General features: G+C 35.0%; 5 protein-coding genes across 6 annotated transcripts; 3 read left to right on the top strand and 2 right to left on the bottom strand.

Annotated features, from left to right (window-relative positions):
- Positions 1-4,359: 4,359 nt before the first annotated feature.
- Positions 4,360-8,834, bottom strand: LOC124630545 (longitudinals lacking protein, isoforms H/M/V-like). The gene is made up of 6 exons (XM_047164498.1): positions 8,676-8,834; positions 8,376-8,578; positions 7,939-8,115; positions 7,054-7,398; positions 6,769-6,922; positions 4,360-6,658 (listed from the first exon to the last, which is right to left on the bottom strand). Exons 2-6 carry the CDS (start codon positions 8,553-8,555, stop codon positions 6,081-6,083), a joined length of 1,434 nt encoding a protein of 477 aa, XP_047020454.1. The 5' UTR covers positions 8,556-8,578; positions 8,676-8,834; the 3' UTR covers positions 4,360-6,080.
- A 786-nt stretch (positions 8,835-9,620) lies between these two features.
- Positions 9,621-39,642, top strand: LOC124630335 (nuclear migration protein nudC). 2 transcript variants are annotated; one of them, XM_047164198.1, is made up of 8 exons: positions 9,621-9,853; positions 10,537-10,614; positions 10,700-10,919; positions 11,682-11,833; positions 36,445-36,633; positions 38,009-38,081; positions 38,442-38,571; positions 39,226-39,642. In XM_047164198.1, the coding sequence occupies exons 1-8, from the start codon at positions 9,779-9,781 to the stop codon at positions 39,275-39,277; spliced, it is 969 nt and encodes a 322-aa protein (XP_047020154.1). In that variant the 5' UTR covers positions 9,621-9,778; the 3' UTR covers positions 39,278-39,642. The 2 variants fall into 2 exon arrangements, with proteins under 2 accessions (XP_047020154.1, XP_047020153.1); XM_047164197.1 differs by having other exon boundaries at positions 9,626-9,853; positions 11,676-11,833.
- On the bottom strand, positions 12,591-29,250 carry LOC124630336. Its single transcript, XM_047164199.1, has 4 exons — positions 29,010-29,250; positions 15,239-15,370; positions 13,459-13,858; positions 12,591-13,302 (listed from the first exon to the last, which is right to left on the bottom strand). Exons 1-4 carry the CDS (start codon positions 29,025-29,027, stop codon positions 13,262-13,264), a joined length of 591 nt encoding a protein of 196 aa, XP_047020155.1. The 5' UTR covers positions 29,028-29,250; the 3' UTR covers positions 12,591-13,261.
- A 2,790-nt stretch (positions 39,643-42,432) lies between the features above and the next one.
- On the top strand, positions 42,433-46,222 carry LOC124630698 (protein odr-4 homolog). Its single transcript, XM_047164661.1, has 7 exons — positions 42,433-42,695; positions 42,888-43,080; positions 43,175-43,527; positions 43,613-43,792; positions 44,025-44,232; positions 45,307-45,483; positions 45,813-46,222. Exons 1-7 carry the CDS (start codon positions 42,600-42,602, stop codon positions 46,007-46,009), a joined length of 1,404 nt encoding a protein of 467 aa, XP_047020617.1. The 5' UTR covers positions 42,433-42,599; the 3' UTR covers positions 46,010-46,222.
- A 623-nt stretch (positions 46,223-46,845) lies between these two features.
- LOC124630505 lies at positions 46,846-59,631 on the top strand. Its single transcript, XM_047164444.1, has 4 exons — positions 46,846-47,322; positions 51,314-51,817; positions 53,929-54,067; positions 59,097-59,631. Exons 1-4 carry the CDS (start codon positions 47,119-47,121, stop codon positions 59,402-59,404), a joined length of 1,155 nt encoding a protein of 384 aa, XP_047020400.1. The 5' UTR covers positions 46,846-47,118; the 3' UTR covers positions 59,405-59,631.
- The last annotated feature ends 1,317 nt before the right edge of the window (positions 59,632-60,948 follow it).

Here is a 60,948-nt window from a genome sequence, read left to right as displayed (position 1 = left end):
CATGTGAAAAAGGGTAGGTAGTAAGTTTATAATTATTAAAAAAATATTTTATGTCATGTAAGCAAAAATAATATTTTAATATTTTATGTAACTTCAAATTTATCATTTTAGCAATTTTTCCTTTATCTGTACTATATAACGTTGCTTCGTGCCGAATTTTAAGATTCTGAGTTCACGGGAAGTACCTTGTAGGTTTTGATTCCTTAGCGTGTGACGGAAATTCGTCTAAGGTGTTGGTAAAACTGCTGTATCTTTTGATCGCGTTAACTTAGAAGTTTGATTTTTTCATTGCTTAAAGGGACAATAGACCTAGGCATTTGGTATAAATTTCAATTTGGTACCTTTATTCGTTCGTGAGAAATAAGGTAGTAAGTTTCATTTTATTAAAATATTTTTATTATATTATATAACAAAAAAAAATGAGATTTTCGCAATTTTTCCTATATTTGCATTATATAACAATGCTTCATGCCAAATTTCAAGATTCTGAGTTTACGGGAAGTACCCTGTAGGTTTTGATTCCTTTGCGAGTGTCGAGAATTTGTTGAAAATATCGACATAATCGGTTGTATCTTTTGATTGGCTTGGCTTAGAAGCTTGATATTTTCACAGCCTAAAGGGGCAATAGACCCGAGTATTTCATGTGAATTTCAGCTTGATACGTCCACGTGTTCTTAAGATAAAGGGTCTTGACAGACAGACAGACAGACAGACAGACAGACAGACAGACAGTCAGACAGACGGACAACAAAGTGATCCTATAAGGGTTCCGTTTTTTCCTTTCGAGGTACGGAACCCTAAAAACTACCAAAAATCGTTTGAATCGACATATTTGTGTTCTGCGCAACTCCACATTGAAAAAAGCGTGATAGTACGTAGGCCGGTCGGCGTGTGATAGATCCTTCTAAAGCTATGTATACTATGTATAGGTACATAGTGCTATGTATAATGTTACTTACGGGAGCGAGTTCACTCCATGTACCAACTACGCCGGCGCGAACATTCAAAATTCTGCCCAAGATATTTACAGTGAACAGAGTTTTGAACTTCGTGGAATAAGCCATAAAAAATAAACTTATACTTATTTAAAAACTAAGGTTCCCTTAAACTAAACATTCAGTGATAACAATGATTATGTTAAGTATACTTAAACTTGCTAAATATTAGGTACACAGTACATATTAGTTTTTCACAGCTTTTTTAATAGGTATCTATCTGTTAAATCTAATCCCTATTTAAATGTTCATTAAAGAGAAAAAACTCAATCCTAGGGCATTAAAAATAAAGATAATGTTTCATAAAAACAAGTAAGTAAGGTATTATCATTCCACCTAAATATGTATAAGGGTTGATGTGAGCTTACTATAGGTAGGTACTTAGATAGTCCCTAATTTTATTTTTTCTTGTAACTGTAGCATTGAACAATCAAATCATTAAATTGACTGCTATCCCAAAAAAGTTTAGACAAACTGCGCGGAAATTAGGAACCAAAAGTTGTCATAACAGTACAAGTGGTTGATATTGATAACGTATCAGAGCAATGTCGTCTGTAAATGTGTCTCGGTAATTGTGTTCTAATGTATGTTGTGTAGTGACTGTAGAGAAGCCAGGCGCGGGTTATCATGCAGATTGCGGCGAATCAATAGGGGCGCCTCGGCCACTGACGGCGGATGACGATCAATAGCGTCCCAGTGGAGCTGTCTCCGCATTAAGGGGCTTCCTCGAACGCCCTTACACCTACCCACAGTCTACCTACACTTCGTACATAACTTAGTGTTACAATACGACCAATGTGCCGACTGTTTGTGTCGAACGCGTGTGAATGTTATACATTTGAACGATAATAATTTATATTTTATGATAGAGCATTTGCGCGCTGAAATCTGATATTACGTTAACTTTACGTATCTATCGTCTAATACTTAGTTATAATTATGTACATAAATTTAACTTTCCACCTGAAGAATTTATAATATTTATTGTTACATGACTGTAGGTAGATCATATTAAATTAATAAATCGCAGAATAGCTATCATACTAACCAGCCCTAAACTATTCACATGGATAATCACTGATAAAGGAAATAAATAAAATACTAAAAAATATTATCTGCACCTACTAACTATCTACTTAATATGCACCATATTTCTAGTAAAGCCAAAATCGAACTTTCTTCGTAGTCTTGAAAGTACGCTTAGGCCTCACGTGGCAGATCGCTGCGAATAGTTTTACTTAGTTACCATGCCGATCAATGGCAATGGAATGAAAACATAAAGTGTACTATAGTTCGGCCATTCAGAGAATGCGTTCCTGACACGTCGCGATTGAACTGACGACGTAATAACATTCATTGATTATTGATATAATAATGTTGTTTTAATGCTCCTCAATTGTTAAAACGGTAAACAACCAGCAAAAATATTTTTATCGTAACTGCAACGCCATTGCAAAGTTACGTCGTCAGTTCAATCGCGACGTGTCAGGAACGCATTCTCTGAATGGCCGAACTATAGTACAATCCAATCTCGCTCGCTGTAACAAACAGCTATGGGAACCGGTTGTTGCCATGAGCTAGCAATCCGTCAATCACCTTCCATGGTGTTAAAGTATGCGCTCATCACGTGCAACGCATCGGATTATTCAGTTGCGGTATTTCATTGTTGTGACGAAGTATCTACATTTTTGCGCGTCGAGTTTTCCCTCCCCGTAAACCATCATGCTACTCGTAACTATCGCAGAGGGGTAGGCAGATTTCGCGTTGTAGAATAATTTCGCCATATAGGTATCGGAATGATCGAATAAAATCGTGAATAGTATGAATCTGGTTCGAACAGATTCTTGTGCCGCAACCGCAATGCGACCCTCTATATTGATAATGCACTCATCTTTTAGATACACAGAATCTGCAGCGGTTACTACCTTAGCGGCAAGAGTTGGGAGCTATTGCTTGCTGTGAGAGGGAGATTTGTTGATTGCCTGCGCTACCCTGTAGGTACCTAAATACTTATCTGCGCAAATAATCGAAACTTACCTGAGTATAAAAGAATGTTGCAATTACCTAAATCATTTTGATTTTAGGGTTTTAGGTTTCTGGCAAAACTGGTAGTGTTACCTAACTTACATAGGTAAGTATTTGATTAACTGGTAGTGTTACCTAACTTACAAAAGTATTTGATTGATGAATAACATATCATATTTACAGATTGATTTGATATTTTTCTTTTTTTACCTAAATCTTCAAACTTCATAAACGGTAGTTAAGTTTACCTACAACTCGTATATCTTAGCTTTCGGGCCAACCCAGCCTCATAGGGGTGTAGACAGAGAATCGAGCGGCGCCGAGTTTCCCCATGCTAGCTAAATACAAGTACCTACCTACCTATATGTATTCAGTTGTCTATCTCTACATCCATAATTCATTTTGTGCAAAACTCCTCGGTTTTCCACCACGCTAATGGGTAGCAAGATTGGAATTTCACAGGAAGAACTTCATCAAATCTTTAAAGCTAGGTATGGCCCCATCAAGGAAATGTTTTTGGAACATACCTATTTATTAAAATATTGGCTAAGTGCGAGTTGGACACGTGCTTCTCCACTGGTTATTTACCTAGATAGGTACCTAGATACTTAATTTGTAGATTAATTACCTAAATAGGTACTGACTCTGACTGAAAAACGAGCTATACAATCTAGCTTGTGTGTGGTGTGCCCCCTAAATGTTTTGTCTTATTTCAGTTTTTATTACTTGTCTATACTAATATTACCTATAATGAGGAAAACTTTGTTTCTTTGGTTGTAATGGATAAACTCAAAAACTACTGGACCGATTTTAAATATTCTTTCACCATTAGAAAGCTATATTATCTGCGAGTAACATAGGCTATATTTTATCCCGGTGCGGGCAGTAGCTCCCACGGGACGCGGGTGAAACCGCGGGAAAACGGCTAGTATGTTATATTATAGTTCTTCAGACAAAGAATTAGCATAGCCATACGTGGCAATACAATTTCGGCAGTTGCAGTCGGCTGCAGGAATTCAAAACGTACCTTTACCAAAGGGTATTGAGCTGCCAGTGTAGCTGGCTTGAGAACTTCAAATAGATAGTCGCTTCATGTTAAACAGATGCTCTGCTGCATCTAAGTAGTTCAGCGGTCTCTAGGCTCTACACTAGACCATCTATTAAATTGCACAATATTATGTCAAGGTATTTGTAATATTGATGGCGCAATGATTGATCTTAAGTTTGAGTGTTCACGCATACAGCGAAATTGGGGAATACGCGATCTTCCGGTTACGGTATTTCCTCCGGGAGGCGTGTAAAAAAAAGGGTGGAGCAAGTTGGAAAATAAAATGTAAACTTTTATGAAGCATATTTTTTATTTATATGTAACATAATTTAAAATCATGTAAATCGTGTAAAATTCTGAATAAAATATCCAACAATATTATACTAACGCAAATATAATATATAATTTAACTTAACTATAAATATACCTATAGCTATCTAGATTCGGTACACCTAAAACTTTAGGTAATGTTCCATACAATAATTAACAATTTTCACTAATGGCATTCGCAGGAGTAATTCAAATCAACAATTATTATTCATTCTATTAAAAATATTTGAGATAACAAGTAACTAAGTAGAAGTAACGACTTGTCATACTTAGCTACTTCCAAAATTAATCTAACACTAACATTTTAAACTATCAAATAGTAATTATAATAAAACAAGAGAATTAAAGGTAACTTATTTAAATTCCAAAAACTTTCTACTAATTCAATAACTTACAATAAAATCATTTTGGCACAATTCGCCAAAAATAAATGAAATTTCTAGTTATTACAATATCATGATTAGGTATTTTTCCAAAAGATATTGTAATTTAATAAAATATCCACAGAGTGTGTGGCTAAATTTATATTGGAAATAACTTAATTAAACATTAAAATGTATTCAACAATAAAAGGATAACTAACAAGTATAAGGGAATATCAATCGAAATATTGAAATGTAATATTTTTATACATCATTGATTTTTGTTTGGCATTGTGAAAACACACTGCATTTTTTTCTTACAATGAAATTCTTATCAAGATCGAATCGACTTTTAAGCACCTATTTTTTTACTGCATCAATTGTACAGTTCTCCTCTCTGTTATGCACTTTAAGACTATTTTATAGACCAATATAATTCTTGCAGAACAACGCGATCCCTATAGTAACAATGAAGATCTTCATATATTATAACTTTCTTATGATATAAATATTACTCACATATTATGTGCAATCAAATATGTAGGACTGAATCCTTTAAGGGGGAAGATCTCATATCTTTAGCGTGGCCTCCAGTACACACGTAAGTAAAACCATAGATTAATTTGTAAACAAAAGGTCACTGACAAATCTATCAGTTGTAACATTCACATTCTGATATAATCTTCAATATTCATAAATCAGCGTCAAAAAATATTTCAGCTCTAACTAATAATTTATTCAATTCTATACTACATCATTCGCGATCTTGTCGCCACTGTTTACCGATACAAGAAAACTGCCATTTATTTTACTTCTAGGATTGGGCTCCACTAAGACAACCTAATGTAACAAAGTAAAAGTCTAAACTAAATACATACAGCCAATAATACAGATTTCAATAGAGTCAGCGGACTTTTTAGTAACACTGACTGGTGCTAGGGAAGCAACACCAGTTCCTTAAAATGCACACATTAATATCAAACAGACCATAAACTTTTGCACCCAATATACTCGAATTTACCAAATAGGTAGTTATTTCGTGTCCGTACACTTGAACTAACTTATTTTGAAAATACTGAACTGGGTGGATTTTACTAGACAAAATAGACCCTATAAAAATTTCTAATAAAAAATTTCCTTCTCAATTACAAGCAAAAGCTTTCAGTCTCTTACACTACATCCTTTGACCTAAACTACACTACTGCAAGGCATTGATTTTCGTTTAACAAGGCACATCAGCTTTCTATGTTGTCTATCCAATGTCATAATGTATCATGACAAACAACCTAAGGCACATATTTGCAGAATAATAAATGAAAATTAATTCCTTTGACCATGACTTGTCCACATATGCTCTTTGAATGTCTCACGCATTGTGAAAGACCTTGGGCACAGATAGCAACATAGTCTATTGGTCAAGTCCGAGTGCATTAATCTGACATGATATTTTAACGCAGACTGGTTGGAGTACTTCATGCCACAGTGAGGACAGTCACCACAGATGGCTGCATGATTTGACTGTTGGTGTGCAAGTCCTTGTGACGTGGAGGCACCTGCACCTAACACTGGAACTGTAGACATCCCTGCCAACATCAGGAGAGCTTGTGATTGATCTTGTGTGTAAGTACTTTCAGTGTCTGTACCATCCTGATGTTCTGACAATAACACTTCTGGTTCATATTCCACATCAGATTTTGGGGACTGTTTTTCTGGTTTAAAATGAAGTTCTTCTGTTAATATGGTCTTTATAGGACTTTTAGACGGTGCATTTGTAAAAGTTACTGTATCCGTGTTTATATCTTTAGGCCGTGTTGAACAATGCACATCCACCATAACATTTGACACTTTCTTGAGAGTTGTATTATTGGCACTAACTTCACTTTTTGATGGATTGATCCCTGCAAATAATTAATTCCAGAAATTAGGGCTTTTTTATTAATCCTTCATAAAAAATAAATCCAATACAATCTTTTTAAATAAAGAATGAAAAAGTAATATTAATACATACCTGAAAGCAGGGATCTGGCAAGCATACTGTTTTCATAATCAGGAAGGCTATCATCATTTTCAGAGTTGGCATTTATTGATAAAGTAGGCGAGCTGTTGTCATCCGTCCTTTCTGTTTTTATAGTAATCGGAATGTTGTCTCCTTGAGCATTCACCTGAATAAGTAAAATTATGATAAAGCATTTATTATAACATTATTTTGGAAGAAATGATACATTATTATTGTGGTTTACATTATGTTATCCTAAATCAAAATAATAATTAATTTAATTAAATAATAAAATACCTGGGATGTTGCAGAACTTTTTCCATTTGCTGTTATAGTAGCTGGTTCAACTTTGCCTTCACATTTTTTGTCAATATTATTTTCTGGTAAGAACACTGGGGTATCAAGTTTATTTGTTTGTGGAAGATTACTTCTAGTGTAAATATCACATGCTTCTAAAACTTTACTCTTTTTGGGGCCCTCCCCTATATTAACATCATTAGGTTTGTCAGAAGTACTACTTCGTCTCTTCTTTAACGCTGGCAGCTTTGTTTCTTTATGAGCAGCACCAAAAAGTGGCTTTGATGATATGGTAAGTTGGGTATATAGTTTATTTGATGTGTTCGGTGATGAGAAATTTTCTTTCTGTAATTAAATGACAAGAAAATTATGAATATGGAGTTTTCAAAACTATCTCTTAGCAAGATGGTTTGTTTTATAAATATTGTTTTGTTGTTTATGTGATTTTAGTTTCTTTATATGTATATAAAATGAGAGGCATATGGCCTCTTATGTAAAATAAATAAGGTATCATACCATGAATAAAAATATAATTTTAATCAAAAATTAGAAAAGAGAAAGTAATTAGGTATGTTAAATAGATAGATCCTAGACAAGAGCTTTTTCACTATAGTTCGGCCATTCAGAGAATGCGTTCCTGACACGTCGCGATTGAACTGACGACGTAACTTTGCAATGGCGTTGCAGTTACGATAAAAATATTTTTGCTGGTTGTTTACCGTTTTAACAATTGAGGAGCATTAAAACAACATTATTATATCAATAATCAATGAATGTAGTTACGTCGTCAGTTCAATCGCGACGTGTCAGGAACGCATTCTCTGAATGGCCGAACTATAGTAAGTAAAGCTTATTTACTATTACTATTTATGTAATAGACTATACCTGCTGAGTGACACCAGTTAACCCTTTCACTTGCAGCAGTGCTGCCGTGTGCAGGAACGAAGACAACTTGCTCTCCTCAATGAACACTTCTCCCTGGTACATGTAAGACAGTAGACTGACAATATCATCTGCTGACACATCTTTCAGTATTATAACCGGATGCTGACATGGGTTTTCCTGGAATTTTAATAATTTTTATTTAAAAATTGCTTGATAAGTACATAAACATGTTTCTTGTGCCTACTAGACTATTGAGATCCAAGGATCCACTCAATAAGTGCATTGACACAACACACTTATGTTGACATAACAAACTGATCTTTAATTCCACATCTTGACAATAATAGGGTCAACAGAATAGAAAACTAAGAATATGTGTACATGTTACATGTTCATTGGTATAAATATGAAGGTTATTAATGTCCTAAGTCATTCACCTTGAACACATTCCTGAAGTACGGGCTGCACGCTGACAATATGACTTTATGGGCCTTGATATTTCTGCCTTCACAGGTGAGTGTAACGTCGACCAAATCTTCTGAACACTTCAATGAATCCAAGGCACTCACTATGTTTGACTGGAAGTTGTTCCAACGTAAACAGAATTGATCAGCCATCCCTATGGTTTCTGTCGAATAATCTGCAAAACAAAATTATTTAGGCTGACTTCTAGTTTTGACAAATGACACTGCAACGAAACCGTTCAAGTTTTATGATAAAAGAAAACTTTAACCCACCTGTAGTAAAACGCTCATTACAGTTACAGAAAACATTAGTTTTAGTTAATTTTTGTTTTTACAAGATGTTGTTGAAGAACTTTGTAAAATGCAAAAAATGCAAGGCATGACCTCCATACGCTTGACACTGTCTTTTTCTTTCACTTTCTTGCAATGCAAAATGCTAGGTTCTATGGTCTAAAACCATAGACACACAACACTAGAAAACGACACGGTCTGCTTCTCGTTTATCAGAATAGTAACCCTGTTTCAAAGTTTTAAAAAATACTTTAACTGAATAGCAACGTAATGGAATATTTTTGCACTCATAACTTGATACAATTTTCTTATTCAATGTTGGTGGAACAGGCTCTAGTTTTTCTGCGACCGCGCATTTTTCTTTTTTAAAGAAGAGGAGGTTCTCAACTCGAGGATGTTTTTGTTATATGTAAAGGTACCCTCTTTGGGTAATGAAATTCATTAATTATTCATTATTCAAAGAGGGTACCATTACGTAGGATACATACATTACATAGGGTAGGATTCGACTGGGAGGGACAGAGGTTATTCTTTAACATTACGTAGCAACTGTTTGATCTTGCAAAAAAGTTTGCACCGGAGCGAAGTGGTTTGGAAAAGTGGGAATAACAGATTTGGGAACTTCTTTTAAAAATGTTTTGTTTAAAAACTTGTGTAAAAATTCATGAAAAAGCCAATTAATTAATGAGTTTTGAACAGAAAAATCTGTCCGTCCGTCTGGTTTTACACCGCTCACTGGCGCTCCCTATGACCTCCCAGCCAGTTCTTCACTTCCAACTAACCATGCATTGCATTGCTTTTGCATCTCTGAGTCACTTCCAGACAATTACACAAGGAGAACTCCAGAGTTATATAACATAACATTTTATGTCAGAACTGTGGATGTCAATTTCAGAGCTGTCAGTTAGTTCTTTTGTCATGTCAATGCAAATTGTCAAAAAGAAACATCAAAAATTTTTGTTTGTCTCGCGACGCCGTGACTCGTGTGAGTGAAGACAAAAAGACAATAATATCATTGTTATTGCAAGGATCTTTTGTCCAGTTTAGATCGTTGTTCAGAACTTGGTACCTAATATTACTTTACAATGGCTAACGATCCTGAAAGATTCGATTCGATGCTGCTAGCAATGGCTCAACAGCACGAAGGTGGCGTAAAGGATGTGAGTATGATAGTTTTTCGAGAAAAAACCTTATTTCGCTTTCTTTGTTCCGTTTTTATTGCGGCAATAGTACTTATACTCCCACAGGCTAGCTTAGGTTAACTTAATCGGCAAGTTCTAGATTGTTCTACAAAGTTCTCCGCGATTATTGATCACATGTGACTCAACAGTCTGGTTTGCTAGGTTACCGCAGGACTATTGAATAATACTGACAAAATGCTATTGGATTCGAAGAGATGGATTCCATTTTCAATTTTACATATCTGTGTAGGACAAATGCAGTTTTAAAGATCTTCATAACTATTGTTTGATAACTTTTTGGTTGTACCTATTATCAACTCATTAAATATTGATTGAATACAAATTGGAGGTTTCTTCTCAATACATTTTATGGTTTTCATAGTAAAGGTAGATGCAATTAGCTAATGCAATTTTTTTTTTGGTGCCTTTTTATTCCTGTTACTTTCTATCTAATAATTCTCCAAAACTGTTAAATAGTTTGTTTACCTTTTAATTGCTTTCAACCACCCCCAAGACGACCCACTGACCCAAATTTCATCAAAATTGGTTCAGTTGTTTATGGGTGAAAATAATAGACAGTCAAGAGTTACCTTCCCATTTATATTATGTGAAAAATATTTTGCCCATTAATATTTCATATGCCAACTTATTCCATTTTTCAGTTGCTGAGCACAATAGTCAGTTTTCTTGCAAGGAAAACAGATTTCTTTACTGGTGGGAAGGGAGGAGAATGGGAGCAAGTAAGTAAATAATAAAACTGTTGCTTTATTCAAATTGTCTGTCAAATTGTTATTTTTAACTATGGTTTTTATTATGTTAATGTAGGTTGTAAAAGATACATTTTACGCTCATGCCAAGAAAGCAAAGGAAGAGGCAGATAAAATAAAAAGAGAGAAAGAGGAAGCAGACAGAAGGTTGAAGGACATTCAGCAAAAGAAAGAACAAGAAAGAATGGCTCAGGACTTTGAACCTGCATCTGTAACTGAAATAACAGACCAGGAGGCTGCTAAAATACAAGAGGACATTGACAAAGAAAAGAAAAACAGTATGTACATACGTCACAATCTGTTATAACAATGTCGAAGAGACTTCTCATATTTAGTCATAAAAACCGACCGTCTTACCACAAAAACTTTTAAACGTCAGTTTATGCCTTGTCTAAAAAAATGTCAAATTATGACGTTGACATATGGTTCATTTTGCAGCCAAAATTTTATTAGACAAGTGTAAAACAGGGTTTAAAGTTTTTGTAGTAAGGCCCCGATAGTTTTAATAATCAGTGACAGGTATAGCAAATAGCATTCAGCCAGGATCTTTGAATTTGGTCAATTTAACTGGTATGTTGTTCTAAAGGATGTCGCCATAAACGGTTTGACTGTAGTTTCCTTATTGAGTATCACTTGAGTGTGTTGCTCTTATTTATTGTTAAGGCACTGGTGTTATTTTTAGTAAATGCGTGTTTAAGAATTGCTACGTTTTACAGATTGTAGGTTAGAGAGAGGTGTGATATTATTAGTCAATAGTTCATAATGGATTTGATCTCTATGTAACTTTGAGTGCCAATTTTCTGCAGAATTACCACCACAAATTGGAGTCCACAATTGGGCATTTCTGTTAAATGATATTAATAGCATTGGCATGTTGTAATTTCCATTTTAATTTATGATTCTATTGAGCTATGTAATACACAAGAGATATTCTTTCTCGTTCACCTCAATTGGAATATAAAAATATTTGGAATTTGATACATGTGTTGTACTATTGTACATTTTCTTTGTGAAATTGACTATTTTATATTTAGAAACAGAAATTGGTAGTGGTGATGGAACCCCTTCGGAGTCAGAACCAGCAGAGCCAGAGGAGGAAGATGAAAAAGAAAAAGGCAAGCTCAAGCCTAATTCTGGCAACGGCTGTGACCTTGAAAACTACAGATGGACCCAGACTTTGGAAGAAGTTGAGGTAAGTCGCTTATATTCAATAGTATTAATGGCGTCCACGGCCGATTTCGGCCACGGCGGCTGTTCTCAGTTAAGGAGATCAGCCAGCCGTGCAAGACATTTTATAGTGCACAAGCATTTGCATAGACACAGGTGCACTCCCTATTCCTTCACTCTCATAACCCGATGGGACAGCAATCCGATCCGACACGACCGGTAAGAGATCAGGCACAGGACCGACATTTACGTGCTCTCCGATGCACAGGTGAATCAATCACCAAATTCCAGACTACGGGCTGCTTTGTTAAAGTTTAAGAAAACCCACAAATCACACACAGAGCACAGCAGCCGCGCTTGCGACCACTAGACCAACGAGGCAGTCATTCAATAGTAATGTGAAATCAAAGAACGAAAACTCTTTTCTTCCTTTATTATGTCCCTTCAATATGATTTATTTAGCATGTTCAAAAATGGAACTAGTGGTCCAATTTGATACAGTCGCACAATGCTTTGTGGCCCTCTGATTAAACCAAAGCAGAGAAGTTATGAAAAGAATAGCATTTTATATCATAATCATAATATCTCATTTTCGCCCAGTAATACCTATACCTACCAGATAAATTCTTTGCCAGTCTCCTGTAACACAAAACTCAAAGGTATAGGTTTTATTCTAACTATATGAAATTAGCTTTGTTAAACCATTCATTCTTTAACTAATTTGTGCTAGGGTAAGGATATACAGTGTGGAGTCTGTGGAGTTAGGAAAAATAATTTACGTGTAGATGTCGAGTTTTCGTTTATTATCACAGTTTGTCGATAACAATTGTATTAATTTACTTTTATAAAACCAAATTATTCGCCATGATATATTATGCCACTGCCTGATTACAGAATATTTCTTTTAACTTATGATGTAAAGGCATTAAAGATGCAGATTTTCATATACTTACGAAAAATTGCAACTTTTAAACATCCAAACATGTACTAAAGTTTCTAAGTAATACTTAAGTCATAAATTAATCACATTATAATTTAATCTATTATGGTAGAGATTTTACTTAAAAATTATTAAATAATTTGAATACACAATGAAATTAATTAATATTCTATACAATTTTAAGGAAACCAATTTAGCCTTCAGATTATTTAAAAATAACATGAGCATCACAGCTTAATAGCTTATAAGACTTATCAAAAATAAATAGAGGTTTACTACTATTAATTATTATCCTAAGGTTTATGTACTGGGTAAGTAAGATATTGCACTATTTTATTTATTGTCTAACTATTGGTTTAAATGTAAACAAAGATTTCCTAATAATTTTAAATAACGGTATTTGCTAAATTAGTTACTAGCTAATTTATAAGTAACATTAAAAATAGCTAGTTAGTTGTGATCAATTATTACTTGTACCCATAACATATCTTCTGGTTTTCTAGACCTTATGACTTATGAATATTTATACATCCCGGTCTCCTTACGCATTCGCACTGTAACAAAAAAAAAAAAGATTAATATATAAGTAATTTAAACACGATGGAAAACTTTGCTGTGAAACTTTGCTATACTTCAGAAATTGCCTTTCAATCTAACTTGCAGATTGACTTACATTTATCTCTTAGGAAATGAAAAGGTTTAGTACTCACTTTCAACGAAGCATATGGCTGCCAGTATACACGCAGAAAACAGTATAGTCATAGATATAACCAGAACTGTTATCTGATGTGAATGATTACAACAACAGGACTTAGGTTCTTTGCCTGTTCGCTGCTTCGTATACCCGTTTACGACGGTAAAGTGTGTTGAACTTGCTACTGATTGCGTGTCCTGCCCAGGCCCCGAATTCCTCTTAACACCATTCCACATTGAATCCAAACCATCATGGGATTCCTCAGGAATGGCGACTACGGCCTCAGAATGTCCAGATTTGCGTCCAAAGCTTCCAAATTTGGTCTGATAGCTCCCGCGCTCATCTTGCTCCGAATTTCTGTCGTGCATGCGCGCTAGATGCGCCGCACTTAGCAGCAATGAGCCCGATGATACACTCTGGAAATAAAATACCCATGTTAGCTAATTTCAACATTTTATACCTATTTTGGAGCTTATAAAATACAATGTTATGCTGTAAGAAGCGCGTGCGTAGTAACTTGACTGTGTAATCGATTTGAACTCGTCGACATTAAGTGGTATAGAGTACTGCGTGGGATGTTGTTACTACGGGCTAGTTATGTCACGATTTTTAACTAGGAACTTTGAACTTATCATAGCGATGAGATGTGGTGTCTGCACCCGACTCTTAAAATGATTTAAGTGAAAGGGGACTTCGTTTCATAGATGATACTGATGTTGAGAGAATCGCATACAGACTACATCTCGTTTCTAACTTAAAAAAGTTAAGTAGCAATAGGCCTTCCTAATGTTTCAATGAATTTTTATTCTAAACTGTACAAAACAAACAAACACTTTATAGGCAATTTTGTACAATAAGAATTTTCTAAAACATTTTACGCAAATATCGGTATCGTAATAATATGCTTTTGGTTCATAAAATCTGTGGCGAAATAAAAAAAACGCAATTTCAGCTTTCAAAACGATTATGTCGCCAGTATGACTCAAAAGTCTCCGAACTCAAGCAAATAGTCACACTCAGAAATTGTGTAAATGAAAAGAATTTAGACCATACATAATCTTAAGCTCTTTTAAAACATAGGTATTTTGAATTGATTTGTTACAATGCTTGTTGGCCGTTAAACAAAGTTCAATATTTATGACACTCCTTATGATTCGATAACACCTTGGATTTTGAGCTCAATGTGAATCATCCTTTGGACTTTGCATTCATTAAAAATTGCCAGGAAATAATATGTTTTATATTAGTGAAACCATCAAAATGTGTTAAGCTTTTTAGCGCACTGGTAAAAAAATGTCACTATCCTAAAAACAAATCAGAGTAGGTATGTGACATTTAATATTTTTTTATTTGCATATTTAACATTACAAGCGTCTAATATTCAACAATACTTGTTATTTAGATTTATTAACGATATTTTGTGTCAGTCTTGCAACAACAGTTGTCAGCTCAAATTAAGCAATCTTTGGAATGCTGTATAGAACATACAAGTTTAGTGGATCCTGTACCGGACACGGCAATATCAACCAGTTTCTTGACCCCACCAATTATCTAAATCTGTATTCAATTTTGATATAAAAACAACATGGAATTAATTCTTGGAAAAAAGGGGGTTACCATAATGATGGATTAATAAAAAAAAACTTTTTTGTGACATCTATGACGAGTTGAAAAAATGTAGGTGCATAAAATATTGATTTTGCTTTATCGACACACAACGTGATTCTTGTCTTTATAATTGAAGCGGAAACTTTGTGTGTAATCGTTGTGACGCATGATGTACAAGGTCGCCTTACGTGGGTACTGTGGTTGCTTGATGAGCCTTGGCTGGAGGCGGAGCCGCCACGAGACCGCGCATCGCTCAGGCTCCCGGCTGCGCTGCTGCCCGATAATGATGGCCGTGGTATGTGCCACTCTTGTGATGAGATCTGAAATGTTACAATAAAACATAAGCTCCTCAATTCTAACATCTTCACTATCATGCAGCTTACCAATACAACTAGATTTACTAAAACCCATTGTGAATATATTGATTAATGAAAGGAAGTTCCGTGTTGTTTTACTTTCATTACCTACTTACATGATAATCTAGAAATTATCTTTTGAGATTCGACCGTCCAAATGCTAAAGCAAAAAGTGGGTCGAGCGGTCACAAGTGTGCCATTAAAAGCATTATTTACAATTTTATTCTTATTTATAGATTGTCTTAGTTTACATATTGCATTTGTCTAGTTGACGAGCATTGGCGTAGTGTAACAGATCTTGCTTTAGTCATTAGAATGAATTTTAATACCTATTTTCTGTACCAGATCCTTGTATACATATTCATATTACAGTAAAAGGACGACATGTTGGACATTCTCTTTCCTCCTATCGTGGCCTGTACCTTCAATACATATTTTATTAGCAGCAGATCAGATAATATTGACATTGAAAGTTTAATAGGCCGAGTAAATACTTAGTAGGTATCTAATATTTGCACAACCAGCACATACATACCTTCATCAATAAAATTCTTATTCTTAAAATAGACAAACGTTAACTCTGGTAGATTATAAAAAGACGTTAATGCTTCGTATAACAATTGCATGACCCTGGCTGATACAATAGCTGCTATTCAGAAGTTGCAACTACGCTCAAACCAATGTGTAATTCTGCGTTTAGGTTAAATATCAACGTAATTTACAACTAAGTAATGTTAAAACTGATATTTTTAGATAACAAAAATAATACAGAAAAAATAAAGCTCTCCTAGTAGTTTACTTATTCCATAAATCTTAGGCTCATAAAAGAGGAATCGTAGACTTCCCATTAATGAATTGCATAATGACCTAAAGCAGTGGTTATAGTATTGTTTAAAATCACAGTACTAGTCAGTCTTTTTAAAGCGGCGATTGTCACGTTTACTGGTATTCGTATTCTAGCTCTTGCAAAATTTGCTTCATGCCTTGTTTCGTAGTCTTAACAGACTGCTATTGATCATCAAACAAAGACGTCGACATTCGACATAAAAGTAACAGGTATTCAGGTATACATGTCGTTGTGTTGTGCAACTGTGTCTGGGTGTCACTGAATGCGTACGGAAATCATTGCAGCACTCTTCCTTGTCGCGTCTTTGGAGATTAGTTTCATCTTAGGATCGCCTTTCAATCTCAATATGTCATTATGTAACCATGAAGATGGCATAGTCAAATAGAGCCTTTTAAATTGCTGTTGGTTAATATGATTCGAGAATGTTGACTTTATGTAAGCGATATTTAAAAATGCTCTTCCTGTATTTGTTTATGGATGGGATCGTGTTCAGTTCCATCAATTACAATTTTAGGTCAAGTTTTGTTCGGAGTCCGATTGATTTTGTCAGATACGGTATTCAAGGTCCATGTTCTCTTTATTTGCGGTCTCGTTTCGTCGGCCTCTGATGCAATAAATCTTAGCTTTGCTTTCGGCTTCATGGTCCTCTTTGTTACTCTGATAACATGATGGATAAGCATTTTAGGTAGTCATATCATTAATTCGTTTTACTTTTTATTGTTGTACGGCAAGGCCGCGTCATTATTGTGATATTTTAACAATCTTTTGTTTATCTCGATTGAGACATATTTTTATATTAATATTTGCTTGAAGTTGTTCTAAGGTTTTATTGTTGATAATTTTGTGGAGCTATATTATTCTACAATAGTGAACACAAGAGCTTCGCCTCAGATTGGCGATAGAGGCAGTGGGCGATGTTGCAAAACGTTTCGCCAAATGCAAAGAACCGGTTCCGGGGTTCTACGTCGACGGTGTTACACTGCAATATTCAGCAATGTCTTGACAACGTACAGAATGCATACACTTTCGCTGTTTGTGTGAGAATTCATTCTGCACTACAAAATAAAGTAGATTATGATAAGATTTAGCAACTGGGAACTCGGTCGATTTGTTTAGGTTCTATTGTGTGTGCTCATATTATGAGGAAATAGTGTTTAATTAGAATGTTGCTTGGACTTGCTGCAATGAAGGCCTACGCAAAACTGTTTTTTAGCAAATTATTTTTGAAGACACAATGCCATTTAATATAACAGGTAGTAAAGTGATTCAAGCAATTTACTTCCCGCAGTACCTACACGTTTTTTATCTCAGTTCATTTGAATATAATGCATTTTGTATAAAGAAGATGGATCAAAATTGCCCCACGTCCTATAACAATGTGACGTATCTCAAAAAAAAGATAAAAATGTTTAAAAAAATATGGCATACTCTCTAATTCATTTTTTTTACACCTTCATACGAAAAAAATGCTTTAAAAATTGTTCAGGCGCTGTTATGAAAACGTCGTTCATAGAACTATTAATGGACTATTTTATTAAATTGTTTTTTTGTTTGATAGAGTATACCTCACAGGTGGTCCCATAATCATCAGGTCAGGATCTGATGATGGAAACCCTGAGAAATTCAGGGCAACTTTTGAAAGTTGTAGGCATGCGAAGAATAAAAACTTGACTATAAGGTGTATGTCTTATAACAATATGCAACAGTGAAGATTTGGAGCTGACCTGATGATGGAAACGAAAGAAGGTCGAGGGAACTCGACAACTGAATATGTGAACTACCTCGTGTTTGGGCTTGTATTATTTGTATTGAATAGACCTTTGCAACAGTGACGGTTTGGATCTGATCTGATGATGGAGACCAGAGAAGAGCGAGGGAACTCGACAACTGAATATGTGAACTACCTCGTGTTTGGGCTTATATTATTCGTATTGATGAGAACTTTCCACTTATGCGGATAGTGACAACTGTGCTTGTCACTGAAAAGCCAAAAATAGGAAGAAGTCGGTGGGGATATAAACTTAGGTACATCCATTAGACACCGACTTCTGAGGTAGTTTACATATTTTGTTGTCGAGTCCCCCCGACCTTCTCTGGTCTTCATCATCGGATCAGCTCCAAACCTTCACTGTTGCAAAGGTCTATTCAATACAAATAATACAAGCCCAAACACGAGGTAGTTTACATATTCAGTTGTCGAGTTCCCTCGACCTTCTTTCGTCTCCATCATCAGGTTAGCTCCGAATTTTCACTGTTGCATAGTGTTATAAGACATACATCTTATAGTCAAGTTTTTATCCTGCGCATGCCTACAACTTTCAAAAGTTGCCCTGAATTTCTCAGGGTTTCCATCATCAGATCCTGACCTGATGATTATGGGACCACCTGTGAGGTATACCCTATCAAACAAAAAAATAATTTAATAAAATAGTCCATTCATAGTTCTATGAACGATGTTTTCATAACAGCGCCTGAACAATTTTTAAAGCATTTTTTTCGTATGAAGGTGTAAAAAAAATGAATTAGAGAGTATGCCATATTTTTTTAATCATTTTTATATTTTTTTTGAGATACGTCACATTGTTATAGGACGTGGGGCAATTTTGTATGGATTGTGATCCGTCTTCTTTGCGCTCCATATTGCACTGAGGGCACGTGCGTAGTTACGGGCGCTTACGGATATGCCCACATGAATCAACTTTTAATTGCTATCAACACGTGGTGAGTAGGTACACGTTAAGAACCCCGTGAGAACAAGGTATTGAATAAACGTTTGCGTTTATATTAAAATGTTATTATGCGTACGTCTGTTAGTCCACGTGTGTGGAAGCACGTGCTAGCAGGCATGAAGTGTGCTTTACTTAGTCTTAAGACATAAGTATTATTTGTCATACAGTTTTCTGTAATTAGTTTTACAAATTGTAGTTATGGCAACGTGCACTGATGCTGCAAAGTGGGAGTGGTCTGTGTAGCTTGAAGTATTGCCTGTGTTTTGTTTACTGAACGTTATGGTCATGAGGCATTCATAAATTATATTTGATCTCAATTATATCCAACTAATAATAACATATTTTTTTGCTATATGTATGGCTTTAATATCTTAACCATTCATTCGTTCTGAGGTTAATGAAGACGTCAAACTTAATAATGGGTAGCTTTGTTTCAAACACGATGCCATGTCCATATAAGTGATTGTTATGTTCAGTTGAGACATTAATGTCATTAAACCATGAAGGTAAATCTGTCTGTAGGTACACCTCCGCTTTATTTGGGTTCTTCTCGTTATTTTTATCTCTACCATCTGTTATATTTATCGTAATATTCATAATGCGAGTGTGGTTGTAGCTCTGATTCATTTGTAAGGCATTTTATGCCCTCTAAAAAGATGCTTAAACAAGCCTCTAAAAAGATGCGCAAACGAGAGCACGTTCTTGGCAAAATAACATTTCAGTATTTCGGTACCTTGTCATTTAGTTAATTTTAGTTTAGAAAAGTTTTACTGATGACTGTCCTTTATAGACGGCGTTGGACATAATTGAAAATAATTAACGGTAACGAACTAGTTAGGGCCATAACAACAGGTAGGTGCATAGCCGTAGAACATGTTCGGCACGTTGCGCGCATCGGTGACGAGCCGCTCTAGTTATGCAACATGTAATCTTTACGAATCAACAGTCAATGCGTGCTCACGCTGCGTGCTCATAACGGTTCATTGTAATCGCGGAAATCATTACACATGATCCAACTTAAGCTCCTAACGCTTTAGATCTCACGACACTTTAAACTTCATCCTATCTAGGTAAAGTTAAATATATTTCGTGACCATACGCTTTTTTGCCATTATCTTAAAACACTTTTTTATGTGTATGTAATTAAAACTCCCCAGATAATTGGTTTTATTAACAAGTTTTTCAATAACTCAACTTCTTGCTCTTGTAACGTTTTGAAGTCATGAACTCACGATGTCGTTTTCCTTTAAGATGGGCTACGCTTAAAAGCAGAAGTGACGCCTCCTACAACTTTCATAATCTCAAACAATAGTTGCTACACTTACTATGATAATCGGTTAAAGACTTAACTAGACTGTTCCCCTTACAAGAGAAAGCGTACACTCCTGATGCATGGCGCTTCTAAGAATACTTTCGGTACTGCAAATGTCACAATGGATAACGGGTTACGGTCCACGATTTCAATACTTTTAATTTCACGTCTCGCTGTGGTCAGGCTCACTTGATCGTTACTGAATTATGGGCGTTGCAATATTGATTTCTATCAACGCTACCGGCGAAACGGCCAAGTTTCGAACTGTGTAGTTTCTATATAAATGCCTCCAGTGTCTTGGCAGTTATGTTAGTGTAGGTGGTAAAAAAGTGAACAAGCAGTACATTTACATATTATGCTAGCAATATTACAAAAAATCGAGTTATCTTCTAAAACATTATCTATGATAATTTGAAGTTCAGGTATGACATAGGCTGGCAAAAGCAAGACGTGATATTGAGCATCCAATTATCATATTTTATACGCGATTGCATGAGGACGCCGCAATAACTCATTGTTCACGCTGGTCACAAACATTGACATGATGCTTATGCTCGTCCTTGAACTCAATTGCCTGTATTTATAAAGCTAACGGGATTTATGTCAATTTAAATCAAGAAGAATTTAATTTAATTAAATATTTCGTAAAAACAGTTAAAAATTCTTTCAGTTCAATAAACCAGAATAAAGAAAAATAATAACCGGTGATAGGTACATACTAATAATTACTGGCCTGTTGTGATTTGGAGCCGTGGATAGAAACCATTAAATTTAAAAAAATAAAAATGTTCTAGGTTGATCGAACTTTAGTATTAAAAATAGATATTCCGGAATCAATTAAAGGCGATTATAAATTTTGTTTATAATTACATGGTGAACATGGTATTCCTCCCTATAATTACTTGAACCACGTCATTATTTCGGTTTATTATTACTTAAAGGTTAGTGCGGTATATTGTCTAGGTACCTATGTACTGCGAGTAGAATAGAAAAAGTGACCATGAAATTGGTATCTTAGCCGGATTCTCCTATCATTCAAGTACGTTACGATGACTTCATTTGCTGACGTCTGTAATTTGCTGTTATAATGCGTGATAATAATACATCTCTTGTAATCAATCATTACGCGTCATTCTTTATCCATTATATATTGTACGTCAGACGATAGATTTTACAACATTAAGTTTACGTTAGGGTGGTTTTCTTCAACAAAGTGAAGCTTATGGTTAGGTAACAGCAGCTCGGGTCGATAGATCATTAGGTTAAGTAACGCTTAGCGTGGTCGGTTCTTGGATAGGTAACCATATGATGTCGTGACGAGCTCCTCCGTATTTCGGAAGACAGTAAATTGACGGGAACCAGCTGTGATTTGAACATATTTTTGCAGTTCTTACGGTACGCCAGGGGCCAGAAAGTCTGACAACTAATCTTTGCAAAAGGTACCGAGTTGGCCAGGTCTAAAAGCCATAGTGTGGAAATTTGACAATTCTAATGACCAAAGTAACAAACCCTAAGTAAGGGACAATTCAAGAGTATTGATATGGATGAAGTTTAATGCCAAAGCTTTTTACCTTGACAGATTGGGCTCTAAAAAATTGTAGCCAATAAATAGCTTCCTGTCTATCACGTTAACTGTATGACAAATATAACATCGTCCACAGTTTCTTGTGTCAATTGAGCGTAAGGTCAGTATTTGTAAATAATTACGAAGCGTAATTTGGTAACAATATTACAAAGTAAACACTACAAAGTGTGCATGTGAATTTGTTCGGTATTTCCATGTGAAATATTCATGCCCCAAACCAAACATTCTTAGGTAGGTACCTTTTGCAATATGACAGACAGATGGTAACCTTGTTACCTCTTTTGAGACAGCTAATGACCGATATACATACAAAAACAATATTTAAAACATGGAAAATACCAAAACTCAGACAGAGAATGAGGTCTTGTAACGTTACTTATTATAAGTTACAACCACATTTTAGGAGTGCAACCGGTTGACGTTCCTTTACGAGCATTGTATGGCATATTTATTAGAGAAAATGATTTTGCTGCCATCAATCGTGTTTCGTACATTTTAATTGTTTTGCGTGTCCTTATCGAACCATCGAAATATTTCACGTTTCGGAAATCAAGACTAGTAAATCGAACGACCTTAATTATTTGCTGTGTGAAGAACATGCAGCGGCGCGAAAAATTTTGTTTACCAATTATTTCGTAATCCGAAACTTGTTCGGTATGATGTCGTCATTAAGGCGCGTACGCACGTACGAACACGAACATAGCGAACACAAACACCAGACCCGAACATTTGGTTCGTACGTATGGACGGCATATTCGAACACGAACGCAAACATAGTTCGAGTCGAGTTCGCGAACAACAGTCGTGAACTCTATCTTAGTAGCCATGACGGCGCCGCACTAACGTAGATTTGAGCAATTTAGCTGGCCAAAAGTCTTTTTTTTTTAAATAAAGGTTATCATCAAATTGTGGGTAAAATGGAAAGAGGAATACCCCAGCAATAAGAATTTACCACATCTACCTACCAAACATGCGATATGCGCTTGCACCAGGAGTTGGAACTTGACCTTAGTGCAAATTTTACGTTATACGTTTTTAGAGATCTCGGTAGACGGTATTAAAGAAAAATTATTTTTGTGCTATCTAATTGATATTAAGCAACTTTTATGATGGATTCGAGTTGTGTAGGTAACAGTTATTATATTTTAATATATTTTAAGTGTGATCACTTAATTTTTTATAGTATTATTTCAATTTTAAAAGAGGGTGTGTAAGCAAAATATTTTTTTAGTAATTTTCTTGTTTAAACACAATTTTGTTATATTATCGCGTTCGACCGCGTAACATTTTTTTTAGTTTTAGATATTTGACATATTAAACTAGCTTACGACATATTTTTTGGCTGCGGATAGCTGCGGATGTCCGACTTACAGGCTTTTTAAGATTTGAAGCTCATACAAAAATAAAATACTTTTTTCTTTAAAATGTCACAAAGTGCATTTTTTTTTGTTTTGAGTACCTCTGGCGTAAAAATAGTGACCCTACGTTATATTTACAATAAAATACAATAGCAAGATCTGACTAATTTGGAAGAAAAACTAAATTACCTAGGAAACTAACTTTTGACCTATTAGGGTGACACACCTGATAATATAAGCAGTTTTAAACAAAGATTTGCATATTTTAAAATAGCTACGAAAGTAAAAAACTGAAACTGTAAAAAAAATCCTTAAAACTAATGAGAATTGGTTAAGCAGAACATTTGAACGCCCGACAAGTGTTGGAAATCGACCGGGGCGGCCATCTAAATCACTTAAAGATTGTAGTGAGAGGACTAAACGAAGGAAAACTAAAGAAATACGAAACTGAAGAAATGTGACCAACAAAAAAAAAACATCAAAACAAGATTATTTTGCCCTGAAACAATAAAATATGCTACTACCAGCTGAATCAAACACAGAGTCTGATATATCAGAGGCAGAAAGTGAGGAATAAAAAAATATTTTTATTTTTTTTACTACATTACATATTATTTTGAAATAGATATAATAAAAAATATCATAACTACTTTTAAAATGAAAATATATGATACTCTACATTAAAAAAAAATATTTACGGTTTTTTTCAATAAAACATGCTTATTATCAAAATACAATGCTTAAATAAAATAAATAATAAAATAATGATAAAATAAAGATAGAAAAAACGAAATACATTGTAAAATATTTTTGGCCGCCTAAATTGGTCAAATCTACGTATGTGCGCCGTTGTAAGTAGTCGATTGTGAAGTAGCGGAGAATTTTTTGATGTTCGCAGTTTTGTTGCGTAACATTTATTAAAGCTCTTCGAACACCGTCCATACAGAACACACTACAAGGATCGCCGCGAACATGTTTGACGAACAGAGTGTTCGATGTTCGATAGTGGTACGCACGTGCGAACCAAGTTGTTGCATATCATGTAACGCAACAAATTTGTTCGTACGTGCGTACGCGGCTTTACGGTTTACGTACCACTGCGTTGAGATAAAAAATATAAATAAAATACATATTATATGTACTGATACTGCATAGACACAATCCTTAAAAAAGAGCTTTATTAAACACGTGTCATTAGGCTGTAAGTACATTCAAAGTATTTAATTAATCAAGAAGTCGCACATTTTGACACCATGAATACCTGTTATCAATTACATCATACAAGACTTTGTTGTTAGATCCGTTTGTAACTGGAAAACCCTAAGCATACCCATTCCGTTTGTGACTAGGATCTTATTTGAATAAAATGTCGTTGACTTTCGCACGATTCACATTTGTTGTGATATACATCTTGATGTAAAAAATACACATATTGAAATGAATCCTTTTATCACGCCGAGGATAAAGGCTAATGTGACTTGTTGCTAACCTGACCTACTCTCACATTAAACTCATGATATGTGGCCCAATGACGTTGTGAGCAATACGTTGTACGTGACGTAACAGACGTATCTTACCTTCCAGTGGGGCGTGGAGTACGGGTAAATATTAACAAACGGTCATGATGAGGTTTCTACATTAATTACACAATAAAGTAGCAGAGGACATTTTAGGAGTGTAAAATCGGTCATTCAATTCGACCACCCCTATTTAGCGACTTGTGTTTATAGGCTTTTTAACGTAGTTACAAGATATCGCTTTTAAAAAGTAGATTTCATGCATTAGGTGAAATTGCATCGAAGAATAAATAATATGATACCAAAGAATCCTGACTATTAAGATGCAAATAATCGGAACATAATACCCAGAATAACAAAAGATGTTCATGAAGGCAATAAATATAAGAAATATGTATTTTAATGTTATCGGGTCATTATTCATTAGCTGTTGTGCAAACACTTGACCATGAACTACTATAACACAGTGTAGCCAAGATTTCATTAATTCTCTGTGACACTGCTGTCTCATAAAATTAGCATAACGGAAATTTCCGCCATTCAAAATGTAAATATTATTATTATTATTCAAAAAACATGAATATTTTTTATATTGTTATCTCCTTGATCTAGGCGGCCAATCGGGAAAAGTAGTAGTAGCCTGTGAGTAGCGTTGGACGTAAGTGGGTATTAAAGTGATTAAATTATGTAAACGTATAAATATGTTAGTATCAGGAAAGAAAATTACCTAGATTGCAGGTAATATTGTAGTTAGCTCATACATTTAATAAGCGGCGGTTCTAGCTACCACCTGTCACGTTTTGCATGCACTATCAGCAACACAGATACATTGAAACGTTCTCAGTACAACTCTCTCAGTAGGTAATAATGTCTGCTTCGTAGTTGTTCAAGTTATGCTAAACAATGAACTTCTCGAAATCCTTCAATTTGTTCAGAGATTTTGTATAAATGAATGCACAGCAACCGTTCGGACCGGCTGGATGTACGCTAAGTCCGGGTGTTGTGAAATGTGAAGGCCGCGCGTCGAGGGCAATTTTAGTTGTCAGTCCCTGCGGCATTTATCTCGGACTTTTAGAACTAGCCCTGGCTCTCTCAGTTGATTCACATTTTAAAGAAGTTCGTATTAAAAAGGTTTTGATCCTCGATTAGTTTTTTGGAATTGAGGTAATTTGTGCTCCGAGGATATTTTAATTCCTAAAATTGAAAGCTGGACTGATGTCACATCTACTTTGTAAGAGTTTTACCACCATACCTATATGATTGGTAATGTGATAAGTTTGGAAGTTTCGTTTTCGAAGCAAGTTGTTTCTAATGTTGTATGAATAATTTTCCAAAAACTTTCCAATCTTCCTTTTGTTTTTTTTTTATCTGGAAATTATACTGTTGAGATCGTTAGTATTCCTTTGCGCAAACTGCTCCTTCGTAAATTTTGGTGACATTTCAGTTGTTAGTTATTCTAACACACGGAAGGGACGCAAGAAGACTATTCTTCCGGGTTTTTAACCTTCAGTTTCATAATAAGATATACTACATAAGAATGTATTGTTGTCAATGCAATTTAATTGATTCACATAAGTTATTATATCATAGTAATTTACATAATATATCATTATTATTTTATGATATTTGCCAAACCAGTTTTGATGGCCAAGGAGGAAATGCTATTACATTTACTTATAATGTACCAATGCAAAATGAACGGGCTTTGATATCGTTAATACGTCATTAAAATACGTCGGTTCTATGTATTTCCAAGTGGATTCACTGATTTAGGTAATGAGTACCTACATTGATGTAACACGACATGCAAGTCAATTGATGTTAATGAGAATCCTATAAGGCTTTACATTCTTTCCACACACGGAGCAAGATTGATCGTTTGAAAGAAAATAGCATACGTTTTCAGTTTAAAACGTTTTGTTTAATTGCACTGACGGTGACCATCAAATAGTTGATTGCAAACGTAATTACAAATGGTCAGTGACATTCTAAAAACTTGATAGATATAATCATAGGATTACGAGACTGAAATGTACCCTAATTTATTTTATAGTCAGACAAACGACCGGGTACTTGGACAACCGTACTTACTTGTGCTCAATATTTTAGAATTTATCTAATTAGTAATTGCAATAATTGTGTCTAATCATTACGTACATAGATTTATAAAAAATCTAATTCAACTTGATTTAGAGGTTATCCGTTCTGTAATGACTGTCGAAGTAGATCAATGTTCCTTTGTAATGTATAAAATTTTTAATGACTTCGCCCATTCAATGCTATTGCTGATTACTTCTTAAGATTTAGGAAAATTGAGAGGAAGATCTTCATGTAGGTACTTTTGCCCTTGAAAAAACTTTATCATATAAAGAGAATTTCGCTAATGCCTGTATTAACATTTTCGATTACTTATTTGTAACTGCCTACTTGTAGGATATTTTAATACTGGTTTTAGTACTCATGGTATGAACTAATTGAACAAAAACTAAACAAAATTTGGTATCAAACTAGATTTGTAAGTAGATTTAAAATTAACGAGTTTTTATAACATTTGTAAATAAATAAAAACATTGAGGAAATCCTTATCTTTAAATGGCAATAGCTATGTGTCAGCGCAATATCAGTCTAGGTATTAAGATTTGAGTTTACCTGCATTTAAATAGTAGGTAAACCTGTATCAAAGGAGTTTCCTTCCTCACAAGCACACGATTTTGGATAAACCTCTATTGAATAATATATTTGATGCAAAGTTTACAATTTATCGATACAAAAGATGTTTTTTCGAAGACGAAGACGACCTTTCAAAGCATTTTGAGTTAAATTATCATTTCTCAGAATTCATCCTAACGAAATAAAATAATGGCGGCAAGGGACCTCTTGTTTATAAATAATTTAGAGGTTAAATCAAGGAAAATGATTTCATAATAATATAACTATTGACAATAACGACGTAGTTCGTGATTGCATAAGCTTAATGTTCGAAGATGCTCCTTTCAAAATGTTGGCATTTAATATACAAAAACTACTTGTAAATCTAACCCTATTGAATTATGTAGGTAAATGCATTTGAATTTAAATATAATTGAAGTAGCAACGCTCGGTGATAAAATATGGTTATATCGCAGTTTTGGAAAGCTCGATAAGCTTTTTCACGAGGGACTTAAAAAGCTGACGCGAAGGCGTCTGTAGATTATCAATCAACTACATTACAAGTGTGTATAAAAAAATGCTGACAATACTAAATTTTGCATTATCTAATGAGATTCCAAATATTTGTACCAAACTTTATGTCAATCCACTTTTTTTATTAACTTGATGAGCAGTTCAATTGGTTCCTGGTGGCCTTGTGCTCATACATAACAGCTTCGACAAGTGTTTCTCCTCCCACATTTATCAGGAAAATCTCGCATAATCACGCTTTTATTTCAATTGATAAGCAATGTCCTATTTCGTAGAATACTCTTATTTGTGCTCATCTGGGTTTTACTACTTGGTTTTTACACCCATGTGTTGGAATGTCAATAATATATTTACAGTTGAATCGTCGAGTATCAAATCTTGTATTTCGATGACGTAAAAGTGTTTGTCCAGACGAGTCATTAAATGACAAGGTATATTTTTAGTGTCACTCTATTTGTGTCGAAACACAACAAATCCAAACTGTCGATGACCACAATAATCCATTTTCCAATAATGTTACTCATTGAAAGTTATTTCTCGTGCTTGCAACCGCAATTGATGATATGATAAGCATAGGTAATGTTTCTGAGAAATTAACATTACAGCCTGTCTTCTACTTTTACATATTTCAAGTGAAAAAGTTCGGTGATCTATTAAAATGCTTGCAATTTCACACATAGTTCATCGTGCTCTAATTTATTCGTTAATCGGTATGCGGATCTCAGTTGCCCGAATAATGTGTTTTTCAATGGAATTTTTTCCGCGAATTAGATATTTTGAATGGATCCTATATCCTTTTTAGAGAACCAGTTCTTATCAAAACAGCCTTACCAATTACTAAGCCAGACATTCCATGTTAAAGAAAAATGTGTGTTCAGGAGTTCCAAAGCACGAATCAGCTGATTGCATACAGCGTCACTGTGTCAGATTCAGTATCCATGAATTCGGGATAATTTAAAGTACTTGCTTAGTTATATTATTACTTACTATCATTCACAAGAAATCATCCAGTTGTATATGGTAAAGAGTCCGGCTTGAAAAGTCATTGTTTTAAAAAATTGCATGCCTCACTTACCGAGCTTTTGGTATCCATTGTTTACTAGTGCCACCTCCACTGTATTATTGTTGTTCTCTTAAGAGCTGTTCACTAATGTTACGTCACTGAACACTGCATTCACTCGGTCCACATGTCTGTCAAAATTGCGTTAGGTTGTAGTTGTTTCGAGTTGAACCTCTCTCGCCCTCTCCGTGTGGCCGGCGTCGTGTAACGCGCCTGCTCCAAGCGGCAAAGCGACTAGAGTCGTACTGAGAGTGTTGCAACTATCACCAAGGTTTATATATGAGGTTGCACGCTGCCGTTTTCTGTACAGATTTTTCTCATAAGATTTTGAAAAATATTATATTTATTGCAATTATTTGGAAATCTGAGTATTGTGTAGCAAGCTTTCTAGTTTCCTAATTTTGTTATATGTGTAGAAACAAATATTTTATCTATTAATAAATATTTTTGAGCATAAATAAAGTTATGTTTAAATATATTTTTGGTGTCCCGGGACGTTTGTGAACGAATAGGTATAATGTCAGTTATTTCATCGTGTATCAAATATTTGTTTGTGATAATGAGGCCACAGGAAAGTCCAAACGAAAAATAATATTTTTCATATGAATATTTATTTTGGAAATTCAAAAGTAACAAATTAAGATTTAGGTACACAGGCAAATGAATGCTGTAGTGAATTGTCTCAAACATACAAAAAAAACAGTAACTACTCTACCTACCCATAAAAGTAGAATGTCCTGGCAACTGATAAAGTAACACTTCAGTATGCAATTATGTAATAAACGGTGTTTGAAACTATTTTAAATTAAAAAAAAAAAAACAAAAGTAGGTACTATTCTTACCATTAAAGTTATTCCCAAGCCCATTTTTGGGGTTCAATTCTTATCCACGTTCAATCAAACACTTACAGATAACATTAAACGGATTAAAATAAACAAGAAAACAAAACACTAGCGGTCAGGATCAGGACAAATTTCGTTTGACCATGTAGACCGACTGCCGATAGCCTTTAGCCCACAGGAAAATTAGTAAAGAAGCAATACGGTGGCTATGTCACGTTGTGTGCATCGTTTTGTGGCAAGTCAAGTGCGTATGACGTATTCCTTAGCCGATGCCAGGAGTTGCGTAATCGCTCGCCATCGAGGACGAACTCTCCGCTCGAGGAATTTCATTACAGGAATCGGATGACTCCGCTTCAAACCTATTTTGGTATCGAAAAAACCAATCACGATCACGACATCAACCGGACATTGCGCCAAACAACTTGTAATTCTTACAAGTTTTTTATTGTAAAACACTGATTACACCGCCTCTAATAGTGATAGAGCTCCCAATTTCATTTCTGTGATATTTAAATAAAACGACCTTCGATTAACTTTGGAAGAAGTCAATTATGGTATCAATCTGTACCTATTATATTGTGTGAGGTTTCTGTATTTGTTCCGTGTAGTTTAATGCTGCTACTTGGTACTTACTGACGTCATGTATTCAATATACCTTCGAAGGCTCGTGTAACTCCTTACGTTAATTTTAATTACCTTTTATATTCAATCATCAAACAAATAAATGAATGAGAAAAAATCAAAAAGATAGTCCACGAAGTCGATAATTATGATCAGAATAATTATGCGGACATTTATTAAGTTTTCAAAAGAAAGAACCGATTCGATTAAAAATAATGATAGCTAGTGATGCTAATGATTGGAAATGACGACACTGATGACGTTGCAGGAAACCAGTGCATTTACGCACAGTTTTCTCGATATCGACAAATAAATTAACGATATAAACTAGATTCTACATCATAAAGAAGATAAAACTCCTTATTGGGACTGCACTTTATATTAGCATAACTTATGTGGTAAACTATGCATGGTGCGTGTTTGCTACAGATGACAAAACGTTGTAACATCACTGTCGAAACAAAGTTCCCCGCGTTCGTCTGTAGGTGTATAACAAATGATTTGGAGAATCCTACTGACTTCAATAGAGACTTTTTATTACTTTGAGCAGGACTTGGCCTTATATAGCTCGTGTTTGAATCAACAGGAACATTGTGGCGATTAAAAATATGAGTGCTTGCTTGACTGAAACAATTGAAGAAAATATCGTCTATTTTCATTAAAAAATAAACAAACAAGGATCATTTAATTGTTTAGAATAACTATAATGTAGAATATATGTCATGCTTCTTGTCATCCGCAAAGAGATTCAATGTTTTTATGATTAATGTTTATCGTAGTTAACAACATTGTTATTTATTAATAACATAGGGATAGTGAGCAATTAAATCGGTCTCCATCTTAAAGCAACGATTACACAATATTCAAATAAATCTTATTGTTTAGACCGCCTTAGGCATAGAGATAATTCTCTTTCTTCTTGAATGTTTTAAACTTTTCGATGTTGTATTTCCAAAACGTCGTTAATTTATTAGTAGGTACCTAATTACAAATAAATTAGATACGTATTTCCACTTGTCCACAAAAACGCCGTCAATCGTCTGATCGAGCATATTCCTCGAAACATTGTTGATCAGACCATCCTGCTTAAATAAAAAAATAATAATTTTCGCCGTTCTACGTATGTCAGACCACCTTGGGTTTTCATCAGTTTGGCTCATCAACACTTACCGGACTAATAGCACTTACTGGACGTTTTAAATTACATGGCTTCTAATGGGTCTACTCCAGTCAGATCCATGATGAGCTGAGTCACTTGCCTACAGGCGGATTTTTTAGCAAGGTTCTAAATCTGAAAAAAGCAAACATACATTACTTATACACACACAGACGTGCCAGTGATTATATTTATTCAATGTTGGTAGTACACACGCGTACAGAAATGTGTGTGTAGTAGTGATTTTGTAATTGCCGTAGGTGTTAAGTTTACGCTTCTATGTAATGACCTCCCATGACCATGACGTATTTGCAATATATTTGCTCGGGGAATCAAGAGTTCAATGGTATAACACGTCTTACAATGTGTTACCACAGAATTCAGTGCCTTCGAGCGTTTCATTGTCAAATTGTGTAGAATGATCGTTATCACTCTACGAAACTACCAATTAATATTCCAAGTCATTAGTGTTACTCATGTCTCGTGTATCATAAATGTAATGCTATTAATGCTGGAGGAGTTTGATTGACTGCTGAAGTATACCTATAATAAGTTTTGACCATGTAGTGCTTTGCTTTCCTCTAAAGTTAGGTATGGTTAGTCAATGCCTGTTTAATCGTTAACATAAACTGGGGTGGAGATGGAAAGCAATTTGATTCCGCTATTCGATTAAATATATAATTATCGATAATATTTTATTCACTACATAATTAAATAACAGGTAAAAATAAAATAGATGTTGCTGTACCATTTTTTTATCCTATTTTTGAGTTAAGTTGTAAGCCTTTGGTCATGTGATATGATACGCTTATACGCCTACACATAATAACCGGCAATTTAAGATTTGTTTTGCTTCAACTATATATTACGTAAGATCATAAATATTTGAAATATGTATAATATATAGATTGAGACGCCGGGCCAAAATAAAGACACTGGTTGTTTATTAATATTATGTCTGATGACCATTTAAATATCAAGTAGTAATATAACGCTGCGTTGATGTCTAATGAACTGAGAATTTCGTGCGGCGACAACGAGGCGCCTAATTACGGTTTTGCTTGAATACTATTATCATGTGTTTGGAAGTGAGTCCGACGACTTCGGCTTCCATTAGAACGGGGCCGTAATCGGCGCGTAATCGTGTGAAGGTATTATAACACCACGCTATTCAGCGCAGTTACCACAAGGTTCTTATAAGAAGTTAAAGCAACAAAGGATTGAAGGCTTGCTTAATTTCTCAGTCGCACGCACGACTCCGCGCTTAATTGGAATGCAATTATATCATTAAGTTAGCTGTATCATTGCCCAATTATCGGCCGCTATGAAGTCTGATAGCACCTCTTTCGTGACTGTATCACGGAATCTCGAAGTTCAAAATGCCGAAGTACTGAAGCCATAAAGTACACAAGATCGATGCACGTGACTTAGAATGTACGCTACATCGAAGTACTGAATTGCGAATGTTCATGATACCGATGTACGGAATATCGAAAGTTTGTTATAGCGAAGTACGTGATTGCGATTGTTCTGAATCCCGATGTACGGAATATCGAAAGTTTGTGACACCGAAGTACCTAATATCGAAGGGTTTAAAATCACGGTATCTGCGGTAATTGGTAATATCAACCGGAAATGCTTTAAATATCGTATTTTGATCAATTTCCAGTAAAAAATGCATTGCTTTAATGTACTTGTGTTAAATCTACGAGATCTTATGTTGTTATTCCACGACTTTGTTTTCGATTTTTGTCGTGGTTCACATTTATTCATCATTATTTGCCGAGCCTTTCCCAACAACCACCCACCCACCTAACATTGTATTGAGGTCTGCATTATATATTATATACACTTTTTGTTTTCAGCATTGTATTGGGGCCAGGGGAGCATCAATGTTTTACAAGGAGCGACAACATAAGATCTCGTAGACCGACCCCAACATTGTTGTTGGGGAAAGGCTAGGCTCAATATAATGCAGACCTCAATACAATGTTAGGTGGGTGGGTGGTTGTTGGGAAAGGCTCGGCAAATAATGATGAATAAATGTAAACCCCGACAGAAATCGAAAACAAAGTCGTGGAATAACAACATAAGATCTCGTAGATTTAACACAAGTACATTAAAGCAATGCATTTTTTACTGGAAATTGATCAAAATACGATATTTAAAGCATTTCCGGTTGATATTACCAATTACCGCAGATACCGTGATTTTAAACCCTTCGATATTAGGTACTTCGGTGTCACAAACTTTCGATATTCCGTACATCGGGATTCAGAACAATCGCAATCACGTACTTCGCTATAACAAACTTTCGATATTCCGTACATCGGTATCATGAACATTCGCAATTCAGTACTTCGATGTAGCGTACATTCTAAGTCACGTGCATCGATCTTGTGTACTTTACGGCTTCAGTACTTCGGCATTTTGAACTTCGTGATTCCGTGATACAGTCCTCTTTCGTGACACATCAAAGGATAAAGGATATTGATTTACAAACACTGTCCAATTAGTTGTTTGTTATCCTATGTTAATATTTTGATGGTAAATATTATTATTTAAGTTTACTTTAGCAACAAAAGTATTAAACATTCCGAACGGTAGCACATAAAACAAGTTCTGTTTGATTTGCTGCTGTCAGAGTAAATAGACGCTCAAAATAGACACACATAGATAATATTTATTACAGGATTGATTTAGAACGAAGTTATTTTATTGTATTAAGCTCATATAACTACGAGATTTTTGAGAAATAATAATTATTCTAAGACAGTTTTTTTTTTCAAAATTATATGGAATTTTGACGCCTCATAAAATTTCTAGATAACTTATAACATTGAACTGGGTATAAACCAGAGCTTAATCATTTTATTCATCATCTTAGCATATCTGAATAATGATCATGGTCAGCTTAACGTTATGTTGTTTATTTTAGATATTAATAGACCGTGTCACTAATTATATATTATTATGTGTCAACGCAGATTCCATTATTCAAAACTATCAAGGCCAAGGTTTGACCATTCCTACGTTGTTTTCAATAAAATAAAAACTTCCAGATATGGTTGCACTTAGGGCAATGTTCAAAATATAATTGCATATAAGAACAAGTTGTAGGCAAAACAAGACCAGAAAACCTTAAAACGAATTTATTTACGTTTAGCCTTTACAGACAAACTTGTCCGAGACGTTAAAGTAGGAAAATGTAAAATTGCCATCCTCATTAAAACTTGTTTTGCAGCAGCTGCTCATCATTTCGGCTTCTTAATATCAATAGTAATGATGGGGTCACGTAAATGATTCACAAAACAACGTAGGCAGGTATACGGTCCGGTCCGGTTCGCAGACGCGGGTATGTTCATGCACATCGTCCTTGCCAGGAATGCGAGGTCATCACGCCTTCGGTCGAAGAGCGCGTTGTCTTGCCGGTCCTCTTGTGAAACATAATTATTGTTGTTTTTAGACTTATTCATTCCGTATTCTATGCATGTCATTATGATGTCAGTTCGCGGCCACCACCTTGTTGCTCACCGAGTTGTCCTGTTCGCTCTAACAGCTTGGCTTCATAATTGAACATAAACGGTTTACTACGTGACTCGTGCCTATATTATATTTATAGTATGGGGATTTTACTTTTATTATATAAAGCTCTATTATACCCGAGGCAAAGATAGGAATAGGTACTAATGCTTTTGAAGCAAACCACACCAAAATAACCTACTGGAATGAATAATAGTAGTTATTTGACCGGTTCAATATTCGCTCGAGTTCTAGAACCTATATAAATAGGTGAATGAAGAAATATTAATCACGTGATATTTATCTTTAAATATTTATACCTAATGCATTATATGAAAATAAGATGCATGTATTCAATTCAGATACAATAATGACTACTTAGTAATTTGAAATGCAATTAATTCAAATGTGATGCACTGATTGAAGTTCCGACATAAAACAAGTGCTCTCCATGTTCAGTACAGCAGAGTTATAATTGTATCTGTAGCAAACAGGAAATAATGTTACGTTTTTATGCAAGGTGAAATACATTCACAAACCAGTGAAAGTGTATTAATTGCGGTAAATGCTCCAAATTTAATGATTTTCTTGATATAAACATTATTAATATCATTAAAGTATTGCATATTCAGATCAACGTTACATTAATACATTTATAATATTCGTAATTATGACGCAACGCAACGCAAATTGTCGTGTCTTTCATTATCAAGTGTTGAAATGTTAAGGTGCCATTCTGACCTCTTACCTTTACTTTTATTTTACGTAGTGTGAATGAAATTGTACAGTATTAATAATATTGTTTATATCCGTTTACGCAAATACCCAATTATACGACAATTATACTGTGGTGGTTGGTATGTGGTTTGCATTATTAACTTCAATATCCTGCCGCTTTCTGTTGGTTTATTGTTGCGACAAATAACTTGTTCGCTGATTATTTTACTGCAGTGTCTTTCACCGGGAATGACCCTAAACTTGAGCCTGTGTTCATAGAAATTTAACCACGCATCAGATTAATCTTAAGAATTAAAATCATAAGCTACGCAGTATAAAAAAATAGCTAGATTCTAAACTTGATATCCTGACAAATGTGTACAGGTTTTAGTTTCATAACACAGAAAAAAGTATTGAATATTTTTTTCCGAACTGGATAATATTTCTGTTGTAATTAGAAGTTACAAATCGTTTCCGACTTCTGTAATAAAGTAGATATTATTTTCCCATTATTATTTAAAATATTGTTTTTTGAGGACCAGATTATAATTTTGATAATGTAGTATTTTAAGTATTTTTCATTTATTTGCAGCTCCGAGTACCTCTTCGCCAAGTTCTGAGGCCACGTGACTTAACAGTGATCATCAACAAGAAGCATCTCAAAGTCGGCATTAAAGGCCAGCCGCTTATCATCGACGGCGAACTGGATGCCGAAGTCAAGATTGAGGAGTCCACGTGGGTGTTGCAAGATGGTCGCAATTTGCTTATCAACTTAGAGAAGGTACGTGATTCTACTTTATGAGATGAGTAGTGTCTCGATGAGTTCAACAACCCGCATTGGGTAAGTGTGATGATTAAAGCCCGTCTTCATGGTTCACTCTGCAATACCCAGTATTGTCAGCAACATATTGCCAGCTACTCAGCAACATGTTGAGGCAACTTTGTTTATAAACAAAAGTTTACCGTGAATACGGGGCTTAACGCTCAACCCTTATCTGTGTGTAATGAGGTCTGTGCTCAGCATTGGGACGATAGAATGCCTGATGAATATGAGTTCTAATTCCATAGTCTAGTTCTTAGAATTTGAAGCTAAGATTATGTTTATTTTACCGTTCATAAGCATTTGCTAATTATGAACCTACATTAGGAAATGTTGGCTGTTGCCAAGGACTAGAAGAAGTAAAGGCATTTTTACACAAACATGAGCAAGTTTATATGATTTATCAAGTTAATAAGTAGGTAAATACTTTAGATGTTTATGAACAAATAAGGTCCCGTAAATTGGATATTTATCGTAGTATTTATTAAATTAATTACAAATTGTTACTAGATTCTTAAATCTTACACATACACAAACTCATAATTAGACTTTTGATTTTGCTCGAATCCAAAGCATAGTGTAAAATGTACAAGTTTTGTTATGGTGCTACGCATTTAAATATACTAAAGCTGATCTGGTATATAAATGTTAGGCGTATATTGTTAAGTGTGGTATTGCCTTTAGTACAACAGGATGAAGTAAGGCCACAATTTTTAATTTTCAATATTAGAAACTAAACAATTAGGCTGGCGCCGGCTTTGATGTCTGGCAAAACCGCCAATATCATTCATGCTTAAACACTCCTACCAAATATTATGCAACAGCTATCAAAAAAAATAAAAGTTTATTTGAAAATTTCATATTATTATATGACTATTATTCATTCACAATAACAACAGTATCTTCAGAAATATTAATCGGCATTTTATTGTAGAAGAAGATTATGTGAGGAATTATTTTTGTATCTAACTTATACTTATAAACAGTCGGATGTTAACTCATTAATTTTTCTGTTAGTATATCATTTAAATGCTGTCCTGATATGTTCGTAGTAATAATAAGTATCCATCCCTTGTTCTGTCGTTAGCATGTACCGAGTTACTGAACTAACTAGTGTTATAAATAATGCTAATGCGTCAGTTTTTTCTTCTTCTAAAATGTCATAAACAAACCTTGTAACACTTCTAAAATTGCTTTGTACGATTATTTAAACATTTTAATGAAGTTGTCATTATACAGCGTAAGGTAAAACGGTGTTTTTTAGAAACCAATTTAAGGTAATGATGAGTTTTTGTACCGAATAATGTTGTTAATAATATATTGTATCTTCTTACAGGTCAATAAAATGAATTGGTGGGGCAGGCTAGTGAGTACCGACCCGGAAATATCCACGAGGAAGATCAACCCAGGTAAGGATTTTGGTGAAGTTAAAGCGTGTATTTATGGTAATTAATTGCTCACGCACAACTTGCTCGGTACTTCGAGGTGCTTTATACGCCAGTTTAACTGTTCAATAGCAAGTAGCCAAAAATAATGGAGTTGGTTTTTATTACATGTTGTTTTTTACGTTATTTCCGGAAACAGCATTCAATTTGCCAATTTGACGGCTATCTTTATATACGAAACTGTAGGCTATGTTATTGTTGAAAAGATTTAATTTACATCAAATTGGTAGCAAGCTCAAATTAATGCAGTATATTAACAAAAAACGTTTATTTCAAGGTTTTAGAGTCATATTGTTCTATAATATCTTATGTTTTGTGTTTCAGAACCATCGAAACTGTCCGACTTGGACGGAGAAACTCGCGGCCTAGTTGAAAAAATGATGTACGATCAAAGACAAAAGGAAATGGGTCTCCCCACCAGTGATGAACAAAAGAAACAAGATGTGCTTAAAAAGTAAGTTTTAAAAGTATCTAATAACATAAACAGAATGCAGTGTGTTGGTCTAGATTTTTTTTTATTTGGGAAATAGATTCAGATCAACACTTTTACACTTCAAATTTTCTTTCAAAGCGATATGAAGTAAGTATTTCCTATCTGATTACCTTGAGAAGAAACATCGAAACAAACTGAAGGTGTCATAAAAGTCCACACTTACATGGAAACCTTTTGAAGAAAGTGTCATACGAGTTTGAGTAGACCTGTCTAATTATCTGGCAAGCATTTGTCGATCTTCGTTTAGCTCAACAGAAATGTAATGATGACATTCACGCACCCACTTGTCCGAAATCGTAGCCACACTATTACCAGGACGTAGTTATGCAGAAACGTTCCAACCCACTGTACGCGTAAATGCTTATATCTCAAATTAAACTTGAATTTGAGATATAAGCATTTACGCGTTTCAGTTGTATTCTTTTTTATTCTAACTAGTAAAGGTACTAGAGGTTTTATTGTTGAATTATATTGAGTTTAGATAACCATATGCTAAATTTTAGGCTGTTCAATCACAATAACTCGATTTCGGGTGACTTGTGGGTTGGAACGTTTCTGCATAACTACGTCCCATTGTGAGCAATATTCTAATGTTATAATTTCCTCTATTTACAGGTTTATGGAACAGCACCCAGAAATGGACTTCTCAAAGTGCAAATTCAACTAAACACGAATAGATAATCTCAATATTCGCGGTCATGATGTCAAGTTTATTTTACAGCAAAATATTTTAATTTTACATATCTCTTCCAATTCTGTTGTGATGTAGATGATGTATTTAAACGTCAACTCAAAACTTGCGGTTGCTGCACGTATGATTTTATATTATTAAGAGTGCGTAAATGGTGCACAGTAAGAGATGCTCTAAGTAACCAGACTGGTGAACCATACATACTCTGCCATGCTACTTTATTGTTGTAATTGGCAACACATTTACCGCGCGGTCCGGCTGCTTAGGGCATTATCTGTTGTATAAGCAAACTGTAACACGATAACCTATTGTTTCTTGTGGAATAAACAACAATTATTTTCAAATTGTTTTTTTTTTTAATCCCGGAATTGTGAACAAAGCTTGACCAATCAATGATTCATAATCTTGACGTGCTTATAAAAATACCCAAGGCCTACTAAGGTGTCAATTTGCAAAATGGTGATGTTTAAAAGATATTTAAAAGTCATGAGGCCTGTTCATGGTAATGTTATCACATTGAAAATACAACACAGTAGCCTAATACTTATTTTGACCATGGACTTTGCCCCACAACATGTATTAGATTAATATATTAATAGTTTTTTACACTAGATAAACTAGCTTTTATAAATGGAAGTAAAAATAACCACAAGACTTCCCTAAAAAGGCAAAACAGCAACGATACGATGTTCCTTCATGAAGTCCATTTCTGATTTTCCAACTCCATCAGCTGGCTTATTCGCTAACTTTCGAATTCTCAGATGTCAACTGGCCTCAGTTGTCATCGGAACTTTGATGTCAACCTATAAGTTCAAAACATTGGTATTCTGTATCGCATGAAGTGGATATCGGTGGATATCGTTACACGGTTGCTGACGCCAAAACTACGATGACAACTTGACAACTCTATTTTTTTATCGACTATTATACTGCTAAGTAGGAAATACCCTATTAGCATTACATTACTACGTTTGAGAGAACGCTTTATTTTCAGCGTGTTATATGTTTAAAAACAATCTGTGGCGGTAAAATTCAGTATTTGCTTTCTATTGTGTGTGAACTTGGTGTCTAAAATTCCGTGTGGTTGAACAATATTTTAACTGAGAATATTGTGAGTATTGTAGTTATTATAAATTTTACAACGTAAACAATATTTTGATACGTAGATTCCTATGTTTTGCATGCAAAACAAAAATTGGTACACTACAGGAAGGTAACTTTACGTACTTGAGTAGGTCGTCCCATACATTGAGAGCATCGGTTACCTCACTTACTAAATGAAGGTTGAGACATGCTGCAAATTAGTAACATCAAATTATGTAATATTGGTATTTATTTAACTTTTTACGTTATAAATTCTTACTTTTAGCTCAATTGCAACAGCAGTGTTTTGTTGAGGACGTTGCAGAAACGGACGTAACTCTGCCGAAACTCGCTGAAACCTTGATTTGTTGATACGGAAATTTGACATGAATTCCTTCTCCCGTAAATCCAGAGAATTATTGCAATCTCGCATACGACGTTTCTGGATTCTGGATAAACTTCGTTTTGTCTCTTATTCCACAAATGCCAGCAAAAATACACGCGAAATTTTTATTCCACACAAAGAAAGATAAAACAAATTAAAATAATACAAATAAAAATAACACTATCAAAAAATAAAGGAAACGACTCAGGGTTTGTATTTCTATTGGAATCGCAAAATTAGAGAAATCTAATATGTCTGATGCAACAATATAGTATAGACATCCCAGTGATGAGGCATAAAACACTGCTATTTGTAGTGTATTTCAAAAAATGACATTGGCTATCAATTTGATGTCCACTGGGCTTACGGAATCGCAATATAACGTTTATCGATACAGAAACCGCTGTCAAAATGAGTCATGGTGGATATCAGCCTGTGTCGATGCTGATGACGTCATCTCATTTGGTAACTGGCGTTAGCGAATAAGAAAATAGCTGTTTGACAATTTACTGATGTACACTTTACCAATTGATGATATCTGCGAGCTGTCAGTGGAGTTAGCGAATAAGGCTACAGATCGGTTCGACAGAAGCATGTTATAGTATGGTTATCAGAGGTGGTTGTGGTGGCCTAGTGGGCAAAGAACCAACCTCTCGAGTATGAGGGCGCGGGTTCGATTCCAGGTCAGGCAAGTACCAATGCAACTTTTCTAAGTTTGTATGTACTTTCTAAGTATATCTTATACACCAATGACTGTGTTTCGGATGGCACGTCAAACTGTAGGTCCCGGTTGTCATTGAACATCCTTGGCATTCGTTACGGGTAGTCAGAAGCCAGTAAGTCTGACACCAGTCTAACCAAGGGGTATCGGGTTGCCCGGGTAACTGGGTTGAGGAGGTCAGATAGGCAGTCGCTTCTTGTAAAGCACTGGTATTCAGCTGAATCCGGTTAGACTGGAAGCCGACCCCAACATAGTTGGGAAAAAGGCGCGGAGGATGATGATGATGATGATCAGAACTACGTAGGTACAGCCACGATCTAGTATTTTTACTAGTAACTCGGTGAGTACCTACCTACTAGTTCTCTCAAAGTAGATAGGTAATCAAAATCGAAGGAAAACAGGAAAAGCCTTCTGAATTTGACTACAATGGAACAACACTATATTGGTATTTGTTAGTTTTAGTTAGTTCCGATCCCCTATTAGGCCCGGCGAGAACTACAGCATTAATTGAAAAACGAAAATGCCTTTTTTTAGCTTTCAAGTATTCTTATCTAGGCCACTTGAAAATAACGCTGATGGCAAAGAAAATGAAACGACAATGTTTGTCGTGGTATGAAGTGGTACTGGTATCGATAGACGCATGCGGTAAGGCATGAGACGCATGCTACAAAATGCGAATCACAGTATATCTACAAAATGAGATCATGGAAACTGTGGATTGATTGCTGGCAAGATAACATAAATAAGGAGAGAGAGGAAGTGGACGTCTGACATAGGGAAATGGAAGCGGAACAAATGGAATACGTTGCGCCAACCCGAAATAACTTGGAAACAGGTATCGTATGGAGGTAAATTTTAAAAATAAAACAATCTATAGTCTTTGCCGCATTGATATACCATAAACAATCATCGGACAGCTGCATTTGACAGTGACATTGACAACTAACGGGGACAGACAAGTCGACGAGAGATCGTAAATCTCAATTCTGTGACACGACAAACAAAGTTGATTAAAATTGAGAATATTAAAAGTTTTGTGAATATTTCAAAGTCAAAGTACAGTAGCTGCTAGCTATATGCAATCAACTGAACAACATAATAAATAAAAGATGGTCCGGACAGTGTATTCTCCAGAATATTGCTTACAATATTTAGAGCAATATGCTTCTAAAGAAGTATTTGTAATAGGATTGATTCTTGGGCAGGTAAGCTGATCGGCTTTTTAGATGACACCACAAATAGCTTGCCAGTATGTCGGTAAAATATGCTAAAGAACCTCTTTCATTAACTTAAAGCGTGTTTTATTTCAATCTACTCTTTCCAAAAGTAGTTTAGTTTTAACTTATAATGTACATTTATAACACTTGACTAATAGTAAAACCTCTTTTTTTTACAAGACTACTGGCGCGCGGGAGAATGTCATCCACTTGGCTCGAACCCCAGATGAGAAAAGCTCTGAAAATCCATCGGAAACCAGTTATGTGCTGGACAAACTGGAAACAAAGACGTTATTGAATGTATCTGAGGCATGGGTCGCTGACCATGCTAAACATGTCACTAGAATGCTTCCTGGTGGCATGTTTGTTCAAGGTATGATAATATATTGAAAGTTGTGTAATAAAAACAAGATTTTTGATTCAAGTTTACAAAATAAACTTAAAAATATTTACAAAAATGATTTCAGGTATCTTCATTACATGCGATGAGGACATTTTCGAGGATCCAAATAGTTTCAGTAAAGTGAAATCCATTGTGAACCACATATACAAAGCAATGAGTGTCAATCAGTACATGTTTGGTAACTGTCCTTACTCAAATGAAAGGCTAATGTTACATATGTGTACAAGTACTAAAGTGCTTACTTGTAAGAGTATAGAAGTGGGAGTGCCAAGCAAAAGTACAGTTATCAAGCCTGTTGATTGGAAATTCTTGCCCAAACCCCAGCAATGGCAAAGGTTGGACTGCTACTATGAGTTTGACGATGTCTATCCTGTGATTGTGAAGAAGAGTGGTATATCTGTTAAGCAACAGTTTCAGGTAGCCTATAAAGTCTATGACCTTATTTTATTAACAGTGATAATATTTCAATAAGTATTTTAATGTCAAATTGTAAATTTTCCAGCAAATCCTGGAATCAGCTCACAAAACAATTGAATCCAGCATCATGTTCATAGATGGTGAATTGAAAGACAATACAGAAGTACTAGAACAACTTTTCAAAAAGAAGAAACCCAAAAGTAATTCCAAACAGATGCAACAAGAACTTCCTAAATCAATGAATGTGTCATTATTTGTGCCATTTGTAAGTAGAAGTTCCTAACTGAACACAAGTTTTCCAGTCCACGTTAATGTTGAATATCAAGCCCACTGTAAATCTTAAAATATGGATGTTCATATATACATATACATTAGTCACACTGGTTATATAAAATTGTCTGTTAAGATATCAACATTCTACATGTTCCCCCTCTACAAGTATTGCCATTTTTTTTGATGTTATAATATTAATAATATTTTCTCATTACGAATTTCAGGAAAACTCTCTGCCTGAAACAGTGGAATACTTAGAATGCGATGGAAGTATACATTTCAGTGGAGTGGTGTCTTCAAGCGTGTTCATGTACCCTAAGGCGACAGTCAGTGAAACTATTGCAGCTGTGAAACAAGACATTATCAGATCACTAGCATCACGGTTCACAATGCACTGTGATGCTTTAATTGATGATAATTTACTTCCTGAAGGTAAGATTCAATCTAAAGGACAATGGGCACTTTGTATGAGATTTGGTACCCGCTCCAACAGTAACGTATGATATATCATTAGAAAGGTATTTGCGTGAAGAATAATGAAAACTATGGGGCCTGCCTCAATTAGCTGTCCGATCCGAGTAACGATAAAAATTGAATCGACATAGAAACAAGTATGTCATCCATATATGCAAATTCATTAAGAGGCATATGTCGTCAGTGTTATAATTTTAAACTCAGTTAATAGACATCTTACATTGTTTGAGATACACTCTATTATAATCTAAAGTTTGCAATATTCTATGGAGTCATACTACGGAAACACAATCGTCATCTGATTTGACAAAAGTTCAAAACATTTCTATTCATCTTTTTTTAAGAAGAAATTCATCATTATCTCAGCACCTCTTGAGGAGCAAGATTAAGTCGTAATATGTACTATGTTAACATCGTCTCCTAACTTTTCAACCTTAATTGATTGTAAATACTGAAAGACTTTCATCAAATACATAACCTAGTTCTGCGTGAACTGCAAAGGTCTGCACAGTCTTTTTTTAAAGCAGTCGGCAGGCCAACATTTTAAGAAGCCCTAATTCCTGTTTTTTGTTACTTTACCAGTTTTTATTAAATACAGTTCGATTTAAGAACTACATCTACGTTGATGATTTATGAACATAACACATTCTATTAGTCGATGTCACGCGAAACGGACAAGGATTTGGGACTAGTCATCATAGTAAACATTTTTTGCCTTGCCAAGACCTACGCAATGGTACTAGAATCAAGACTGTTGGACAGGGTACCAAAACGCCCATCGTCCTTTGATCAATCTAAACTTTCATTGAGTTTTCAATTACATAGCTCTATCCTAGTGATAGTTAAGTTATTAAAGCTCACTTAACTTTCGAACTCATACTTTCTGAACTTCCTAACTTATTTGATGTTCAAAAAGTTCTGTTAAGCAGCCAAGCAGTATGTATGATTTTGAGTTCTAATATAGCATACATACAAGAGAGTGTATAATAAGCCTCAAAGTGTCTAAGATGGATATTGAATATTTATCTACAGAAAAGGTGTGTTTCAACGAGCCACCACGCCGAGTTCTAGTTCCCGTGGGGTCTCTATACCTCTGTGATTACCTGTTTCCCGGCGAAGCGCCCGCTGAGGCCCTTCTGTCGGTACGAGAGCTTTTGGACCTACAGATCACAGAGGCTGATGTTGTCTGCGATGTCGAAACGCCTGCTGGTAAATATTTAGCTTGTTTTAACTCAACAACTTTTCTGTAAGTAGAAATAAAGATGTAGGCATGTTACATTCACCAAATCCTACTAATAATATGGATGTGAAAGTTTGTATCTATCTATGGATGCTTGTTTTACTTTCGCTCTAAAATTAATGGATCCATTTTGATAAAACTTGGCAGTAATCTAGCTTATTGTATTATATAAGCCTTATCAGTATGTGGGAAGTAAGTACTTCCTGATGTACATCCAGTACCTAGTAAAATATACTTTGCAAAAAAATGTGCTGGATTTTATTTTCTTCGTTAATAATAAACTCATTTTCTTTCCTAGATACATCTGAATTCGATGCCTTAGACAGAGATGCGAGCAGTGAGGAGCTATTGGCTACGCCTCAGGAAGCCAGCCAGTTCATGTACATTACGGGAATTTGTTTCGCGATGTTCGTGCTTATCGTCTCCATCATCATACACTACTATGACGGAATCGTCGAAGTTTTCAGTAAAATATTCTCTAAATCTGTTGTGTGAAATAATACTTTTATTTATTTTAAACTGTTAAAGCTTAAAAGACTTATTATTGTTGTGAATGACTTGTGTAAGGTTCGTTGTTTTAATTTCATTTGATTATAATTTTATGATTGATGACAAATACTGAATTCACATTTATTTTTATGTACAGCAATACTTATGGTGTAATTTGAACTGTCTTTCGCATTTTATTAAATAACGTTTTTTACTCTATTTTGAGTTTTTATTTATTTCCTCTAACCTGCTTGATGATATGATAACAATCCCTACTCGTAAATGATTGATATTACATGCCGAGCTATGTTGTACGCCATGGTATATAGGAACTTTAATTATAGAATTATTTTTGTGAGTACGTGAGTTGTTGTACGTGATTGGAGTACAAAAACTACGACTACGGTACTTGCAGAAAAACCGAGGTTCTAATAGTATTTTTTATAACATATTTAAGTAATTATTATTTCTTTTATTATCTAAAAATAATTATATCGTCATGCTATGAATCTTCAACTTAGTCATTAAAATATAATGTTCGTGCAAAATAAAATAAACATAAACCTCGTTTATTAAAATTTTCAGATGTTTGTGCTCAGTCAATGTTTATCGATTTAGTTACGCCATCTGTTGTAACGAAGTAATAAAATTACGTCGTTCCACAGATGGCATAACGTGACAGATGCGAGACGTATGCAGGTCTGTGTTTTGTGGCGCTAGTGAGATGTCAAAACATGAATGAAAGAAAGAGAGATCCGATAGTTTCTAAGACAAATGAATGCTTCATTCATGCATTTACAATTTGATAGTACAACCAACAAGTGACACTATCTACTGAATGCGCTCATCGTAATCCAGTCAGTCAGTCATACATAGGTGCAGCTGTATGGGTATTCATTGAGCGAGTTTTATTATTCTGTCGTGCAATGGTGTCCTAAACTATTGGTGTTGTGTTGTGATAACTGCAAAAACTTCATAAGTGACAGCAAATTATTGTGATCGTAAAACGATGAGGTTGTATGATATCGATTGTATTGCGTGATTAATTATTCAGTAAAACCGGTTTAATGCGAGTGTGATACGCGATAGTTAGCAGAGAGAAGACTTTGTTTACAATGGCATTTTCACTCAATAAATTGAAGAATATTTTGAATACGAACCGGGACAGCCAGCTGGCGGGCAGTGGCAGCTTGGAACCCGAGATAGGATTCAAGTTGGCCTTGCATCCAATCAGTAAAAATTTATACGTGACCGTTATCGGCGCCCGGCACCTTCCGTCCTTGTTTGGGTTGAGTCGCGCCCATGGATACCTTGTTAAAGTAAGTTCCTACTATTGTTAACTATTTTTATTATAATTTTATAATGTAAACTAAAAATAACACCCAAATACCTACAACGTAAGTAAGTAATTAATAGGACTTACATTCCTGGGTAAGAAGCTGAGATAGAAATTTCTTATTTAAGTATGTACTTTTTCGAATATTTCTATAGTTGACTCATAAGCATAACTCAGTTCTCCACTTAAAATCTGTGTCCTTACTTATCGACAACTTGTTTTTTCCTATATGAAGATCCGCAGTCAATTAGCAATACAAAATTGTTAACAATTCTGGTCCAATATCGGTAAACGGTAGGTAGGACACCTGCCTATGCAGTTACCTAATTACGGCAGCAGCACAGCAGTCTGCGGGTGACAAATCAATCTAATAAACATGAGACCTCACTGGAACTCAGAGAGACCTGCCTCTAGAAACCCTGCATACTTTAATACTGGCTGAGTAGGTTAACAGCTTTATTCCATATGAGAAACGAGGTTCTAATTACCTATTTCCAGATACTTAACCATTACCTACATACAGGTAGGTATTATTTATGTGCTAGAAATGCAGTTTGTTAATAAAACTTAGAAGAGACGTCTTCATAGCAGTGTTAAATTAAATTCATTACTTATATTAATTGGAGTTTTATTACATGGCTTACCTACGTTTTTAGCACAAAAATACGCATGCACCTCTACGATTCTTATTTATTTATACTTATTCAGAACCGGATTAAGTGGACCAAATGCACTTTTTTCTTTTGGTTGTGTAAAAACATACTCGTAAGTTGCGAATAGCGTCTCACTCAAATAATGACGTCAATAACTTAGGTAGGAGTTAGGATATATAAGAAACCAAATATTTTCCCACTTATTCAATTATTCAAGTTAGTTGCTACGTGCTTATCTCTTACTTGAGTCACTCGTTGTATATTTAGTACGAATTAAAACCCTAATTAACAAAGAATGAGATTGGGGCACTGACATTACTAAGTAGAAACATTCCTGGTTAATCTTGCAATTAACAGCATTATCTTCATCAATGCGTCATGCAGGCACGCTATAGTAGCTGACACGGCGTCTACCTACATCTACTTACTATTTGACATCCGTTTAATTGTTTTCCTAATTGAGGCCAACGCGGTGTTATGCGCGAAACTCGTTTGTTTATCTTCACTGAATTGAATTATTGAGGCGAAAACTGCAGCGGAGCACCTGTTCTATCTGTACGAGTTCGTTTACTTTTACTGTGGTTAGATAGGTAATTATTTAATTAATACGTTAGAATTTCAATCCGTAATAGAAAAATAACTGTAAATGTTTAGTCTCATACAGTCATACCTAATGCGAAACGTAGGAAGCATCTCTTTTTACCCAACTGCGCAATGCAAAGGTGGCTAATATGTTTCTCAGCCCATGTGTGTATTTATGTGGGTTTGTAACTTTTTAACAGTATTTAGATCAAACGCGTGTATCAATTTCGATAAATGATACATCCTCTGATGTGTCATAAGTAAAATAATCATTTAAAATCAGACAAAAAAGGTGTTAAAATATTAATAACAATGGCACGACTCGAATCGAATATTACTTTTGTAAGGCCAAACTGTTCATCTTCATTAAAAATATTGATAGGTACGTACGCCGATATTTCTGGCACGCAACAAAGTTTAATCACAGTTTAAATACAAACGTTTGCTTTTAAGTGATTTATGGTTCACGATAAAAGTTTTACTACTACTACTCGAGCTCAGCAAAAACATTGTAAAAGAGAGAGATGATTAATAACGAATGACTGGATGGGTGCTTTGTGTTGGGTCGGTTTAGTGAGAATGGTGGTCATTCATTTACTTAGTGATTTCCGAAACTATCTTCAATCAAACTAATGGCGGTTAACGTTGGAATAATCCGAGCTGTGTCACATCTGGCTCTGTTCTAAAGGACTTCATGGGACACTATGTTGTCCAAAGGCTTTCACATAGATAATTCTTATGAACGAAAACAGAAATGAACCGTCTAGAAATTGAGTGCAGCCTTTATAGTCAATTGGAGCTTTTAATTTTCAAGTTGTTAGGTCATGTCCCACGGAGACAGCTGGCAGGTACCCAGCTATCCACGTTTGGGTTGGTAAAGTATTTTTTGAAAAGGCCTGTGCTGATTTTTTTTTCATTATTGTAAAAATACTTTATTGACAAGCTTGATAAGTGCAGCGGTTTATTGTTATCAGTGCATTGAATATTTCAGGAAACTTATACCACTTATTAGGCTATCGACGATAAGAAGTGTGACGAGTATTTTGATTGTTTTATCTGTATTTTTATCAATGAAAGTCACTAGTTCTTGTTACGGTGCCGTTATCGTCGCTGTTATCTTTCTGCCACTGCTTATCACTTTCAATAACCATGTATTTCTTTTCAAATTCAAATTAGACCTATAATTTGCTTTGTTCTCAAGCACAGTCCTCAAATTCAAGAAAAAATAGGCATCAGTTCTCGTAAAGGATAAATAAGCTTCTAATTTTTCCCATAGGCGTACCAATGAACTTCGTATCAAAAAATGTTTGGGGTGGTTTATCCGAATCATACATTTTTATTGAATGGTAATGTTGTATATAAATCTAACAGTATACTCATAGTCGAAAATACGTACGAAATGAATCAATTTACCCACCTTCTATCTTTTTATTGTCTTCAGAAAAAAAAGTTGATGTGATAGCTCGCAATGCTCGCATACATAATCGCAAACGTCATGGTACCATTTTGTCCATCACCCTACGATAATCCTCGTTGATATGCCTGCAGCCCCAAGGGCTCGTTATGTTTCCCCATCACAATATCATTATAATGGTAAACAGTAAAAACAATTAACGAAATTGATTGGGTACGTAAATCCCCGAATTCCTTGACTGATTTTAATTATTGTATCGTACAAAATTACAGGATTCCGAAAATCCTATTCAAATAGAGTCGTCTCCCGATTCAATACCAATTGTCGATACAACTATAGAACGTAGATCTCGACATTAATTTAAATTCAATCTGCTGGTAAAATGAGCGGGGTCAAATGTACTGACTCCGAATTGTTGAATAGCTTGTGTGTCAATGGCAATCAAAGGTTTATATGTATAGCTACAGTTTGCCGGCGTTGACGACATAATATATCGAGATCGTATGTTCAGTAAAGGTTGAACCCCAATCTGGCATTAGATTGATGATTCTTTACCCCTGACAGTTACGGCCACCAAGACCATTCTATGTAAAAGCAGTAATATCATTAATTGGAATTAATATTCAGAATGGGAACCTAAATACGAAATCTTTCCGAATAACACTGACAAAGTTTTTGATAGGTGCTGTAATGGACCCTATAATGTTACCATTCGAACTGATAAAATTACCCATGGGGTTACATAATTTGAATTCTTATCTTCATAGGTAGGTACTTAAGAAATACTGTTATTCATATAAGTAGCTGAAAACAACACAAACACAGCATTCAAGTAACTTTTGCCTTGTCGTTCGTATGTAAACGAGTTTTTTATGCCGGGGTAAATTGATGTGTTTTTCACAGAACTGTCTGAAGCATGTATGTAGGTTTTGTTCAGCAAAATTCAGGGTGGTGTAACCTATGATTTTACCTCCACGTAGGCAAAATTATGTCAAGTTTTTTACCTTGGTATACGCAGACAGATTTATTAGTTTTACTACACAACTAACTATAGTTATTAAAAGAACATTAAGTTTTTTTTTACTTAGGACCGTATATGTTCTAGATCATTTGTAAGTTACAAATTGTCCTCTTAATTATATTTAGATTTGTAATGTGTTGGTAACTCATTAAACTTAACGAAAATTACAACATTCCTGCCACCAAAATTACAACATTCAACCCCCCTACAGTCTTTACCATCTTAACAACTCACAAACTCATTTCTGACGTGCGTCATCCTTTATGAGTATTAAGTTAAAATAACGACTTTCTTATCTTTTCAGGTCAAAGTTTTTCCCGGCGACAGTAGATTTGAAACATCATTACAGGAGAGTTCGTGGCCCGTGTGGAACGAAGATTTTAAATTTCAACTAAAACAAAAAGACGCAAAGAAGGCTTCAGAAAAACCTGACCTTCAAAGTTTGCTCGCCGGCCACTTTTTGTCGCTTACCATTTATGCTATATTAGAACCTCCAAAACAAGATTCAGATAAACGAAAAAATAGTAAAACATTAGACTCGAAAAAAACAGCCAAAGTGGCGGAACAGGAAGAGCCAAAAGCTAAAAGTGGATTTTTCGAGAAGACATTCAGCAGTTTCAAATCTACGAAAGCCGAGGCAATAGCACAAAAGTCTATTTTAGAGAAACGAAGAACAGTCGGAGCAGCTACGTGGAACTTTGACTCCAAATTATTTCAAAATGATCTCAAGAATGGTTTGATTGGAACTCCTGACATTTGGCGGCCAATCAACGCCATCACGAGTGGTATCACTGCGGCGGATTCACGGGTATGTATTCAAGTGTAAGGTAATTAACAACAACATTATAAGTCACTGTCAAGAGCGATGCTAATCAGTAAAAGATAAAAATAGAGTCGTAAAGGCCCGCGGAAGATATAGACTCGCTTTATGTTGAACCTATTTATAATGAACTTGATCTTGATAAATGTCGATTGCCGACAAAGGAATTATTATGGCTCTAACGTCATCATTCGCAAAGCAATTTTTCTGACTATAAATGAGTTCATTACTTTGGTCTGATGGTTTAATATTTCCTTGGAAAATATTCACACTTCAAACTTATTTGCTAACTTTCGAAGTTGTCTTAGTAAATAATAATAAGACAACTTCGAAAGTAAATAACTTTGTTGATAACTAGACAGTTTATCTTTATTATCGTTTTTCTATATAAATACTTTTCTGTTGGGTACCTCAGTTGTAAAACTGTTGTTATTTATAGAATTCCGCGAACTAAATGTACAAAATAAATGGCAAAAGGTAGGTATGCTAAAGACGCCTCTGTTTTTAGACCAAAAGCTTGTAATCACTCTGTGATTTTATGTCTGAAAAACATCAAGCTTGTTCGTGAAATTCGGATGTCAACAGCTACGAAGGATAATTTTTACTTACATGAAAAGGTTTTGAAATGACACATCTTAGAGTGATGATTTTACGATGACCACCATTGTAAACATACTGTAAAAAGTATCAAGTGTCTCGATTGAAAGCCATATAAATTTCTATGTTGAAGATAACGATATCAATTAATGCATGAGTCATGTATGATTAACATGCGAAGAGCGTGTTCGTGTGAATAAAATCTTAGTTGTTCAGTACAATAGAATAGTTTTGACCTCGGCCGATCCCCATCTGAGCTTCTACCTACGTTTATTACGATGATGTAAGGTTATAAATATGCTAGATCTTCGTGCACAGAAATTGGGTATAATTACGCGTATATCGACGTTAATAAACCTAATAACATCGTTGATTTCTCTCGCTAATTGCCGAAGTTCATTCTACGTTGAGATTATTATTGTACAATGATAAGGCACTTTGAATTTGAAGCGGATGACTTATTTTTAATTAGTCTTTATTTTACTCCCATAATGGTGGCCAGAGACACGATTTTTATTATTAGAATTTTTCGAATTGATAAAAAATTTGGTCTCATTTTAATCATAAATTGAAATAAGATGAGTTGAATTGGAATCCCGGTTTTAAGAACTGGTATTTACTGACTTTTAATTGTCCTTTGGTATCTTTCGAATTGTAACTTAGTCGTCCTAATTGGGTATTAAATTATTAAGTTCGTGTGAACTGGCCAACCGACAACAATTTTAAAGAGGATTCATTTAATCGTCGCTTGGCGGATCCGAGTGATGAGTTGATACGACCCTCTAGTAATAACGTAACAATAAATTACATGAAGTACTCATGTTCCATTACTAGGTAATCGGAACCGTTTCCAGTGAAAATGCAATAAAAGTTCAGTGTTACGCCGCGGCTTATCTATCATTCTCTTATCTTTTGCAAGCAAAAAACTCAAGAAAATCGATGCTTAAGATAAACGATCGCTCACAAGCGGCTTTGTGTCTCTTGTGTTTAGAAAAAAAATGTAAATTGCATAGAAATGGAAATGCAATGATTAAGTTGGATTTGTGTTACTAAGCTTTTACCTAAAAAAAGTATTGGTTACGGTAAACTTGTATGTTAACTAATAGCCTCAGTCTTTAAAAAAAAACGAGGCCAATCATACTGAATTGATATTAAAGACGTCTCATTCTTTAAGCAATATTCATCATTTTGTAAATTAAAATTGTTACCCGACGTACACTTTGTAGTTAGAGTGTAAACATAAAGAGGTCGTACCGAAGCAACAATCTATGACAAACAACGACTTGCAGAAACACAACGCCTTCATTTCATTCACTCATACTGCTTGTATTGTTTGGACCTCTGCCCAGTTTCCTTCCTCGTCGATCCGGTAAAACATATCTTATATCTCCGGTAATGTACATTTCAAGGCGGCCGACATATGGTTGATTGTGTGTAAACTACCCGTACGGGCCTCTAATCTGTGGCAATTAGCATGAAATCCGTGTAATTTGTGTCCGCAGAGGGAAAACAAGAAGGGCCAGTTGGAGGTAACTTTGCTGTACACGGCGAGCGAAGATGGGCTAAACGATATAGTGCAGCTCACGGTCAACAGGCTACGATGCAGTGTGCAGACGATGCAACAACAAGAACAGTTTAAAGGTAAATATCATTAATTCTATTTTATGCAGTCATTATTAGGCAGTTCAGTTCGGTTAAGTCTCGAATAGAAATTATAATCAAATACCTACCATTGCGTAATCTCTCTTAATTGAAGTAAGAAAAAACCATGTTAATGAACACCATTAACATACTAGAGCGTGCCATTAGTCATGTATAATTAATGAGTAAAACAGTTTTTTAGGTGTGTTCGCTGTAAGAGGCTTATTGAAATCAGGAAAGGACCGAGAATTCTGACATCATTTCTCTATTGTGTTTTAACAGCTTTGTGAAAATTACGGGAACACTTAGAAGTCAAAATCGCGTGCTAAGTAACGTTTATTTTTCTTACCTAAAATACTAATTCAGAGAAAATCTAAGTAAAAGTCCGGTAATGTTAGCATTTATCATAATTGCTTGTTGTATTTTCATTATAAATAGCACCTTGATTCATAGAAAAAGCTACACAAAGTTCTTAATTACATCGGCTGTTTAGACTACGCTTATCATATAACAGAAAATATCCGGAGGATAGACGCCTATCACAATATGATCTCCGTAATAACCGTTACACATTACATCGATACATTGGCCGATAACACATCACTAATTAGCAACATATTCGGTTAGTTTCCCGATACGAGCGTTCCATATGAGCCGGTGTTATGGCCGCTTATCGTGTTATATGTAACTACAGGAAAAAAAGGGCGAAATAACTCTACTTAGACTCAATCAATTTCGAATAGGCACGCTGTGTAGTGCCTTAATATGCCGTGTATCTTGTACCCTCGCTTAACGATATCGTAGGAGGGATCTATCGATAGGTCGGTAGGTATATTTAAGTTTATGTACATCTCTCGGTACAACTGTTTGAAGAAGGTAATGGTACTCGAATAAATGTGCGGCTTCGAAACCTGACAAGTACTAATGTGAGTTTTCAGCTCCTGCTCAATAATAGTAGAAGGAATATTACGTGACCTAGATTTAAAAATATATTAGAAGGCTGAAAGTGTGAGAAAACTTGTAGACAAAAAAACTGGAAAAGTAAATATGTAGGTCGACTAAGAGGCTTATTGTCATCAATCTGACAGATTTGGACTTTGAATATCTAAACACAATCTTTAAGTTAGTACGCACTTGGCTGGTTACACCTACCATTTTCATAAAAAGAAAATGCCCCCAAAATAATATAAGTAAGTGGTCCCATAAAATAAGATTGTTGGCACGATAAGAACGGTTCAGTCATGGTTATTCTTTGTAGGAGTTAAGTATAGTGGAAGAATAATGGATAAGAACATTTCCTGACCAAAAATAACTTAGGTAAATGTTGAGATCTGCTTGATGTAACCCACGTGCGGAACCGATTCACACAATGTTTAGATAAGAATGGTGTAACTATTACATTCCTACTTTGTTACTAAAGTTGTAAAAGCGAAAGTAAATCTGTCGGTCGCCGGTTTCAAACCTTTTCGCGGCAAAACCATTAACAATATTTCTACGAAGGTGGAGCTAGATTGACTCCTGAGGAAGAACACAGCCAATAAAATATTCTTATCAGAGTATAGTAGGTAGTAAACTTATACAAGCCTATGGAAATAAGTAAGCTTACAAAGTTATAGAAGTTTGTAATCCCTAGTTATTTTTGTACGAGTCTAGTATATTTAGTTTCACGTAAAATTCGACCCAATAACAGAACTGAAACAAGTTTTATTGTGTGAGTTATTAGGCTCACTTGTTTCATGCGGTCTGAAGTCTAGACGTGCCTGTAATTTATAGAACTGACCTATGAGTTAACTTTAGACATGGGTCCCATTCTAGATTTTTCTGCGTGTTTGAAGCAGTAATTTAGTAGCTGGGTACCGTGCAGTTCCCAGGTCGATTCCCAAATGGAATAAATCTCATTTAATAATTTAACGTTTATTTAAATTTCATCCAACACTAAATAAGTGAAAGGATTATCCTTTCAGAAAGAAAACCATCCCAATTTGCGGAGTGTGAAACCCAAAATTGCCCTTTTAACACTCGTCTAACCCACCTCAATAATTAGCAACATTATTAATTATTCGAGCATTTGAACCTCGACCTGTTTAGAGATTCATCAGGCGGGCACTAGTCGCGTCCGTAACTAAACTTCATTCATATTATTTATCTGTGGAGACAGGCACTCGGGGCGACGCGGCGCGGCCCACGCAATGCTGTTTGCTTATTAAAGAGGAGAGAGTTACTCAAGACGAATGTGCGTTGAATCACAACTCAAATAGCTAAGGCGACGTTTACAGTTGCGAAAGGTTCTAAAATGTATTGTCTACAAGAGTACAAATAAGGGTTGTGTTGGCGCGTGCTATGTGTTTGTATGTGCCAGTCTTTACAGTACCACCCACTCTAGCGTCCTTATACAGAACGTTCAATAAACCTTGAATTATCTGAAATTATGGTTATCAACTGCCTTAGTAATAGGGTAATATCATAGTGGAAATAGTCACCGAAATTAGTGATTATTCGAAGTTACCGATATTGTGCAAAAATATCTTTAATTTTTTCTATCTAGGTAATTTTGTTCTAAGTACATATCTAAAACTTTATACATTTACTTAACCATATAGACAGTGTTGAAAAATCGAATTCAGATTTTCTTAGTTTCAGTCGAGTATTTTAACTATTTTGTTCCGCAACTAATATATTTATGTCACACATGCTACGACTGCTACCGTCTGATTTTGCGGTCGACCGGAGCCGAACCTTATTGGCTTTTGTTCCGATCCCAGTAGGTGCCATCCTATACCGGTGCCCGGTATATAAACTGACCCATCTGTGCGTGCGTCCACACCGCGTTCACACATGTTTTCATATAGCGAAAGTTATATTTAGACACGTGCACAGACCTTACATTCACGTCCGAATGTTTACACTTAACCAGAAGACAGTTGACGTGCAAATATCTAAACATTATAAACCTCTTTATGAGCAGGCGTTTGCACAGATTTGCGACGTAACAATACGTGGCCAATTATCCCCGATTGGACGATGTGTATGATAATCCTATTCAATTAGCTGTATTTACCAATAATTACCTATTAGAAGTTTAATGATCTGCCTCATTGTATGAAGGTACTACCTATGGTCCTTACCATCAGAAATAGTTACAGTCCAATTTAAAAATAGACTAGGTAATAGTATCCAATTTTAAAACGAATATTGTGAAAATGGTAAATTGCAGCTACTCTATTTTATTTAATATTTATTACATAATAATTGTTCTATAGTAGATAGGTATAGAAATCTTCTCTTCTTCTTGGCGAGTCGATAGGTATAGAAATAATGAATTTATGTAATAAAAAAAACGAAAAGCCGTCATTCTTTTATCACAAACAATCACAGCCTAAAGAACGGTTCAATTATTTGCCAAGAATACAAAAGGTATGTGTATTATCTTTAATAAATAAGTACACGTCCTTTTATAAAAAGAATAGTACTGTATAATTATATCCTCGGTCCATAGTTAGAAACTAATTAGTAATAAGTTTAGATCTGTTTGTTGTACTAAGTGGGATCTTCGCCTGTAGCAAAATGGAGCTCAATGTAGCGTGTATCGAGCCCTTTGTAAATAGTACACGACCAGTCAAATAGAACGTCAATGGGATTAAACTGATAAGGCCTAATGTGCCTGTTGATCCTGTCTAAACAGCACTCGTAGATAAATATAGCAGTCAAATAAAAATGGATTAAGTAATCGAATATAAATAAATGTTGGTTTCAGTACGATTAGAAACCGTTTATCCGTATCTATTGGGACTTTGAGATTCAATTTCCTTATTAGAAATTAGGATAGGACCGCTCGTTGCGGAGACGTTTGAGGCCTTTGTCTGGAAGTGAACGTCTTTATAGTTTGATGATGATAAGAAATTAGACATTTTACTATCCTACCCTTAAAGGCAATGGAATCGTTATGCTAAATTCTTGGTAATGAGCGCTAAAATTCTATAAATATTTTGAAGCATTAGTACTGAACATTTTGAATGATATTTCCCAGAATAAATTTAAATGAAATAATACTTGTTTATTATTGTCAAATAGGTACTGGCTTGATCCATAGCGTTCTGCTTCGTATGCCTGTGGCACTCAGGGATAATGTAGCTTTTTATTGGTGGATGAATTCTTAGAATAAGAATCACTCGAGTACTTCCAGAGATTATCCATTATAAAACTCTACAAAGTATCGAGGGAAAGTTTTACTTGTTATTATTAAAGTAATTTTCAAACAGAGATAAAATAAATTAAAAGTCTATAATCTGTTATTTATGGTTAAGGATTTTGTGTAACCAAGATCTCTTTATTTTCAATTAGTGGTGTCTATCCTGAGTCCATCTACCTACATATCCTTTGCAACTATTTTTTTTTCTTTCTAGGCGATGGTAGGATCAAACAAGGTTTAGTTGTGTTTCTTTTATAAAAGTCCATCAGGCACAGTATGAAATAGCGAAATACTTCTAGCATGGTTCTGGTTTGGGTTAACATTCTGTAGGCTCTATTCACTAACCAATCTTGACACTCGTATAAAATATGAACTCGTAGAAAAATGTTATAAGATCCTAAAGTTTCTGATTGGAATGTTTTCTCAAAACTCAGAAACTAAGAAACAATGGTAGGGACTTACTTAAACAAGACCGAGAAAAATGTTATTTTACGTTCCTTTTTACACAAAATAATATATTTTCCGACTCGGTAAACGATAAAGTAAATTAATAAAAAGCAGCTTACATCGGTATTTACCCCATGTCTATAGGCAACAGTTTTGTATTTTATTATATTAAATTTCTGTGCAAATACATCATTTCTGTTTTACTTTGAGTGTTTTAACACATTACTCAAAGCGTACTTACTTTTACAAGAATGGCGTGTTAATGTCTTTGTTTTGAGGATTTGCCTAATTAAAATCACACCCTCTAATAAAAGCTTTGTTTCCTTTACCTAAATATCAATGTTGGTTATCATTAGCCGTATCATTTAACGTTTCTGAATGCTCTGTTTTCAGCACCGCTGTACCTGAAAGCAACGATATTAGAGGCGAACAAAGCTGAGTGCTATTGGAAAAGCGATAGATTTGTTCCCGCAATATCTGCCAGATGGGACCCGAAATCTGCTACGGTGAAACTGACAGTTTTCAAGGCTAGTTTGAATAAAGTCAGTATTTATATTAGCCTCGGATGTAAGACAAAGATGGCGAAGAAAGAAATATTGGGAAAAGCGACGATCGACGAAAAATCCGCCTACGCAGACAGTTGGAGCGAGTGCTTGCGCCAACCGGGCATACCAAAAACTTTTTGGGTCAATTTCGAATAATGGTCTTAAAATTTTTCAAGAGCAACTATGACGAACTTAGATTAAGTCGTGACAGAACAAAGTTCATTGTGAATATTTTTCGTATCGTTTAAAGCACGTTGTGAATTTTTGTTATGCTAAGATATATTTTATGACAACAATTTTAACTTAAAAATAATTATTAACGTATTATTTTTATATCACAAAGCTTAATGGATAATATACTGTACTGATATTGTTTTTTACTATGACTTGTTTTATTGACCAGGTTTCAATTATTTTAAATACCATGTGTATAAGTTCTCATAATTATCTTCTGTTCATAGTGAGGTCGCTTGAAGAAACACTTGCATTTTCGCACACAGTAAAATGACTCATATCTAGTGACATTGGAAAATGCCCTTGGGCCTTTCCAACTTCGTCATGTACAATTTTCAAAATCGATATCTACTACCGGCTTGTAGAGGTAGACTATAGATAATGCTGAAGTACCTTGTTCAGAATTAATGTATTTTATACGAAGTAACACCATACCTATAAGATCTTAACAGTTGGGCGGCGAAACTTTCAAACTCAGTTGAGAGCTTCAAAGGTACCATACATTTATTATTTACAACTGTCAGGAACCTTTTGGAACTCTCAAACTTTAAGGTGTTAAACAAATTTCTTATCAAAGACCGAGCGTGACGAGTTGATTAAATAAACAATTGGACTGCGTGGTTGTTTGAAATCATTGTGTGAGTATTTCAAGCACATGTTTGAGTGTTACAGGAAGTCATGGATGGTATTGATTATGAAATTTTAAATAGGTTTATTTTGTTGCTTACGTGTATCAGTAAATTATGCAGGCAATTATTCGGAAGTTGTTAGTGGAAATCATCAGTTGTTAGGATACGCCCACAGGAATTTGTAAGCCCTATTACGGAAATGTGCTGTGTGCCCGTCCTTGCTCCATTAATACATAATCCAATTAGGTCGCAGTCTAGGACGCAATAGTAGGTAGGTATTATGTACAATGCAAAATGAGATTGACGCTTGTATGACAGAGTTCCTCATAAGCCAACAGACGTTTGATTGATCGATCACTATATTTTTATGAGCACGGATCATGTGACTATAAATATTAATGTGAAAAAATACTGCGGAATAAATTTCGTACGACGCAAAATCTTGTCACTTACATATGGGACAGATACAGTAGTTTACTTTTATAGTGGTTTGAGTATGTATATTATGCGTCAATGTTTTACAATAGGTCGTAAACATCGCTAGAATGGTGTTCTGCCAAGGGCGTAACGCGACCTTTATGTAGATTACCACAATATAGTTTTCTGGATTAAATATACTCAGAACGGAATATGGAATGAATTGTTTGCAATGCGTAACTTTGGAATGAATATTTAATAGGTTACTTTGTTGGGAGGCTTAGCGATAAACTCGAAAACTCTAAACTGATACATTTGCCCTCACGGCTTTTACATTTTCGCAGCTATGGATTCTTGAATTTATTTCCATGAGTTTGGTGTACGTTGGGCATAACAAATACCTTTGGCACACTTTGCCTT

This window comes from Helicoverpa zea, chromosome 5 (assembly GCF_022581195.2).
Source record: "Helicoverpa zea isolate HzStark_Cry1AcR chromosome 5, ilHelZeax1.1, whole genome shotgun sequence".
NCBI lineage: Eukaryota > Metazoa > Arthropoda > Insecta > Lepidoptera > Noctuidae > Helicoverpa > Helicoverpa zea.
Note: the sequence above shows the minus strand (reverse complement) of the source record. Positions and strands in the feature narration are given on the sequence as shown.

Coding starts and splice junctions, on each gene's coding strand:
- LOC124630545 (XM_047164498.1), bottom strand. CDS start 8,555: ATGGCTGATCAATTCTGTTTACGTTGGAACAACTTCCAGTCAAACATA. Junction 6,923..7,053: donor AAAGTTCTGCAACATCCCAG/GTATTTTATTAT, acceptor TTACTTATTCAG/GTGAATGCTCAAGGAGACAA. Junction 6,659..6,768: donor TGCCAGATCCCTGCTTTCAG/GTATGTATTAAT, acceptor AATTATTTGCAG/GGATCAATCCATCAAAAAGT.
- LOC124630335 (XM_047164197.1), top strand. CDS start 9,779: ATGGCTAACGATCCTGAAAGATTCGATTCGATGCTGCTAGCAATGGCT. Junction 10,615..10,699: donor AGGGAGGAGAATGGGAGCAA/GTAAGTAAATAA, acceptor ATGTTAATGTAG/GTTGTAAAAGATACATTTTA. Junction 38,082..38,441: donor CACGAGGAAGATCAACCCAG/GTAAGGATTTTG, acceptor TTTGTGTTTCAG/AACCATCGAAACTGTCCGAC.
- LOC124630336 (XM_047164199.1), bottom strand. Junction 13,859..15,238: donor CAAGCAACCACAGTACCCAC/GTAAGGCGACCT, acceptor TTTTATTTCCAG/AGTGTATCATCGGGCTCATT. Junction 13,303..13,458: donor AGCCATATGCTTCGTTGAAA/GTGAGTACTAAA, acceptor TTTTTGTTACAG/TGCGAATGCGTAAGGAGACC.
- LOC124630698 (XM_047164661.1), top strand. CDS start 42,600: ATGGTCCGGACAGTGTATTCTCCAGAATATTGCTTACAATATTTAGAG. Junction 43,081..43,174: donor TGGTGGCATGTTTGTTCAAG/GTATGATAATAT, acceptor AAATGATTTCAG/GTATCTTCATTACATGCGAT. Junction 44,233..45,306: donor TGATAATTTACTTCCTGAAG/GTAAGATTCAAT, acceptor ATTTATCTACAG/AAAAGGTGTGTTTCAACGAG.
- LOC124630505 (XM_047164444.1), top strand. CDS start 47,119: ATGGCATTTTCACTCAATAAATTGAAGAATATTTTGAATACGAACCGG. Junction 51,818..53,928: donor TCACTGCGGCGGATTCACGG/GTATGTATTCAA, acceptor TTGTGTCCGCAG/AGGGAAAACAAGAAGGGCCA. Junction 54,068..59,096: donor ACAACAAGAACAGTTTAAAG/GTAAATATCATT, acceptor CTCTGTTTTCAG/CACCGCTGTACCTGAAAGCA.